Below are 55,321 nucleotides of genomic sequence, written 5' to 3' on the forward strand. Positions count from 1 at the left end.
TGATTGTCAAACATATTTTAATTTATTTGCTTTTTAAAAACATCAATAAGCATTTTTCAAACCCAATCCCAAACATGCTGAAATATTAATTTGACCTCATGAAAAGGAACTCAAATGGTCACCATCCCAAATCCATGTGTATACTTTTTTCATAAAAACTAGCATAAATGTCCGCGCGTTGCTACGGGTTTGCTTAAATTATCCCCTCGTATTGTTTTTTAGTGTTTGATGTGGTGTGTAATGGGTTATCAGTGCGAGCTCATTGTCGCATGTGCATATGGTTTGTTGGATGTTCCGTTTTGTGCGGAGGTGCTTACTAAAATATTGACATATGCATATATATTTGATACATCGTGTTTTGTGCAATATTTGTTAATAAAGTAGGTTTATAGGTTTTGTGATTTTTTATCAATATAAAAGATTGAATGTGTGTTAATTGTTGAGTAGTTAGAGCTGACATTTAATCAAGAGATGAAAGAAATGTTCAAGTTAAAGCTACAAAATTGTCGGTCAATGAATTGTAAAAAGGGTAAAGTGGAGGGCGTACGTGATTTAAGTGCGAACATGCATACTACCAGCTGATCCATCATCTTCGTCATTATCTTCTTCATCCCCTTCTCCACCATCACTACCGCACAATTCTTCCTCACCCTTAGTTTGACCGGCTTCTTTGTATGGAACCATTTCACCACCAGGCATGCTAAAATCACTAGCAAATCCTGAATTTTGTTTCACTTTACTTTGCCCATTTTCAACATATAATTTAACAATGTTATGACCAGCTCTAACAATATCACATACGCATTCAAACTGGTAAATTTCATCCAAAGGCTTAAGACCCAAAAATTCAAACAAGCACATGGTTCTTTGTAATGAAAGTAACAAACTTAACCACAACAATATTGTAACTAACAAACAACGTCTTTCAACAACCCTTTACAAAATTTATCAACCTCAAACATAGTCAATGAAGCTTATTTTACCTCCCTCATAACTTAATTCTAGTTGATTAATAAACTCAACTCCATGGAATAATTTTATGGTAAACATTGTGTTACTATCACCTTTAAGTACCATTAATCAATCAACAACACTAATAAATTGAAAACTTTGGTAAATCATAACCACTTATCACTTACCGTATATATCATCGAGCGCACAATACTCATTTTCAGACCTTATACTGTATGAACCATCCTTCACGTCGACTTCAAAACCACTAAACGAGTTCGAATTGATGATCAATTGAAGAATCAAGCTCCAACTACATGGATACAAAGACGATAAGAAGGCGACGACTTGATTTTGACCTAGGTTTTGGTCACAATTGGAATAGGGAAGTGTATAACAAAGCTTTGTGTGTCAAAAGACTATTATGCCCTTGCGGTCAATGTGCCAATTGACGGTCAACAGATGGAGTGGTACATAAAAACTCGCCAGAAAAGTTCGAGGGCACATATCACTTAATTTAAGAATCGGACCTGCATTGTGCCCCCGTCCATATAGCCCGGGGCACAAATCATAATTTTCACGTGCTTTATATAGAGAGAAAGTATAATGGAAGACAACCACATACCGCCTTTTATAGTTAATTATGCCACATAAAGATAAAGTAATCGATTTCCGATTTAATAATCTTGTGTTGAACTTATCAAATATTGGTTTTAATTAGATTCATGTCCCCCCCCCCCCCCCCCCCTCCCACGGTTAGACCCATTTAATTGCATGGATAAATAACTATATCATTTTGATAATGACTTATTAACGAATGTTACTTGAAATATTACTAGTTTATCAATGATAATTATGTCAAATGCATGTCTCTAAGCACTTAATTAATCATCTTAAGTCATATAACAATTATATTAAGACTTCGTTGTGTTGGTTGAAGAATTGCATTAAAGGATGAAGAAGATTTGAATTAAAGAATTGTTCGCATCATGTATCTTGATATAAGATTTCTTGAAACGACCCTAGACGGCGGATCTCAACTATTATTAATCGGTTGGTCGATAAAATTAGCTAGAGTTATAATACATCCAAAAATAATTGTTTTGTGACTTTCTCATACTTAAGCTTAACATTTTTGTTTTCGTTTTCCTTACCAGTTACCAGCAAGATTCAACATATTATATTTGTGGTTTACCACTTATAATAGAGAAAATGGATATTTAACATCAACCAAATTAGCTAGGATGAACAATTTAATTAAAAAAAGGATAGATCATGTTTGCGAACAAGTATATATTCTAGAAAAAATTAGGTGATAATTCTTTGTATTCATTATACATAGTTTTGAAAAAGATAAGATAATATTAATTATTTTTTTTTACAAAAATAGATTACATGAGATAAGTTGTAGTTGTTTATGCCAAACTTGTGTAGGTAATGAACAATTGTCATTTTTCGGGTGGTCAGGGGGGTATTTTTTTAAGAGTTTCTTTTATGAAGAGGTTAAAAGGAAGAATTTTCTAGTATCTTTTAAAAGATTAGAAGGGGTGTTAAAAAAAGGCAATGAACAATATGGCGCCCTTGACAATATAGATTAATTGAGAACCAATTAATCAACATCTATAACTCGCATAATTTGAACCAATAGCCCTTTGATTAGGGTGGAGTGCGGTACCCCCAAGTGGGACTATTCCTCGCAGGGAACACCGCAGTCACCCGCCCATTTTCCTCGGATGGTGAGTGCGATAGGGGAGTATTCCCCGTGAGAATTGGTTCAATATAGTCGTTGAACGGCTTTTTGTAAAATTAGTTCCATTAAATAAATACCCCCTATTTCCTATTTTTCTATTTAAATCTCCATCTTTTCAAATTTTTACGCACAATATTCTACAACAATTTTTTTATTCTCTTCAAATTCAAACAATTTTTACATGCAGCAACCAAATCCTCAACCAAATACCCAACGAATAGCGTCAGGAAGATGAAGCCGTGAAGAAGAAGTAGTGTTAACTAAGGCTAGCTTGATTCTATGTTTGCGAAGACATAGACCCTGTGGAGCAACGAACGTTGGGTTTTTTGCTACGAGTTTGGAACTATTTTGTTTCAGAGGGAGGATCAAGCGATCTTACACAACACCAAGTGTGTACGAAATGGCGACGTAGGGTCGGAAAAATTAACGCTCGAGATAACGACATGTTTGAACTCATAACAAAAGTAAAAAACGAATGGAATTGGGAATAGTATTTTTGTCTATGTTTTATTTAATAAAATCTTGTTTAACTATTATGTGTTTGTATGCATTTTTATCTATTTTTGAGTTTTTAAATTATAATTTTTGGGTTATTTTAAATTAAAAACAAAATTCTTTAGGGTAGTTTGGGAACATCATTAACTCTTAGACTGGGTGTTATGGGCGCTGTGGAGGAGGGAACACCACCGGGGGCGCGGTGAAGGCGGACGCGGAGGGGTTTGGCGTGAAGGGGACGGCCGGCGCGGTGAGGGCTCTTTCTCTCTCTCCTCTCTCACATACATACACACATACATACATATATATATATATATATATATATATTGGGGCGCCCAATGGGCATTAAACCATAGCGGGACGGGTTTTGATGCCCCGTTTTTTACTAGACGATGACGTGGCATTGACGTAGCACTGTGGAGGGGCTTCGACGCCTCTCATCATAACATACAACCTTAGGGTAGTTCAGGAGGATGGTTGAGAGTAAAAATAATGTGGCAGTGCAAGATTGGTCTAGTGGCGGATCCAGAAAATTTTCTCACCGGAAATTTTTTGGATGGGTACTCAGTTATATAAAAAAATTGTTTCGGTTCGAACGTTCGGGTCGGGTTAAATATGCATCTTTTTTTCATACCCGGTTCTGCCATTTGGGTCGGGCCAAGTCATGTATGTGCGTGTGTGTATAGAATATAATTCCTACTCACATAAATGTATATAAAATATATATTTTTCTGATTGATATATGACCACTTGACCGATTTTAAGTTGATAACTCTAAGCTAGACATTTATTCCGATTAATATTTGGTTTGAGGTTATACTAAGGAAGTAAGTTATAAAAAAAATAAATAAAAAAGTTAATAAGTGAATTTAAATAAATTTAAAAAGTAAAAAATCATAAAAATTTATATGCTTTAATAGTAATCAAACAAATGAATATATAAATTAATAAATGAACTACAGCCACACATTTCTTATATATTATTTTCTTTCCTTATATAATTTTAAGCTTGCACAAGATTTAGGCTTTTAACTAGGCTATTGCCCACAAAATCTGTTTAAAAAGGCCAAGTAAAAAATTTTAATAGGGCATCAGTAGTTGTAATCCTGTCTCTTTCTTCTCCATTATTCAAACAACTTCAACATTATCAAAAGATGGTCAAAAGGCAGCCACACCGGCGGAAGAATTTCTATTTCTTTCTTATAGTTTTCTTTCATCACCATCGGATTTCGAAATCCACAGGGGTTGGTGTTAAAATTTTACATGGGTCGGCCAGAATTTCAACACAATAACAATACTAAATATTTTTTTTCACAAGGGTTGACCGACCCCAGTAACATAGGGGTAGGTCCGCTTCTGAATTGGTCAAGTGTCAAAGGGGTAGTGAAAGTTTCACTACCCTTATATGAGCACTCCCTCCACCCTTATAAACTACACCACTTTATGAATCGAGTGAACCAACGTTACTTTGGACTCGAGCTTTTAGTATAATGGACCAAGCTTTCCCGGTTCAATGGCTCATAATTACCAATCCTAGTTGGAAAGCTTTGTTCAATGCTAACCAACTCGTGTTTCGATGATTCAACTCGCTCTTTTCTAATCTATCTTTAATGTTTCTCAAATTATACAAGTTTCATATATCACACCACGAAACAATAATATACAAAATTAAACAAGAATGGAAATTTAATTGAGCGAGCTTCCCTGAGTTTACTTAACATGGAAATTTGAATTTATACGACACTACGAGTTGACTAACTTGACAAAAAAATAATAATAATAAATGAGTTGTAAATATGCTTCACATGCATCCCACACCACCAGATGCGAGATTTAACTTTCTGGATACTTAGCATTGTTTCATAATTTCATTGGATGAAACATTTTGTTATATATGTATAAAATAACTGAAAAAGAAATCAAATGGCTATTTTATGAAATATTAATATTTTGATTAACATTGCACTTAATCTTATCGTGAATTTTCTAAATTATACAACAATTTAAATCACTTTACTTGAAAGCTTCATTATTATTTAAGTAATGTAATTTTTGATACCATATATAACATAATAAATGCATGCGGACGACCTAGCTCGTACATAAAATTTGTCGATTAGCTCAGTTTTACAGTTTATATCGATCTTTTGATCCCTTGTCCCACCAACTCATTTTGTCAGCTCAAGGCCATACAATAAATAAGAGACCGGCCTTTTACTTATTGATTGAGCAAGAATATATAGCTGTATAATGTTGCTGCTGCGGATGCTACAACAATATTCCACAAGACAGCATGCATGGTTCTGGACCTTGTATAGTTGTATCAACTCAACTCGTTGTATATAATTTGTTCAAGGCCGGTTATATCTGGATAGCGTATGTACATTTTCGGTTGCTATGATTTTCTGGGTCTGTTCTTTCTTATTCCTGTTGCCTTATTCTGAATCGTTAGATTTCAAGATCGACCGTTTCCAAGATGATGCAACAAATATCCTGTATAGGGGAGATGCCATACCTTCTGATGGAACAATAGAGTTCAACAAAGTTGATTATCTTAATCGTGTAGGCCAAGCCATATACTATGATAAGGTACCGATTTGGGACCGTAAGTCTGGTAAGCTCACCGATTTCACCACTCGCTTCAGCTTCAAAATAGAACACAAGATGGATCCTCGTCTGGTAGTGGGCTCGCTTTCTTTCTTGCCCCAGTGGACTTCCAAATCCCAACCAACTCAGCCGGTGGCTTTCTAGGTTTGTTTAACACCACTTACTCTGATTCACCCGGAAACCAAATGATTCACATTGAGTTTGACTCTTTTGCGAACTCAGAGTGGGATCCTGAAGTTGAACATGTGGGTATCAACATAAATTCCATTCATTCTGCTATATACGCTGCATGGGATGCTAGCTTACACAGTGGATATATTGGAGAAGCCACGCTATCTTACGACGCCACCACTCAGCTTTTGTACTTGAAGTGGAGATACATTGCTGGAAATGATTCTCTAGGGGATCTTTCGTGTAAAGTCGACCTCAGGAAGGTTCTTCCTGAACAGGTAATGGTCGGGTTTTCAGCCTCCACCAGTGCTAATGTAGAAAGGCATATCCTTGAATCCTGGGAGTTCAGTTCAAGTTTGAGTATGCCAGAAGAAGGTAAAAATAAGTCAAAGAAATTGAAACTAGCGGTGTGGATAGCAGTCCCTCTTGGTGTTCTTGCTCTTGTAGCCATAGCAGCATGTGTTGTATTCTGGAGAAAAAGAAGAAAACATGTAGAGGCAATGGCCTTTGCATCGATGAATGACGATCTAGATTTGGAACGAGGAGCAGGTGCCAAAAAGTTTTCTTACGGCGATCTTGTTGCAGCAACCAATAAATTCTCGAATGACAGAAAGCTAGGCGAGGGTGGATTTGGGTGTGTCTACAAAGGCGACTTAATGCGTGAAAATATCAAGAAAATTTCACCAGGTTCTAATCAGGGGAAGAAAGAATACATAACGGAAGTGAAAGTTATTAGCAATTTAAGACACCGGAACTTGGTGCGTCTCATAGGTTATTGCCATGATCAAGCTCAATTCTTGCTTGTTTACGAGTTTTTGCCAAATTGCAGCCTGGATTCTCACCTTTTTGGTCAAAGGACTCCCCTTGAATGGGTTGTGAGATATAAGATTGCTATGGGTTTAGCTTCCGCGTTGTTGTATCTACACGAAGAATGTGAGCAATGTGTGGTGCACCGTGATATCAAATCAAGCAACATTATGCTTGATTCAGAGTTCAACGTGAAGCTTGGAGATTTTGGGTTGGCTCGACTCATGGACCATGATCGATCGAGCCCACAAATAACTGACTTAGCTGGAACAATGGGTTACTTGGCTCCTAAGTACATGGCGACAGGAAAGGCCAGCAAAGGGTCAGATGCGTTTAGCTTCGGGGTGGTGGCGATAGAGATTGCTACTGGGCAAAAGGTGATGGATCGTGTTGATGAAGATTCTAATCTCAAGTTGGTGCAGTGGGTTTGGGATTTGCTCGGGAAAGGTGAGCTACTTTCGGGTATGGACCAAAGGCTTAGGGACTAGGACTCGAAACAAGTCGAGCGTTTGATGATGGTGGGGTTATGGTGTGCACACCCTGACTGGAGTCTTAGGCCGTCGATCCGGCAGGCAGTTCAGGTGCTTAAGTTTGAGGGTGCACTCCCAAATCTTCCAATGAAGATGCCAGTGGTGAAGTACTAGGCATAATCAGATAGGGATGGCTAAATTACATACACATCGGATTTATCATAAAAATATTTGAAATATCTAAATATGTAATTAAGTTTTATGATAATACAAATCCCAAAAGATCAAGTATGTGCTTCATAGCATACAAAAGATAAATAACACGAGTGTACATGCTCATGAAACCAGTGATAGAGAAAAAAAATACACCAATCGACCATACTAAACAATGCATATATATATATATATATATATATATATATATATATATATATATATATATATATATATATATATATATATATATTTATGTTTTATCTAGATCTCAACCAAAGAAAAGTGTTTGTCTTGACTTCCTCCAAAATGTTCTCGGGCTTGAAACCAATGTTGTTGAAGACGTAGTCATGTCTTGCTTTCCGTATGAACTAAAGCACCGCGGATATATATCTTGATCGATTATCTTTTTCATAGAGATCATTGCCATTTATGGAAGATGATATTTGTAACAAATCCTTAATTGTTTCCTTTCAAGTTGGATCTTCTACACAATAGATTTGTTCCCCCCAAATTGGTTTTGCCAGACCACTAAAGACAAGAAAATGATCCGATGATTGCTATGTTGAAATTAATTATAAAAGGGTCTACTATGTAATGATGTATTTGTTGTATTATTAGTTAAGTCAAAAGAATAAGGGTCAATTATGTTAAGTTGTATTTCTGTAACAGTGTCAAATTAGGGTTACAATTATTTAACCGTCTGATCAGACGTCATGACGTTTAGAATTATTGTGTATAAATATGATTGAACAAGTCTGGAATAAATCAGTTCGTTGTGTTGAAAATCTTCTGTATGTTCATATGCAATCTGCATATTTTGTTTATTGTTAATCACTATTCAATCATATTTTCATCTTCAGTATTCTCTTCATTCCCACTCTCAATTAAACCTATGTTCTAAGGCTTCTTGATATCCAACAATTGGTATCAGAGCCCTTAGTTCTGTTTATACGATCCTCTATCAAGAAATAAAGCAGTCAATTAAAATTGGAAAAGGAAGAAGATGGCGATGCAAAACAATATGAAGAAAATAGGAATTGGTGATTTTGAAATCCCTATTTCTTGCCAAGAAGAAAGCCAGAGTGATGGTAGACCAGATATATACTCGGACCAGAAGAAGGAACACACCTTCAAACCCAGCCTTATCTCCAAATTCGAACAGGGAATGATCAATGATTTAAAAAGCATCAAGCCGGGACAAAGGAACAATCCCACTTTCATTCGCAGAGGCGAAAACTTTCGTGGTGTATCGGACCAGACAAGATTTGAAGAAAATTCTTGTATTGATGGACAAGAGACACTCCGTAGTTCCAACCGAGGAATGGTTGAAGATGGCAAAGATGAAGGCCATGGAATTCATGCAGATGACATGACAATCGCAACACGAAAAAATGATGCAGACTCATATGTTAACCTAGAGATTGCAAAAGTTAATAAAAGGCTAACCATAGGAGATGATATGTTGTATAAAGATGGTAGAAGACTAACAAAACAACAAGCAAAGAGGGCAAGAAGAAAATACAGTGTATCCATGAAGAAACAGAAGGAGGAGGTTAAAGACGAACAGAATAATTTACAAAAGATAAGTTTTCCATCATGTTTCATATTTGTAAAGATGTTGGACACTTTTCATATGAATGCCCAACAAAAATTGCAAACAGTTCCATGTTCTCATCAACTAATGAATACATGGTTATTGGAACCGATTTTTAAACATGGGACAAAGTTTGGTTTGGAAACACATGCTTAAATAATCATATGACAGGAAACAGATTATTCTTTACAAGCCTTAAGAAATCATTTGGGAAGGAAACTAAAGTAGATGAACATATTTGTATGTTCATATATGAGGGTGGCATTGTTAAAATTGATATCCATGGGAAAGAGGAATTTATTCCTAATGTTTATTATGTGCCCGGCATGGATAAAAATTTATTAAGTTTGGATCAACTCAAAGAACAAGGGTATGAGGCTACCCTAGTTGGAAGTAAATGCCACATTAAAAAATTGAATGAAGAAAGGACCGATGATATGCACCTTGAAGAAACAAGTAATGAAATACTTGCAGACCCAGACGGGTCAGGCTCAATTGAAGGAACAAACTTAAAACAAAGGGAAGCTGTTTTAGTGAATTATCTTGAGACACTAAACTTGATGGCATACCAAGACAGTGAAGAAGAAGAAGTATTTTATCCTCAAAATATATCATCGTATGATGATTGTATGAAGTTCCTATACATGTTGCAGATTCATTCATTGATCGAGATATTCAAAGATAGTTTTAGAGAAAACTTCTATGACTTATTAATCTGGTATCATAATATTTATTTGGTATCACATTTCAACCGACCCATTCCCCCAAGCAATGGGAAGGAAGGCGACCTTTTCGACTTATTTATGTTGATACAACTACAAGGAGGATATAAAAAAAGTTACCATTAGAAATGCATGGAAACAAATGACTGTAAATATGGGTTTTGACGTATTGACATGGAGGTAGAAATCAAGACATTATATCAACTCTATTTGGAGACCTTAGATTGGAGTTATGATGTGCTACAAGGAAGGAAGATCCATGTTAAAGAAAACGAAGGCAAGAATGGGCCAGCTGCTGTCCAAGTAAAAAGAGGAAGACTCTAAGCGTAAAGAAAAGAAGATCCGTTTTCATAATTAAGGGGGAGTGTTGAAATTATTAATTATAAAAGGATCTGTTATGTAATTATGTATTTGTTGTATTATTAGTTAAGTCAAAAGAACAAGGGTCAATTAAGTTAAGTTGTATTTCTGTAACGGTGTCAAATTAGGGTTACAGTTATTTAACCGTCTGATCAGACGTCACGACGTTTAGAATTATTGTGTATAAATATGATTGAACAAGTCTGGAATAAATCAGTTCGTTGTGTTGAAAATCTTCTGTATGTTCATATGCAATCTGCATATTTTGTTTATTGTTAATCACTATTCAATCATATTTTCATCTTCAGTATTCTCTTCATTCCCACTCTCAATTAAACCTATGTTCTAAGGCTTCTTGATATCAACAAAATGAGCATAATAATGAACATAACTCGAGTCTTTCATCCACAAATTCTCTTTCCTAACGAATCTTTTGTGGAGATTCTATCAAGTACCTCCCGAAGTTGACTTTTATGGTTATCCATTTTACAAGTTCCAAATTATATCAGAGTATCAAACTATAATATACAAGAAAAACCAGAGAATGAAGGTTTATTTTAGCGAGCTACCTTAAGTTCGAACTTAACATGAAATTTTATGCGAGTCAATTATCTTGAGATAAAGTCCTGAGTGTTTTTATTAATATATATGTAAGTATACTTCTTTCTTATGATATTTTATTAATTGATTGTAAGGTATAAATATTTTCTGGTATGAACAAATTTGAAACAAGTTCTTGATTACAATAAATTATGTTGCAAATATGTACTACTTTCCTTAAGGTATAAATACTTTCTGGTATGAACAAATTTGAAACAAGTTCTTGATTACAATAAATTATGTTGCAAATATGTACTACTTTCCTTGGTAGTCAAGCATAGTATAATAACAATTTCGTGATTTTGACTGATAACCCAGTTTCTATTTTTTTTACTATGTTAATAAGTTTTTTTTTTATTTTTTTCGAAAGGCATATTTTATTAACAAACACCAGCACACTCAACAGCCGGGCCAACCGAAAACAAAAAAGAAGATTAAAACATACTTGCAAAAATGAAAAATCACACCAATCCTTCCTAAGAAGAGTTTTGTGCTTTGACCTCTTTTTAAACCATAGAAATCCAAATGATTTTAGATCTTCCAAAAATTGGGCCACCTAACACCTTTGTTTGCGAGTTGAACTTCATTCCTAGTCTTTTATATGCACCAACATTCTATTAACATTAAGCCGTAAACCACTTCTTTATGAGCCTTCCCTAACTGACCCACCTTGTGAACTTCAAACGAATCTCTAACCGAGAAAGCAAAGATTTAATTGATTTTACACCAACTAGTCACAAATTGGCAAACCACTATAGCTACGAGCATGTTTGGGATTGAGTCTGAAAAATGCTTATTGACTTTTTCAAAAAGCCATTTTGAAAAACCAGGATTTGTGGCTTTTGAAAAACTACTTTTTAACCTTTTCAAAAAGTTAAAATAAAAAAGATTTTTGTGATTGCCAAACACATTTTAACTTATTGGCTTTCTGAAAACACCAATAAGCCAATAAGCATTTTTCAAACTCAATCCCAAACATGCTCTATATAACAAGAAGTGAACAAGTGTTCCGAAGTCTCGCCCGCTTCCCACACAAAGGGCATAATTGGAAACTACATGAATAATTCTTCTAGATAATACCAATAACGTTAGGAGCCGATCCATCTCCGCCATCCACCCAAAAAGATTACATTTACCCAGAACCCATTTACACCATTTAAAATTATAACCATTATCCGTATTGTAACACCCCGACCGAAGGCGGATTATACATCGGGGCGCCACATATTGCTTCATTACTCGCGACACTATTGGTGTCAATATTTATTAATACACATTTTATCGCGCACGCGCAGCGGGGAAAATAAAGAATATAAATCAACATAAATCAACATAAATCAATATATTTATAAAGCATAATATTCAAATAACATAAACTTGTCTTGTTACATTTTAAATCTAGGTCCAAAACAAAAGTAAACATCCTATGTGTCCTCAAGCTTCAAAGCAGCTACTGCAAACCTGAACATGTGTTAAAATAAACGTCAAACACTTGCGTGTTGGTGAGAAATCAAGTTTAATAGATAACCATAGATAATCATAGATAATCATAGATAATAATAGTAAATCTGCGCGCAACATATGTTAATCTGGTATCTAACAAGGGTGAAATCAGATTGTGACCAAGCCTTAGATTCATAGCTCATAGTTCAATCCGTACTCCCAATTGAGCACAAAAACAAGAAAACTGTGCAAGTGTAAACAAAAGAGAAAACATAAGCGATAGGTTCTCCCGTGTCTACCAATGGATCCATGAGAACTTCGGAATAGGCCGAACAAAGCGGTTAATGATACACACATACAAATAACAGCCAAGTAAATATCCATAACACATGGGATACTGCGCGACTAAAACTTCATAAACAGTTTAAGACTCAGTTTTGTACGAACACATGAACATCCCAAAACATTAAAACAAAAAGGGATTAGATACGAGATTACTCACTTGATAAAGATGCGATGTAAGATAATGCAAGAACCAACTCTTAAACAAGCAAAGTTAACCTATAATTAAAGATTATGTTTCAACAATCGGTTTTAGGTCTAGGTAATAAGTTAGCATCATTAATAAGTAAATTATTATATATAATATATTACCGGACAAGCAGGAAGAACAAGGAGGAAGACGGAGGCAAGAGAGGAGGGAGGCGGCAGGAGGACAACGGCAGAGAGCGAAAAGGGAGGAAGAGATAATAAGTGTAGTGTGTGAAGTGTTAAGAAAATACTACTATTATTTATAGGCAAACCCTAGGGGACATAAACCCTAGAAAAGATCTCCAAAAGTAAAAGAAAAGATAACAGCAAAAAGATTCCAAAAGCAAGATCTCAAAAGATATCAAAAGCAAAAAGTAAAAGATCTCAAAAGATATGGCAGCAGGAAAAGAGGAAAAGCAAAAGGGAAAGCTGTCAGGGAACAGTAAAAAGCATGGGTGGAGACAGAAAAAGGTACAGGTCAAGCATGGCAAAAGCAGATCTCAAAAGATAATGTCAGTCACTTTTTCTACCAACCAATGGGGTTGGTACGCATGCTGCGCCGAAAGTAACTATTCAGACATTAGATAGGTTAGGTCAACAGCTCAGAAGATAAGACAACACAAAAGCAAACGGCTAGATTTAAACAGAACTCAAAGGGTTCAGCGCGAGAAGGCTGAGTGCGCGAGCGCGAAGGCTGGCACAACAATCCTTAGCGCGCTGCGGGAAGAATCACAATTCCTTAGCGCACTGCGAGAACATAAATTCCTAGCGCGCCGCGGGAACTACAAATTCTTAGCGTGCTGCGTGAAGAACTAGAATTCTTAGCGCATCGCGGGAAGAACATACATTCTTAGCGCGCTGCGAGAAGAGTTCTCTTCACGCATTGCAGGAACAAGATGTCTTCGCGCAGGCTTCCTTAGCGCGTGGAGCTGCAGACATCCTTAGGCGGGAAAAACCAAAGGACAAGCAAAGGAGGGTTCAAGGCTTAAGGGTTAAGCAGGAGGGCGGGATGGCGACAAGACAAAGAGGCGGGACGACAAGAAAGGAAGGCGGGACGGCGGAAAGAAAGGGGAAGAGAGAGAGGCGGGAAAGAACAAATAAAAATAAATATATTAAATTTTACTCAGTTAAATTTACAAAGATTAATAATAAACTTTAAATCATAAAAAAAAAGAAACGGATCAGAGAAACGGGTACCTGGGTCGGGTCGGATTCGGGCAGTTGTCACAGTCTCCCCTACTTTAAGAAATTTCGTCCCGAAATTTAACTCGTAGTAGGTGGCGCAGAGAAAAGGTACGGGTACTTGATCTTCATCTGATCTTCCCTTTCCCAAGTGAACTCGGCTCCGCGCTTGGACTGCCAACGAACTTTAACAATAGGGATGCGACTGCGCTTGGTCTTCTTCACCTCGCGATCCATAATCTCAACAGGCTTCTCAACAAAATGCATAGATTCATCAACTTGAACTTCATCAAGAGGAATGTGAAGGTTCTCGTCAGCTAAACACTTCTTGAGATTGGATACATGGAAAGTTGGATGCACATTACTGAGCGCGAGCGGCAGGTCAAGTTTGTAAGCAACTTTTCCTATACGCGCGAGAATCTTGAATGGACCAACATAACGAGGCGCAAGTTTACCTTTCTTCCCAAAGCGGACAACACCCTTCCAAGGCGACACTTTGAGGAGAACAAGATCACCAACTAGAAATTCGAGAGGCTTTCGCCTGCGATCAGCATAACTCTTCTGCCGGCTTCTGGCAGTCAGCAGACGATCACGGATCTTGGCGATTTTATCGGTTGTCTCTTGAACTAGTTCGGGTCCTGTGATTTGAACTTCACCCACTTCGTTCCAACAAATCGGTGAACGGCACTTTCGACCGTAAAGTGCTTCAAATGGGGCCATACCAATACTAGAATGATAGCTGTTATTATAAGAAAACTCGATCAAAGGTAGGTGTGAATCCCAATTACCTCCAAAATCAAGAACACAAGATCGAAGCATATCTTCAAGGGTTTGAATGGTTCGCTCAGACTGACCGTCAGTCTGAGGATGATATGCCGTACTCATGTCCAAGCGAGTTCCTAGCGCAGATTGGAGAGATTTCCAAAAGCGAGATATAAAACGGCCATCGCGATCGGATATGATGCTCAAAGGAGTACCATGGCGGCAGACAATTTCCTTGACGTAAAGCTGCGCGAGATGCTCAACATGGTAGGTTTCACGAATGGGCAGAAAATGAGCAGACTTAGTCAAACGATCCACTATTACCCAAATGCTATCATGTTTGCTTGTTGTCAAAGGTAACTTGGTAATAAAGTCCATTGCTATACCTTCCCACTTCCACGTAGGAATTTCTGGTTGTTCGAGCAAACCAGAGGGGCGTTGGTGTTCAGCTTTAACTTTAGAACAAGTCAGGCACTTAGCTACGAACACAGCAATATCCTTTTTCATGCCAGGCCACCAATAAGTAATGCGCAAATCCTTGTACATCTTATCAGCGCCAGGATGAATAGAATATCGAGATTTGTGCGCTTCACAAAGGATATCAGCGCGAAGATTCTCATCACAAGGGATCCAGATGCGATTGAGATAGCAGAGAATTCCACTCAGATTAGGGACAAAATGCGCTTCCGCGCCACACGCTAACTCGGCGCGAAGGTTGCCATTGCTGATGGATGCGCGCTGCGAGTCGCGAATGCGCGATTCAAGATCGTTTAGGATCGGCGCGAAATGAAGCTGGGTGCGCGGCAAGATATAGTTAAGCTGGCTGGGTTTACGGCTGAGCGCATCAGCTACCACATTAGCTTTACCAGGATGATACCGGATCTCACAATCGTAATCGCTGATGAGTTCGTTCCATCGGCGTTGTCTCATGTTAAGTTCCTTTTGATCAAAGATATGCTGCAGGCTTTTATGGTCAGTGTAGAGGATACACTTAGTACCATAAAGGTAGTGTCTCCAGATTTTCAAGGCAAATACAACTGCACCAAGTTCGAGATCGTGAGTTGTATAATTCTTTTCATGAACCTTAAGTTGCCTCGATGCGTAAGCGATAACCTTGCCTCGTTGCATAAGAACACAACCGAGACCTTGGTTGGAGGCATCGCAGTACACGACAAAATCATCATTACCCTCAGGTAGCGCTAGAACAGGAGCTTCACACAACAACCGCTTGAGCGTTAGAAAGGCTTCTTCTTGCTTCGAGCCCCAAATATACGGCTTACCTTTGTGCGTTAGAGCTGTTAAAGGCCAAGCGATCTTTGAAAAATTCGAAATAAAACGCCGGTAGTAACCAGCTAAGCCCAAGAAGGAACGGATTTCGGTTGGAGTAGATGGCGTAATCCAGTTCTTGATTGCTTCAATTTTGGATGGGTCAACATGAATACCCATCTTGTTCACAATATGGCCAAGAAACTGTACTTCATCCGACCAGAAATCACACTTGGAGAGTTTGGCAAAGAGTTGCTCGGCTCTAAGCTTTTGCAATACCAATCGGAGATGTTGCTCATGCTCGGCCTTGGTCTTAGAATACACCAGAACATCATCAATAAACACAATCACAAAACGGTCCAAGAAAGGCCTACACACCCGATTCATTAGATCCATGAAAACGGCGGGTGCGTTGGTTAAACCGAAGGACATGACCAAGAATTCAAAATGGCCATAACGAGTACGAAAAGCAGTCTTGGGAACATCTTCATCACGAACACGCAACTGGTGGTAGCCAGAACGGAGATCGATCTTGGAGAAACAAGAGGCACCTTGGAGTTGATCAAAGAGGTCGTCAATACGCGGTAAGGGATACCGGTTCTTAATGGTGAGTTTGTTCAACTCGCGGTAGTCAATACACATGCGAAACGATCCATCTTTCTTTTTAACGAACAACACCGGAGCACCCCAGGGAGAAGAGCTAGGGCGAATGAATCCTTTAGCAGTCAACTCTTGAAGTTGGCTTGCCAATTCTTGCATCTCAGCGGGCGCAAGACGGTAAGGAGATTTGGCTACGGGGGAAGCACCAGGGACAAGATCAATACGAAACTCGACTTCACGAGCGGGAGGGATACCAGGAAGATCATCAGGAAAAACTTCAGGGAAGTCACGCACAACAGGGATATCGCGAAGTTTCTTCTTTTCTCCATCAGGTTTAACCACATGGGCTAAAATGCAACACATTTCTTCCGCATGAGTTTCCGGGCTTCAGCGCAAGACATAAGCTTAAGACCGCGGGAGGGTTTCTCGCCAAAGATATGAAGATCACCATCTTCACGAGGAATGCGAATCAACTTCTTAGCGCAAATAACTTCGGCGCGATTATGCGAGAGCCAATCCATACCAATGATAACATCAAAACTTCCAAGAGGCATAGGAATGAGGTCAATTAGAAAATCGTTTTCGTTAAGGTTAAGCGTGCAATTTTTAATCACAGCGTTTATTAAAATAGTTTCACCATTAGCCAATTCAACTGAAAAGTTTTTGCTTAAGCTATCGCGCGGGTCGCGCAAGCTTCTGCTCAAAAGCGCGAGAGATAAAACTTCTATCGGCGCCAGTATCAAAAAGTACAGATGCATAGTGACCGTTAAGTAAAAATGTACCATTAACTACGTCATTATTCGCTTGCGCTTGGTGCGCTGTTATGTTAAAGGCTCGGCCTCGCGCCGCTTGGTTCGAAATTTGGTTCACCGGATTCGCTTGAGTAATCTGGACTTGTAGCCTCGGGCACGCGTTCCGGAAATGACTGGGATCACCGCAGTTATAGCACGACCTGGGTCGTGGATTCTGGTAAGTTGGTTGTGGGTTATGTGGGTAGGCTGGTGGTGTTTGCACAATTGGATTGGTGGGAGGGACTCTACAGTACTCAGTAGTGTGACCAGCGCGGCCACATCGGTTACATTGTCGACACGGGGTTTGAGGTGGGTGATGAAGTCTACAGGTTGGGCAGAAGGGTTGGTTTCCTGTGTAAGGTTTCTTAGTTGGCGGGGCAGGAAGTGCTGGAGTGGTTAAGGCATAGTTGTGGACTACAGGAGGTGCTGGGTAGGTTGATAGTGGGTTAGGCGCGTAAACTGGGGATTGATAAATGGGTTGCTGGACAATGGGAGGGTTGGTAAGCGCATAGGCTCTGCGCTTGCGTTTGGGGTTATTATGGTGTGAGGGTTCTGGTTTGGTTTCTGATGGTTCAGGGACAGTCTTGGTGGGTTTGGTCTTCTCAGCTCCCCGCAGGAACAGGGTTCCTGCTCTGACATGGTTGTCGCTGAGCACAGCGGCCAACTCGATGGCGTCAGAGAGGGTTGCTGGGTTTCTGGCCCATACGGAGTCTTGAATTTCCATGGGGAGACCCCCAAGGAACTTCTCGATGGCTCGGCGGGTAGGGGTAACAAGGTGAGGGACCAGTAAGCTTAGCTCGTGGAAGCGCGTCGCGTACTCGCGCGCTTCGCCGCTGTACTGTTTCAAGTTCCAGAATTCTTCTTCCAGGCGCTTGACTTCGTTGGGAGGGCAGAATTCTCGCATTAGGAGATCCTTAAATTCTTCCCAAGGTATGCTAGAAGCAGCTTCTGCGCCACGCGCATGAGCTACTCCATTCCACCATGTAAGCGCCCTAGATTCCAGGACACTTGAGGCATAGAGGGTTCGTCTGTCTGAAGGGCATTGGGTATGGAGGAATGTGTTTTCAATCTTCTCCAGCCACTGGAGCATCACGGTGGCTCCCTCGAGACCTGTGAACTTGGGTGGTTTACCCGCATTGAAGGATTTAATGTTGTAGCTGGAGGTATTAGCATTGTTTTGGTTTAAGGCTTGGGCTATTGCGGCGGCCATTTCCTGGGAACGTTGCTGTCTACGCATGCGCGAGGCTTCTCTTCTCTGAAATCGGCGAGATAGCGGAGGCATTCTATAAAAGTTTTAAATTTTAGTTAATATCTTGGTTTTAGCGCAAAGTTTTAATCTTATAAAGCTTGGTTTCACGGAGTTAGATGCTGTCAAAAGTTAAAGTAAAATAAATGACCCTAATTGCAGACTTAATAAAGGTAACAAATTCGAATCAAGAATCGACAATTCATGTATCACCATGACTTTCCGAATTCCCAATTTAAAATATACGAGCAAACGAGTATTGGAGATTGACGATTCATGTATCACCATGACTTTTCAATCTTCAATATAAAATATACAAGAAAATGAGTATTGGAGGTTGACAATTCATGTATCACCATGACTTTTCAAGTCTCCAATCCTCAGAACATAATCGTAAATGGAAATTGAAAATCAACTATTCATGTATCACCATGACTTTTCGGATTTTCAATCCCAACAAACGAATATGCAAGAAAAATCAATAAAAATCGAAATTTAGCAAAAATCGAAATATCGTGAAATAAAACATAAAATCATATACTGCACAAGCGCGAGCATATTCATAAATAACGAGTAATTAACAATAAGCGCGCAAACATGAGATTTCTCTCATGCGCGAGAGGGGACTCTTAGGTTTTCTAGGTCGTTACGTCTAACCACCTATCCTAAAGTCAACGGGCTCTGATACCAATCTGTAACACCCCGACCGAAGGCGGATTATACATCGGGGCGCCACATATTGCTTCATTACTCGCGACACTATTGGTGTCAATATTTATTAATACACATTTTATCGCGCACGCGCAGCGGGGAAAATAAAGAATATAAATCAACATAAATCAACATAAATCAATATATTTATAAAGCATAATATTCAAATAACATAAACTTGTCTTGTTACATTTTAAATCTAGGTCCAAAACAAAAGTAAACATCCTATGTGTCCTCAAGCTTCAAAGCAGCTACTGCAAACCTGAACATGTGTTAAAATAAACGTCAAACACTTGCGTGTTGGTGAGAAATCAAGTTTAATAGATAACCATAGATAATCATAGATAATCATAGATAATAATAGTAAATCTGCGCGCAACATATGTTAATCTGGTATCTAACAAGGGTGAAATCAGATTGTGACCAAGCCTTAGATTCATAGCTCATAGTTCAATCCGTACTCCCAATTGAGCACAAAAACAAGAAAACTGTGCAAGTGTAAACAAAAGAGAAAACATAAGCGATAGGTTCTCCCGTGTCTACCAATGGATCCATGAGAACTTCGGAATAGGCCGAACAAAGCGGTTAATGATACACACATACAAATAACAGCCAAGTAAATATCCATAACACATGGGATACTGCGCGACTAAAACTTCATAAACAGTTTAAGACTCAGTTTTGTACGAACACATGAACATCCCAAAACATTAAAACAAAAAGGGATTAGATACGAGATTACTCACTTGATAAAGATGCGATGTAAGATAATGCAAGAACCAACTCTTAAACAAGCAAAGTTAACCTATAATTAAAGATTATGTTTCAACAATCGGTTTTAGGTCTAGGTAATAAGTTAGCATCATTAATAAGTAAATTATTATATATAATATATTACCGGACAAGCAGGAAGAACAAGGAGGAAGACGGAGGCAAGAGAGGAGGGAGGCGGCAGGAGGACAACGGCAGAGAGCGAAAAGGGAGGAAGAGATAATAAGTGTAGTGTGTGAAGTGTTAAGAAAATACTACTATTATTTATAGGCAAACCCTAGGGGACATAAACCCTAGAAAAGATCTCCAAAAGTAAAAGAAAAGATAACAGCAAAAAGATTCCAAAAGCAAGATCTCAAAAGATATCAAAAGCAAAAAGTAAAAGATCTCAAAAGATATGGCAGCAGGAAAAGAGGAAAAGCAAAAGGGAAAGCTGTCAGGGAACAGTAAAAAGCATGGGTGGAGACAGAAAAAGGTACAGGTCAAGCATGGCAAAAGCAGATCTCAAAAGATAATGTCAGTCACTTTTTCTACCAACCAATGGGGTTGGTACGCATGCTGCGCCGAAAGTAACTATTCAGACATTAGATAGGTTAGGTCAACAGCTCAGAAGATAAGACAACACAAAAGCAAACGGCTAGATTTAAACAGAACTCAAAGGGTTCAGCGCGAGAAGGCTGAGTGCGCGAGCGCGAAGGCTGGCACAACAATCCTTAGCGCGCTGCGGGAAGAATCACAATTCCTTAGCGCACTGCGAGAACATAAATTCCTAGCGCGCCGCGGGAACTACAAATTCTTAGCGTGCTGCGTGAAGAACTAGAATTCTTAGCGCATCGCGGGAAGAACATACATTCTTAGCGCGCTGCGAGAAGAGTTCTCTTCACGCATTGCAGGAACAAGATGTCTTCGCGCAGGCTTCCTTAGCGCGTGGAGCTGCAGACATCCTTAGGCGGGAAAAACCAAAGGACAAGCAAAGGAGGGTTCAAGGCTTAAGGGTTAAGCAGGAGGGCGGGATGGCGACAAGACAAAGAGGCGGGACGACAAGAAAGGAAGGCGGGACGGCGGAAAGAAAGGGGAAGAGAGAGAGGCGGGAAAGAACAAATAAAAATAAATATATTAAATTTTACTCAGTTAAATTTACAAAGATTAATAATAAACTTTAAATCATAAAAAAAAAGAAACGGATCAGAGAAACGGGTACCTGGGTCGGGTCGGATTCGGGCAGTTGTCACACGTATTATTTCAATCTTCCTTTTAAATTTTACATAAGAACAAGTACTTGTAGAATTTCAACTCTACTCAAATTTATTTTACTTTTTCATTATTTACATATCTATGAAATTTACAGGGCCGGCTCCAGGGTGGTGCAACCCGGACAACCGGCCGGGGCATTTACTTTTCCGGGGCACATTTTTTTATATATATTATATATATATATATTATAATTTTTTTTATAGAATAGGAATAAATATTAATCCCATTATTACATATTAGGCCCAATTTTTGTGTTACCATAATCCATTTGTGGTATTGGACCCAAATTAATTAAAAAAATATATATAAGAAAAATTATAATAGTATGCCGATTGAATTGACGGACGGATACACGATTGAGTAGCCGGCAGCCCAAAATATAAAATGTAATTGACTAATTGTGGCCTACCTGGTTGTGAAGAAGGAAATAACAGATTACAGAAGCGTAAGGGGACGGAGTACGGACGCTGACGGTCGACGGAGACACGGAGTCCACGGACTCACGGAGGGACGGACAAAGTAGATAGAAGCTTGATCTGAAGAGGGACGGACGAAGTGGTCAGAAGCTTGATCGGATTGAGTAGCCTTCAGGAGTCTTGAGTTTTGAAGAAAGTTGAAGACTTGAGGTAGGTAAGGTGTATGCAGTATGTTATAATGTTAACTTGGAAGACTTGAAGGTAGGTAAGATGTATGCAGTATTATAATGTAAAACATTAATAATGTTAACTTTATTGCTATTATGTTTATTTGTTGCCAGCTACTACTTTATTAGGTATATAATATATATATATATATATAATATATTGATTTATTTAATATTTTAATATAGATATGTATATAAGTACAATTGTGTATTATACTATTATGTATAATGTATACTTGACTAATTGAGTATAATTAATAATTTTGCTTTGAAATAATAGGAATATGCCTCCTAAACAGCTATCCGGTGCTCAAAAGCGTAAAAAAAGAAAATGAGATGATGCAATAAAAAAGTCTCAAGTTAGTGCTATGCATAAATTTATACAAAAACCGGCAGTTGAAAAGCCTATTAAAGAGCAAGAGGTTGAAGAGCAAGAACATGTTAATGAACAAGATCATGTAGAAGTAATAGTTGAAGAGCCGGAAGATGAAGAGCATGTTGAGGCTAAATTGAATGAAGAGCATGTCAAGCATAATCATGTTGATATATTTGATCCAAGAAGGTGGGAAGGACTTAATTCTGATGAGATTAAACTTTTGGTTGAGAAAGGTCCTAAAAGAGATAATAATATGGTAAATGGTCCGTATGATAAGCATAAAAGACGATTTTCATTAGCTTTATATACAAGAACTTTATCAAATTTGGAGAAATGTGATCGCCCATGGCTAGTATATTCGATAGAGGTAGACAATATATTTTGTTTTTGTTGTAAAGTGTTTAGAAAAGGGCTCCTGAATGGTAATTTGGATGGGGAAGGTTATGATAATTGGCACCATACTTCCACTAGTGTCAAAAACCACGAAGTTTCCTTGGATCATCTCACAAATATGAATAGTTGGTTTGATATGCGTAAAAGATTAAAGCTAAACGAAACAATTGATAAAACTCAGTACGAGCAATTCAAGAAAGAAAGAGACTATTTGATACAAGTCCTTTTAAGAATCGTTGCATTAGTCAAGTTTCTTGCTAAAAATAATTTAGCATTTCGTGGAACAAAAGAAAAGTTGTATCAAAAAGGTAATGGTAATTTTTTTTTTTTACTTCAGCCACATTGTAACTAATTTACTTCTTATTTGAATTTGCTTTTAATAGGCAATGGAAATTTCTTGGGTCTTGTTGAAATGTTGGAAGAGTTTGACCCGGTTATCAAAGAGCATGTCTGACGGAGCATAAATGATGAGGTTCATGTTCATTATCTTGGACACAACATCCAAAACAAGTTAATTTTTATGTTGGCTCAAGAAATTAAAAAAGAAATCATAAAGCAGATAAATGAAGCAAAATATTATTCAATCATATTGGACTGCACTCCAGATTCAAGTCACCAGGAACAGATGACTATAATTGTGAGGTATTTAAAGTTCTCTTCTAATTCGGTTACTATTGAGGAGTCATTTTTAGGGTTTTTGGATGTTAATGATACCATGGGGAAAGGATTATTTGATATTACAGTTGAGGAGTTAAAGTCTCTTGGTTTAGAACTGGATGATATGCGTGGTCAAGGTTATGACAATGGAGCAAACATGAAAGGAAAACACCAATGAGTGCAAACGAGATTTTTAAACGAGAATCCTAGAGCATTTTACACTCCTTGTGGTTGCCATTCTCTTAATCTTACATTATATGATATGGCTACCATTTCTACTAACGAAAAGAGTTTTTTTGGAAAGATCCAACGTATGTATACTATCTTTGCAAATTCTAATAATCGATGGCAAATTTTGAAAGATAATGTTAAATCTTGGAGTCTGAAGTCTTTGTCTCAAACGCGTTGGGAAAGTCGTGTCGAAAGTGTTAAAGCTATTAAATTGCAACTTGCTGATATATGAGAGGCTTTACTTGAAGTTGGAGAAAAAGATGGTGATCTTGCAATTGCAGATGAAGCAACTACAATAGCAGAAAATATTGGTTTTGACTTTTTGGTATCAATTATCATCTGGTATGAAGTGTTAGACAAGGTGAATATAGTGAGCAAAAGGTTGCAATCGAAAGATATACACCTAAAGATTGCTATTAAAGAAATAAAGAGATTGATTGACTTCTTCAAGGAATTTAGAGAAAATAGTTTTTCAAAAGCAATAGATGAAGCTGAGAAGATTGCTTTTGAAATAGGCATCGACCCGATATTTTCACAAAAACGTGTAATTAAAAGGAAAAAACAAAGTGATGAGTGTTCAAGTAGCCAAGAAGCTTCATTTACCCCTCAAGAGAATTTTAGAGTAAATTATTTTTTATATATTATTGATCAAGCTATTACTTCTCTTGAGACAAGATTTGATCAATTTAAAAATTATGAGAAATTATTTGTATTTTTGTTTCCACAAAACTTGAGGGGAATTAAAGATGAAGATCTTAAGTTATCCTGTAATTTTCTTGAAAATGCACTAAAGTTTGAAGGAAGATCGGATATTGATGGTGAGGAGCTTTATATGGAGTTAAGTTCATTAGACACGTTATATACCATAGAATTTAGTAGCCCTATTGAAGTTTTGAAGCATTTGAACGAGACCCAAGAAAATTTCCCAAATGCAAGGATTGTATATAGAATATTGTTAACTATTCCAGTCACAGTGGCATCCGCAGAAAGAAGTTTTTCAAAGTTGAAGTTATTAAAATCTTATTTACGATCCACAATGTCCCAAGAAAGACTTAATGGTTTGGCGATGATAGCCATCGAGAGCGGAATTTTAGATAGTATAAATTGCGAAAAGGTGATCAAACAGTTTGCTGTGAAGAATGCTAGGAGAGCTTCACGAATCATCGGTTAGAGGTTAGCTATTATTGTATTTGAGTTTAATATATTTGCTATTTTTATTGTTATAACGTTAATGTCATTCAAAAAAACTAACTTATGTATTTCGTTACTCGTTAGGGCATATGGGCCTTTTTTTATGCTCGGCCTAGGTATTTGAATTCTCAGAGACGGTCCTGAAAATTTACAATTTCTGTTAAAGGTTTCTTATGTTTTTATTTGAAAATACATTAATTTTCTCTTAAGCACGTCACCATTGATTATTGATTCCAATTTTGTCAAGGTCAATGCTCGTTCCTATAAAAATATTAAATTAAATAATAATATAATAATCTTGAAGATAAAGATGATAATGTTGACCAATTTCAATTGCCATCTGTCTTTTGTTTGTCGTTTGTAATAGTCCAACCTCGGACTTCATGTGACTTGCATGAATTAGCATTTGCTTTTCATTTACATCTGTTTTTTTTATTTATTTTTTATTTTTTCTTCTTCATGGTATATTTATCAACATAACCAGGTGTTTGACTACCACCCATAGCACGTTCTGAAACAACTTCTCATTTTGTCAACTCATGGTTATAGCATAAACAAAAAACCTCCCAGTTGTTATTTGAACAATATTATCTACAACGTACGTACAATGAAGTTGGAAAATAAAATTTTGGGATTTGATTATTTGTATTGAAGCTGGAAAATATATTAATTCCCACAAAAAACTAACTTGAAAATACTAAAGAAAGAGACAAGATCAATTATTTTCAATGTTGACTTTAGGCGCTTAATTGCTCATTGATTACAAAATACTCCACTAATCTCCACGAATCTTTTCATCTTTATATAAAATTATGACAGTAGGTAATCTTGGAGATCAAGCATTGGAAGAAAACGAATTAAGTTTAATATTTTAATATTCCTTGATGGTATTTATTAAGGTGTCATTAACACAAAAGCAGTGTCATATTAAGCTTAACCATGGCTATGATTTTCTTGGTCTGTATGTTCTTATTCTTCTTGCCATTTTCTGAATCAGTAGAGTTCAAGATCGATCCTTTCACGGCCGATGCAACAAACATACTGTATTCAGGAGATGCCATACCATCAGTTGGAACCATAGAGTTCAACAAAGTTAATTATCTTACTCGTGTAGGCCAAGCCATATACCATGACACAATCCCTATTTGGGACCGAAAGTCGGGTAAGCTCACCGATTTCACCACTCACTTCACCTTCATCATCGACACGCAAGGTCAGGCCCTATACGGTCATGGCTTCACTTTCTTTCTGGCCCCGGTGACCTTCCAAATCCCACCCAATTCAGCCGGTGGCTTTCTAGGCCTGTTTAACACCACTTACACCGATTCACCCCGAAACCAAATGATTGCCATCGAGTTTGACTCTTTTGTTAACCCTGAATGGGATCCCCCGGTTGAGCACATAGGTATCAATAAGAACTCCATCCATTCCGCCACGTACGCTGCATGGAATGCTAGTTTACATAGTGGTGACTCTGCAGATGCATGGGTTTCCTACAGTGCCACCACTCAGATTTTGAGCTTGCGGTGGAGCTATGGCACGGGAAATGATTCTCAGGATACGAATACCGGTCTTTCTTGTAAAGTCGACCTCAGGGAAGTTCTTCCTGAGCGGGCAATCTTCGGGTTTTCAGCTGCCACAGGTGCTAATGTAGAAAGACATATCCTTCAATTCTGGGAGTTTAATTCAACTTTGTATATGCCAGAAAAAGGTGAGGATAACTCTAAAGAATGGAAACTAGCACTGGGAATAGCAATCCCTCTTGGTGTGCTAGTTCTAATAGCCCTTGTAGTATGTGGTATATTCTGGAGAAGACAAAGAAAACCTGAAGAGAAACCGGTAGAAACAGTCGCTTTGACATCAATGAATGATGATCTGGAACGAGGAGCAGGCCCGAAAAGGTTTTCTTACGGTGAACTCGTTTCAGCAACCAATAATTTCTCAAGTGACAGAAAACTAGGCCAGGGTGGATTCGGGTGTGTGTACAAGGGCTACTTATCGCGTGAAAACATGGCGGTAGCGGTTAAGAAAATTTCACAAGGTTCTAAACAGGGGAAGAAGGAATACATAACGGAAGTGAAGGTCATTAGCAGTTTAAGGCACCGGAACTTGGTGCGTCTCATTGGTTGGTGTCATGACCAAACTCAATTCTTGCTTGTTTATGAGTTTATGCCAAATGGAAGCCTTGATTCTCATCTATTCGGTCAAAAGACTCCTCTTGAGTGGAGTGTGAGGTATAAGATTGCGACGGGTTTAGCTTCCGCGTTGTTGTATTTGCACGAAGAATGGGAGCAATGTGTGGTGCACCGTGATATTAAAACAAGCAATATTATGCTTGATTCAGGATTTAACGTGAAGCTTGGAGACTTTGGTTTGGCTCGACTCATGGATCATGAGCTGGGTCCACAAACAACTGGGTTAGCCGGGACCCTCGGTTACTTGGCTCCTGATATGTGACGACAGGAAAGGCTAGCAAAGAGTCAGATGTTTATAGCTTCGGGGTGGTGGCATTAGAGATTGCTACAGGGCAGAAGGCAATGGATAGTGTTGACCCGGATTCTGATCTTGGGTTGGTGCAGTGGGTTTGGGGTTTGCTCGGAAAAGGTGAGCTTCTTTCGGGTGTGGACCAGAGGCTGAACAAGGAATATGACTCCAAACAAGCTGAGTGTTTGATGATGGTGGGGTTGTGGTGTGCACACCCTGACAGGAGTCTAAGGCCGTCGATCCGACAAGCAATTCAGGTGCTAAAGTTTGAGAGTGTAATCCCAAATCTTCCTATGAAGATGCCAGTGCCAATGTACTATGCAGAACCGGATGCCCCTGAAGTTAGTTCTGGCTCTGGAGGCGGTTCAATAACTTACACTAGCATTGACTTGGTCCGTTGAGCAAATGCTATATGCTAACTAAAGGTCAGAAATTCTCGGAAATGCAAATATAAGTTGTATTATTACCAATGTATTGAAAACTGGACTGGGTAATCAAATGGTTAGACCGAGCCTGTTTTCGTAGCCTTTGCTATTACAAGATTCTGAGGATTACTTAAATGATGGTCTTAATAGTTAAAAGTTTTTGTTGTTGAAAGAATGCTTGGTCGGCTAGTGTTTGTTTTGTGTTTGTAACGCAAAATTGAAGAACATTTTATTTAATACTACAGGTCTCTATGAATATGTACTAATGTATGACACGCGAGTCACACCCATTACTTATAAGCATTAAGAGATACTCTACAAAGTACGAATATACAACGAAAGAAAGACGATATAAATCATTAAAAAAACAAAAAACTTTGCAATGATTTAAAACTTTGGTAAACAAATCCGTCTTTAACTATAAAACTAAGTGCTCTAAACTTTATTTCCAAATTGCAATAAAGAGGCAAAGTAATTAACTCCAAACTGTATTAGGTAAAAAGATAAAAAGAAAGGTTCATACCTTTATTTCATGGGGCGTGTTATACTCAAACCATCTGAAACCCTACTCCGTAGTTAAAACGACCATTTGAGGTTCTCTTTGGGACTTCAGCAAGGGTCAGTTTGGTAATCTGACAAGAGGAAGGACTTCAGACCCGTACTATATCTGTGTGGGAAGAAGCAACGCTACATCTGAATAAACCAACAATTAAACATGACAATAATTTCTAGAAGATTAATGCAGGCTGGGCCAATTATAATATAGCATATCGAGTTTGCCTAAATCAAAGAGTGATATGAAGCCCATATCCTATCATATAGCATTACAACCACTTTAATTCAACATCATAATCTTGACTTGCTTCTGCTACTTATCAGTCACACACACATCTGTTCAAAGCGAATTTGACATTCTTGATGCATTGGGAATGGATGAATACTTTAGATTCGAGAAAAACATTACCCGAGCATTCGTCAACTTCATATTTGGAAAGGGCGCTTATATATTCAACATCTTAATGCATGCTGTCTGACTTTATCTGACTTCCGGATCAAAATTCACTCATATGTATCCATGATTTTCTTTATTTGGACTACTTTTCTCTAAATTATATAATTTTGATTAATTATGTTTTAATTATAAAAAGCATATGAATCATGGATTTAATTAACTACCCCGTTTTTTGTTTTAGTTTATCATATTATCTTTCTCTTTAAAGCGTCATTGTCGATCATTGATTTGTTTAATGCATATTAATTTGATTTTGTCAATGTCCATGATCGTTTCAATATGCGTACATATAACATATTCAAATGAGAATATAATAATCTTGAAGATGAAGATGTTTAACAATTTCAATTGTCATTTGCGTTTTGTTTGTTGTTTATTGTTCCAAAGCGTGTTGTTCCGAACACGCAAACCGGTCCACGCCAGACCGTCCCAGGCTCATCACGTGAGAAGTAAATCTTCGATGTTTATATAGTAGTCTAACCACGGAGATCATACGGTTTGCATGAAATAGCATCTGTTTTTTTTTCTTTACCAAATTTATCAGACATAACCAAGTGTTGGTCTATCACTCATACCACGTCCTGTAACAACAAACCACACATGCCACAGACTGTGTTGTGCGACTCATTTACTAAAAATGTGTTAAATTATTATACTTTAAATCAGTTTATATAATTCAAAAGCTTCATTAGTTTTGTTATCATTATTAACATAATAAAGGCATGCAGGATGACCCATGTACATAGAATTTGTGGCTTTTGACCTCGATCAGTTTGTTTCGACCTTTTAATCACTCCGTCCCACCAACACATATTGTCAACTCCATAAATAAAAGACCTTCCAGCTGGTGATTGAGCAAGATTATCTGTATAATGTCGCTGCTCCGATGCTACAACATTCCACAAGTCGGACGTACATTATGGTTTTTAACCTTGTGAACTGGTTGCAATATATGTAGCAACGTTCAGGGATGGTTATATTTGAGGATTTTATATTTGGATGTCGTATATTTTGGGTTATGATTATTTGTGTTGATGTCGGAAAATTTATCCGCAGAAAAGCCCAACGAAAAACAGACTTAAAAATACAAAAGAAAATGACATAATCAATTTCTATCTTGACTCGTAAGTGCTTCATTGTCATTGATAAGTAAATACTCAACTACTCTTCACGAATCTTTCAACCTTTATATAAAATTATGGCATTAGGTGAACATGGAAATCAAGCATTGGAAGAATATGAACTAGCTTCAATATTTTAATTTTCCCTGATGGTATATATAAGGCATCAGTATTAACACCTTAATAAGCTTGTAATTACAAAAGCAGTGTAATCATGGCTTTTATTTTCTGGATCTGTTCTTTCTTATTCCTGTTGCCTTATTCTGAATCCTTAAATTTCAAGTTTGATCGTTTTGATACCGAAACAACAAACATACTGTATTTAGGAGATGCTATACTTCAGATGGAACCATAGAGTTCAATAAAGTCAATTACATTACTCGTGTAGGTCAAGCCAGATACTATGATACAGTGCCGATTTGGGACCGTAAATCTGGTAAGCTCACCGATTTCACCACTCACTTCACCTTCGTCATCGACTCACAAGGTCGGTCCATATACGGTCATGGCCTCACTTTCTTTCTTGCCCCGGAGACCTTCCAAATCCCACCCAACTCAGTAGGTGGCTTTCTAGGCCTGTTTAACACGAGTTACATCGATTCACCCCAAAATCAAATGATTGTCATCGAGTTTGACTCTTTTGTTAACCCTGAATGGGATCCCCCATTTGAACATGTGGGTATCAACAAGAACTCCATTGGTTCCGCTACTTACACTGCATGGAATGCTAGTTTACACAGTGGAGACACCACAGATGCATGGGTATCTTACAACGGCACCACTCATATTCTCAACTTGCGGTGGAGCTACCGAGCCAGAAATGATTCCTCGGAGAATATGAATACCAGTCTTTCGTATCAAGTTGACCTCCGAGAAGTTCTTCCAGAGCGGGTAATCGTTGGGTTTTCAGCCGCCACTGGTGCTAATGTAGAAAGACATATTCTTCAATTCTGGGAGTTCAATTCAACTTTAAATTTGCCAGAAAAAAGTGAAGATAACCCAAACAAATGGAAGCTGGCAGTGGGAATAGCAGTCCCTCTTTGTGTTCTAGCTCTTGTAACCATGGTAGCATGTGTTGTATTTAGAAGAAAAAAACAAAGAGAACCTGAAGAGAAACAGGTTGAAACGGTCGCCTTGACATCGATTAATGATGATCTCGAACGAGGGGCGGGCCCAAAAAGATTTTCTTACAGTGATCTTGTTTCGGCGACCAACAATTTCTCTAATGATAGAAAATTAGGCCAAGGTGGATTTGGATGTGTTTACAAGGGCTACTTAACACGTGAAAACATCGCAGTTGCGGTTAAGAAAATTTCACAGGGTTCGAAACAGGGAAAGAAAGAATACATAACCGAAGTGAAGGTTATTAGCAGTTTAAGGCACCGAAACTTGGTGCGTCTCATCGGTTGGTGCCATGATGAAACTCAGTTCTTGCTTGTTTATGAGTTTATGCCAAATGGCAGCCTTGACTCTCACTTATTCGGTCAAAAGAGTCCTCTTGAGTGGAGTGTGAGGTATAAGATTGCAACAGGATTAGCTTCCGCGTTATTGTATCTACACGAAGAATGGGAGCAATGTGTGGTGCATCGTGATATTAAAACAAGCAATATAATGCTTGATTCAGGATTCAACGTGAAGCTTGGAGACTTCGGGTTGGCTCGACTAATGGACCATGAGTTGGGACAACAAACAACGGGTTTAGCCGGGACCCTGGGTTACTTGGCTCCCGAGTACATAACGACGGGAAAGGCTAGCAAAGAGTCAGATGTTTATAGCTTCGGGGTGGTGGCATTAGAGATTGCTTCTGGGCGGAAGGTGATGGATAGTGCTGACTCAGATTCTGATCCAGGGTTGGTGCAGTGGGTTTGGGGTTTGCTCGGGAAAGGTGAGCTTGTTTCAGGTGTAGACCCGAGGCTGAACAAGGCATTTGACTCAAAACAAGCGGAGTGCTTGATGATGGTAGGGTTGTGGTGTGCACACCCTGACCGGAGTCTAAGGCCCTCCATCAGGCAAGCAATTCAGGTGCTGAAGTTTGAGGGTGCAGTCCCAAATCTTCCGATGAACATGCCGGTGCCAATGTATTGTGCAGAACCAGACGTTCCTGAACTTAGTTCTGGTTCTGGAGGCGCTTCCATCACTTACACTAGCATTGACCTGGTCCGTTGAACAATTGCTATTTGTTAAGTAAAGTGAGTAATTATTGGAAATGCAAACATAAGTTCTATTAGTACCAATGATTTGTAAACTAGACAGGTAATCAAACCGATTATTCTAGAGGTTCATTGGTCGAACTGTTAGACTGATCATGTTTTCAGAACCTTGGTTATTACGAGACTTTGAGTATTTCTTAAATCATGATGTTAATAGTAAATGTTTTTATTATTGAAAGGATATTTGGTTGACTAGTGTTTGATTTGTGTTAGGCTTTAATCCTAGATTGTTTTATATTGTCAAACTAATTAAAAGAAAAGTTTTTATATGAAACTCGACCTAGAACCCAAATCTGACCCATGCCCTAGTGTCCCAACTACTGAGACATACGAGCCAGGCTAGAAGTACCGCCCATAGTGGGGGATCAGCATGGGCTCGAAAGCAAGAGCAACGGATTTCGTTCTTGTTGGAGCTATTAGGCATCTTAGACTATTGAATTCATAGGCATTCATTTAGCAGGAGTTTATGCTGCAAAGACGATTCTTGCATATACATCTGGAATCGTATCAAGCCAGATGTGCGGATAAAGTTGGAAGATATGAATATTGAATTCGTTTCTATCTGTTTACAATATCAGCTCAAGCTCAATTGCCAAGTGGAGCACCCTTTGAATACATTAATGTTGAGTTTAATATAAGCATATTAATGGATTTATGTGTTAACACCAATCTCCCAAGTAAATTTATATAAAACTTGGACAAAAGATAGGTAAACAAGGTCAAAATTAAGCCCATGGACAAAATGATCAGTTGCAGAAATAGAGTGAATCCAAGGAGTCTAAGATAAGATGTATGATATATGGCTCTAATGTTGACAGTGTGGACTGTGGGTCTCTTCTTTGGAATTATCATTTTCTTTATGTTGATCAATAGGTTAAACTAATGACCACTAGGAAAAATTGTTTATAAATGCATTTTTGATTAATCAATTTGTTGTTGTATTCTTTGAGTTCTGGTTGTTGTTCAGGATTTTCGGTTTCGTTATTGTTCTGTATCAAGTAGCATTAGAACTTGCTACTCATGGTCGGTCGTGAACACAAACTCGTCATGCTAGCTACCGAGGTGGTGATCACTGTGATGCTGACTGGCCATGAGACAAGAGATCGAGCATCTTCAACAACGGATACAGTATTTTGAATGGCAAGAAGAATCAGAGTCGGATATGCTCGTCTAGGACGATGGTGAAGACGAAGATGAGAATCCTTTTGGTCGACCCCACCTCAATGATTTTAATTAAGAAACATGAATCACAAAACTACAAGACAAGAAACAAATTTCGCATCCAAGTTCGGGTTTGGTAGCACAATGCATATATAATTCAGCTTATTAACTACACTAGTAACTTAGTAAGCTACATAGAGGTAGCCTTGTGTAACATCCTTGAATGATAAACAACCAATGGACTTCTCAATCAAATAATAACTCTTGTATGAGGGGTACTCAAAATAGCAAACCGTTCCACACACAAATATGTCTAGCAAAGTTCACAGAGTAAGTTGAATACACATGCAGAATCAGCCCCAAGATGGGTACTACCCTCAGACCCTTTTTTTAAAACTGCCACCAATTTATTTTTCTCGGTTGTGTTGTGTAATGGGCTGCACCACATCTTTCTTTTAATCTTTTGTGGGCTGACACTAATTCTTAACTTGGCCCTTTGGTTTTTTTATCACAATCTGTTTAATTATAGGGAATTTTTTTTTGTGACGGCCAATGAATAAGGCCCGGTTACTTGTACGTGGTAGCCCATTTGCAAAAGGCGACACCATATGCCTACGATCGCTGACAATGCTGAATAGCCCAAGCCCACTGTCTTCTGTTCTGGGAAAAACCTGCCGCTCAAAAGTTCATTGCAGTAAAACCCGGTTGACATCGAATTCAAACTTGAGACCTTGCAGTCTGCCACCCAAATTATAACATACGTTACTTTTCAAACCCGAAAACCCAACCCATTTTAAATATTCAGCTTTGTTTTTAAAGATATAATTTATATATATCTCAAGTTTCGTTTAATGTAGTTTATATTCGTCAAATTTTATTGAATTCGTTAAATCGACTCGATTTATCGTTTACGCGTATTCTTGTTCATTACTCGTCGTTAATATTCATGATGATTTATGTTTATCGTTCGTTCGATTCCTTTTCACTTTATTCATTTCACGAAACTTCGGGATTTAATTTCTTAGTTAAACGATCTTCAAATAATACGAATATAGTACAAAAGTATCCAAGCTTTATAACTTATTATACATTTCAAAGTTCGGGCTCGAGTTTATAAATTATAATTTTTGTAAAACATCTTTTATACATTCCTAAGTTCAAGGCTTAAAATGTAAATATACTTTAACCCAAAACTAAAAGCATGTTGAAACTACAGTGGTTAAAAGTGTAAACAATTCAAATTTTAATATATTAAACAACTAACCTACCTAGCCCCCCCCCCCTCCCCTTGACCCGTTTTTCCGGCAGCATCATCGCCGGCGACGCCGACGACTCCGGCAACCCCCAAACAACCCCGCAAATCATGCCTCGGACCAATATAATTCCTATAACGGCTTTAGTCTTCAATACTAAACGATAATCAACGAATTAATTGTATTATAACGTTCTTATAACCGTCCTTTGATCCCGTAACCATTGCCGGATTTCCGGCCAAAACAATTAACAATAATTAGTGTGTATACGCTCCAAGATCTAGTATAAATAGAACATAATTCGTCATCTAAGCTTGCTCAAACCATCCAATTAACTAAAATACACTACATCTCACTCAAATCGCTCGGCCAATTCCGTCTCCGGCCATCTCCGGTTCTCCACCCTTCCGGCACCATTTGAGGTAAATAACACATGCATCTGATTAGTTTTGATCCAATAAACGAAACCCCTAATGTAATTTAACCAAACGTAGTATGGTTTTCTTGAATTAAAAACCTAGGGTTCATTGTTAAAAAAAGGAAGAAGATGAATTGTTATGTTAATATTTATTATTTTGTTTCTCATTTTAAACTAAATTATAGGCTTGGTATTGTGGTTTGATTACTTGTATGTAATATGGAGGACCCGGGTTTAAATCCGGGTCATGACATGTTTTTGGTATTTTATAATTCAAAATAACTTGTTAAAAAACATTAAAAAATTTATTAAAAAATCAAAAATAATCATTTTAATTTAAATAAAGTTATTTATAAACATTTCATCCAAAAACCAAGTTTTTCTTATTCGTTAAAGTTATAAAACTAGGCATTTTTTTTAAATACCGTTTCGTTAATATTATAAATCTTTTTGTTAACTTTAAATACGCTAAAACAATTGTGAATGAGAATGAGATTAGACCGTTAAAGTTAGTTTACAATTCGTTAGCTTTTATTTCGGTAAACTTAAAACTCGTTAACGTAATCTTTTCCGAGTTAAAACTATAATTAAAACCCGTAACTCACAAATATCATATTCCTCTTAATAGTGTTAAATTATTTTTCTAGTGATTAAAATAATACTTAATTAAATTAAAACGTAAAATAAAACTCGTGCCTTGTAATTATCATAACTCTCATATTAGTGTTAAAATTATAACTTAAATCATAAACATCGCTAAAATTTTTGTTAAACTCAAATATAAAATTATATTATAATTTTCTGTAAAAAGCTAATAAAATTATACTAAAATCCCTTTATCTGAATTGTTGTTTTCATCAATTCTGTTAGTTAGTCTTTAAATATTTGTATTTATTTATAGTTCGAGAAGTTCAAACGTTTCGGATTCTTTAAACGCATTTTCGATCGCTTCGGTTTCGTTATTGTGCTATCGGCTTTTATTATAAGTTTATCTTCGTACTCGAGGTGAGTTTCTCACACCCCCTTTTTAACGCTTTTACTTTTGGGGATAGCATATATATCCTATTAAACGCAAATCGATTTTTTACTCGGCTATTAAACTGCAATTCATATTGTGGACTTGTGTGTTATATGTGCTTACTTGATTATGTGCTCAGCAAGTGGTTGCCTCAATAAGTATGATCATACGCCCCCCTTTTGCACTCAGGACCATTTTGTTATGAGTGGAAAAGGGACCCCCGGTCTGAGTACGTTGGATGTTGCCAACTGGAAAGGACATTGCATGCGAAGTAGTTTAATTATCACAAGTTTCATGGAATTGCAAAGTTTTTATGTATTTATTCAAACTTGTGGGAACTCACCAACTATTAAGTTAGTTGACCGTATTGTATATATATGTTACAGGTACAAACATTAGGGGATGATACTTAGAGAAGACTTAGGTTATTGAAACAAATGGATAGAATGTTTAGTTGTATTTCTTGTTTATGAACTTGTGTATATGATGTTTAAACCAATTAATGATAATATTGTCACTTAATAGTGTCACATGTGTTTTGAGCAATCTGTATGTCACACTCGGGCATTTCCGCTTTAGCCGGGGTGTTACACAAATTTTTACTTTCCTTTCCATACTAGTTGAACTAAAGCTCGATAGCTAATCTAACTGTTATATTAAAGCAATACATAGTTTCTGCATAGTATTTAACTAAGCTATCCACATATAATATCACTTCAACAATTTCCAAAATTATAATTTACACCTAATAAGCTATTTAATTTTAATAATGTTACCATTTATATAATTACTAACAAAGTTGCAAATATAACTTTAAATTTTGCATTAAATGAGGTATTTCTATATTTATGAATTATAAAATTTTATTTATCATTATTTATGTTTTATAAATCCATAAGGTATGCTATTATATCTATTAAATTTAATTTTTTTGCTGCATTTTTTAACCACCAGTGTATTACACAGGCTATATCCTAGTTAATTATAGTATAGTACTACAATCCCCCAACTAAACGAAATTTCAACCGCTAGTTTTCATTAATTCTTGTTAAGCCTTAATGGCTATTAAGCTAAATCTAATTAGAGTTAACATTTTATTTTTAGACGTTTACCATTTATCATTTCAACATCTTTTTAACCTTGAAAACTACGGAATACAAAACAAGTAAAAAATGATAAATTTATAATAATGGTAGGACATGGGTCACGATTTTATTAAACAATATTAATAAAATAAATAAATAATCTCTTTATACAATTTGGGAAATTGTAGTACATATACCGTATACAAATTTAAACGAGAATAACAAAAAATATGGCACATATATATATATACACATACATATATGTATGTCTTGATTCATACCAAAGTCCCTAACTTGTGCTCGAACACCAAATTCTTTGACGAGTTGAAACCGGGCCGGAGCCGAGTTAATCATCGTGTTGAATCCGCACCGGAACCGCACTCACATCGTCTAGCTCGTGTTCACCGAGATCCGAGCATCACCTCTGAGTCATGTCTTCTTGTACATCTCTTCCCTTGGTGAATCCGTCTTGATCACCTGAAAACGTCTACACCTTTCTAGCTGCAAAACTGAACAAACTGTGGCTCCTGGTTGTGGCTGAGGATTTCTGTTAAACAAAGGTCTCTTAAAATAGATTTTGGGCTACCACCCCGAGCCCGCCTATTTCCCAGGGTACAACAGCCGAAGCAGTATGTACTTCCGGGATTACCCTAGCACCCCGAACGTTATTTGTAACGAGAGATCGGGATCTAGAGAGAGTTGGAATTGAGAACACGAACTAGTTTGGCGTTGTATGGTCAGGTCGAGTGTGTATACGTGATGTGACTTATCCGGGTTTTCGGTGTCCAAATATGCTCACCCGAGCTTTCTATATATAGCAACTCATGTGATGAGTCACAAGACACGTGGCAGCGTGTGGTGCGCAGACCACCAGAAGATGACACCTGGAATGCTGACTCACCTTTAGTCACCACACATGGCATGTTGTGGCACACTGACTCCCTGGTCGCGACACATGGCACGTTGACTCATCAGATCAACCAACACTTGTCACAAGGTCGTTCCTTACGTCGACACTTGTCGTAGTACCCGGTCCAACCACAAAAAATACTAAGGCGGCTCTCAAGAGATCTATCAATATGGGACAAACCCATTTCTCTTTTTACCAATGTTCAAGTTCTCAATTACACACTTTAGAATATCGATATCGCATTCATCTTTACTCTTTGGACACGCTACTAATTTATTTATTTATTTATTAGTAACAAGAACTAATAAATATTAATTATTGTCCAAAATTTTCAACAATAATATTATTGCATATAGTAATCGATCAATGTGCATATACGAGTACATAAAATTAAACCGATTAAATAAATGCCCATTTTCGAGTCTAATGGTGAAGCCTGCAGATAACTAGAGGATTGCGGAATAGGTTTTCTTAAAATGTGTGTCGTTTAAAAAACTATTCTTGTTTAGATTATCACTTATTATAGCTTAAGAATTTAGATGTGCAAGAAATGTGAGGAGTTTGAGGGTTATAAATATAAAACCAAATTTGTAGATCTTCAAGTGGGATGACTTAGGGTTGCAAGTGGTTCGGATGAATCGGACGAGACCTTATCCGTATTTGCTTGTTAAGCTTTTGTCGGACAAATAGACGGTTCACGAACAACCAACCAAACGAAAACTCGTGTCCGTGTCCGTTCATTAAGGAATTGAGTTTGTCTGTGTCCGTTTGTGTCCGTTCGTTAGTATTTTAAACTGACGCTAACGGGCACTAATGGACAACCGAACACTAGTGGCACTAATGGACAAACGAACACCAATGGACCCTAATGAACTTTAATGGACAAACAAGCATACACATATCAAAATACTTAACATAAACACTAATGTACATTACACCACATGATATTCAAAAATATTTAACACTTAACATAGTAACCAAACACATAATCATATCAAAATAATGTTTTGGTATTCAAAATCCACAAACTTATAGTGTTTCACGAGAAATAAGGTTCAAATTCTTCATTCTTCAAGGAATTTCAACATACCCAACACTATTAAACAAACGCTACCAGATGGACGTTACCAGATGTAATCGGGCGGACGTTATCGGACGTTCACGAACACTATTGAATGAGTGTGACCCTTGTCCGTGTTCGTCCATTAAGTTTACTGAACAAATTTTTTTTTGTCCATGACCGGTTTGTTTATTAAACAGACAAACATAAACGAACTTCCTACCGAACGAGCAGCTGGACGTCCAGTTCGCTTACAGCCCTATGGGCTGTTAACTAATTCACTCTACGTTAATTCCATGACTTTCCAATAGAGAGATGCTCAACTAAATGCCTCTTTTAAATAAAAAAGATCATCGATATACCAAGCGTCACACTAATATTCTAAGGTAGTGATCACCTTACACAATCATTTCACTATTCCATGAAAGTAATCACTTTTTTTCATTTCACTAATATTCTAAGGTCGTGATCACCTTACACAATCATTTCACTATTCCATGATTACAAATCAATAAGCAAATATAGTAAATACCCTCACAAACGTGATAATACAATGGAAGTGATTAGAAAAAAGAAATAAATAACAAAAAGAATGAGAATGATGGAAGTTGTATACCAACTCATCTATTTTGCTCTTTTATATTCTCTTGATCTTCGATCTTGAATCTCTTTTCAAATGATGTTTGAATATTAAGGTAATTAGAGATGTATATGAAAGTGTTTAAATGGTGAGTGTAAAATGATGTGTGAAACTGCATTAATTAGTTTACTTAAAGACAGTTTCACATGCATGTTGACTTTTAAAATGTGGATTTACTAAATTATGTTTCACACAATGACAAGGGTACCGATCATGTAGTAACAAAGCGTAGTGACATAGGCTGTCGAGGTCTACTCAAACAATTGATTTTAAATACTTAAATACCTATACTAGTACAGGTAAATAAGTTCGTCTCCACAAGAACTCAAGGAAAGTGCTAATTTAATATTTTATGATTTTAACTAAATTGATTTAACTAAAGCGGGCAGACGATGTCAAGTGGTTTTTGAAAAGATTGATTAAAAACTAAAACGATCATTTTTAAAGAGTTGTGAACAATATTAATTAAAGGTATGCATTCTAGGTTCGGGTAATGTGATCTTCAACTTAATCCAAGATGCACTTGTCTTGATTGCGCAGTAATTACTAGACCTAGTAGTTTGCTTGTGATGACAAACGATAACCTAACCGGATTGTTGACACAATTGAACTCGAGCTACCCAATTACCTATTTATGTTTTATGAAAACTAATTAAGTGACAATAGTTGATGATTAATAGTCCAATGACATAAGAGCCTAACCCAAAGTGTTGATGGACAAAACCAAACAAGTGATGTACTAATCAATAATCGCAAACATAAATTGTTTAAACAACCAAGCAATAATTGAACAAGATAAAACCAATAACTTAAATCAAGTTCTAAACATTAGGCATAATGAATCTTGTCTTAAGGAGAATTACACAAAACCTTAACCTAGAACGAACACAAAAGTTTAACCGAACATTGTCATATTATTCAAAATACTTATCTTTGATGAACATGCAAACCCGGAACAAATCGGAAGCTTCGGAATGGTGGAAAATCGGCCTAGGACACCTCTTTAGCTTCTGGAATTAGTGATATGACGAATGGGAAGTTAAATGGGTTTATATAGTGATTAACTCTAATTTTCTTCGAAATTAAGGAGGTTCGCGTCGCGCGAAGCCTTCATGTGCTTTGTCTTCGCGTCTCGCGAAAGACAAAATAGTCGGGGGCCAGTTTTCCTGAACTTCGCGTCGCGCGAAGTTTCTCTTCAATCCTTCGCGTTGCGCGAAGGACAAAATAGTCAGCAGAATTCTTTTCTTTCTTCAAATTGCCTTGTTTTTCGCAAGCTGCCAGAAGTGTAGTAAGCTTACTGGATAAGCGTGAACAAGTGGTGGTGGCTTGGTTCGGGGGGGGGGGGGGGGGCGTCTAGAGATTAAATATGGGTAAGGAGTGGAGATGTCGTTGAGGGTGCCAACGGGTGGTATGTTGATAGAAATGTTCACCGAAAAACCCGCAACTAGTTGAAAAACCTGCAACTCGTTGGGAGCGGTGTTAAATAAAATTTTCCATTTTACCCCCTCAACTTAGAAAAATGACACATTTTGCCTAAAACTAACCAGCTTAGTGTTTGGTTAGCTTGGGGAGTGACATGGGAAAACAAGTTTAAAGTATAGAGTGGTGATGGTTAACTCGTTAGTTGGGAGTTGCAATAGCCATAATGTAATAGTTGGGTTACTAAATCCAGTAACCCTATATTTTATATCGCATCAAAAAGGTTGGACATGAGTTGTATTTATATTTTATAGTCACAAAACAAAATAGGTTCCAAACCATACTAGTCCAACCACGGAAACAACCGTGTGTGAGCTGGAAAATTTTAGTCAATCTTTTGAAAGTTGTAGCATATCCGATTTGATAGTCTTGGGTCATTTCCACTTGTGAAAACCTGATTTGAACAATTGAATTATAACTCGAAATGCAAGACTTTATATCGAAATAGTAAGTTTGAGTTTTGTATTTTGTAAAGTAGGGAAGTTATCTTCCACTTTAGTATTGGCTTTAATCCGTTTCAAATAGGTATCTGTCTTTTATAAACATATAACCTTTGATACTACCATAAAGGAACATCTACCTCCTTGTTTTCACAATTCAAACCATATTTTGGAATGGCATAGGATCCTTATACACCATCATGGATCTTCACGCATCACCTTTCGCCTATACGACTCATATAGAGCTATGTGGGCCGTATAGGACTTGAGTTGTTGAAGACCTATACGGCTCGTATATGAGCTAAAAAAGTTGTTTTGTGTGTCCTCTCCGTACACTTGTGAGTCATGTGTGGCCTATATGACACATATAGTTACTATAAGAGCCGTATAAGCCTATACAATCACCATGGCATGGTGTATGAAGATCACATCCCTTTGGAATTCGAAATAATACTTGAAATATATTTTATAAAGATTTCAAGGTTATATAAGTTAAGCTAAGTTTTTAAACTATTTTCGAAAATGACCATAGTTTTTAGGGAAAATGATAAAATTATCCATTTTGACCAATGTTATCCCAAAATTGTCCATATAATTCTCACCAGTTCTTTCATGTTCATTTCATAACCCACCGGTCTGCCCACTTATTCTACACCAGTAACCAAAAGCCCCGTGTACAAAATCTTACAAGAATGTTTCCCGGCAGCCACCCAGTTTTCTAACATCCTGACAGAAAATGTTCCCGGTGACCTCCTTGTATTATCAAATCCCGGTTGCAACCTAGTTTAATTACAACATCTCAGCGCCGAATTTGAAAAGCCTCCTCCCAAAAGGCCTTTTCGTCAAAATTTTCACTATCGTTGAACTTTCATTGGTCAGCGAATTGTTCTTCCTGACGTTTCGGTTCCCCACTTGCTATTCCTCACATTCCTGGATTTGATAAAACAAGGCGGGCGCTGGGAATATTTATGTCAGGATGTCAGAAAACTGGGTGACCGCCAAGAAACATTCTTCTAAGATTTGGTACATGGGGCTTTTGGTTACTGGTGTGGAATATGTGGACCGACCGGTGGGTTATGGAGTGGACATGATAGAACCGGTGGGATTTCTATGGACAATTTTGGAATAACATTGGTCAAAATGGGCAATTTAGTCATTTACCCTAGTTTTTATATAATCATTTTTTTTATCAATATTGTTATATCATTATGATTTGTTTGGAATCGATCTCTCTAATTCCACAATATATTCATGTTGTCAGTTACGCTTTGATCCGCGTGTATTCATGCCGGTTTTCTTCATTGACCAATTGTGATCTTTGTTTACATATTGATATTATCACTAGAGATTTTTGGTTATATGTTCTTGTGATTTATTGTGTGTGGTGACATACATGTGGTTATATGAGCATCTTTGATAATCATATAATATCACAAGTTATATAATTATTCCAACATAGCCAACAATGAGCAAGACGAGAATGAAGTTGTGTAGTGTAACATTTCGGATCTTTTGTAATCGTATTCGTATTTGTTTTATCGACTTGCGAACATAATTCGGATCTTTATCATTAATAAAGTCAAGCATTTTTAAGTATTTATGGATGTATTTTCATTTCATACCCTTTATGTTATTCAAACTAGTTAGTGCTTAAAAACTCCTAAAATGTCAAAAATTAACATCTTATAAAGCACAAGGACTAAAAGTGCCAAAACGCGAAACCTCCCCCACCTTGACCACGCTGCGCCGCGTGACCAAGGAGGGTGAGATGGTCGCGTGGCGGCCAGATGTCTGTATCAGCAACGTTGGTTATTTTAGCTCCTAATTCGTATTTTAATGCAAAATCGCTTATTTTTGGATCAAATCGCGTGATTTAAGCCTCAAGAAAACCCTCCTAGACTTTGTGTATGTTCACATTCATTAACCCCTTCAACAAGAACGAACTTTGATGAGTTTTCAGATGATTTAGTCATTAAACGAGATTTGGTTACTTAAACGAAGTTTTTAACTAAAATTAACTTGTATCTACTGATCCTAAATAAACAAGACATTTATCACCTGCAAATCTCTTCCCTAAACCCTAATATTACCTATGGTAGCCGTCACCCTCATTAAACATACGATTTCTCCTTCGTTCTTGCTATTTTACTCAAGGTTACAAGTGTTCATGTTGACTTTGCTTTCTTAACGGCCTTTGACTCCGTTTTCTCATCGATTCAAGCATTTTCCGTGTAAGTGATGTTCGGGTATTTTGTATATATATTAGTATGATAATTATGTAGTTTTATTGAGTATTGTTAGAACTTTTGGTACTTTATACGTCCTTTTGTATTTCAGGTCATTGATCGTTAACGATGCTAAATTGGAGACTTGTACGAGCATGGTATGATATCTTAGGTTGACCGGTGCATAAATTGAAGTCTTGGGAAGTGTTAGAAGGATTCAAAAAGATTTTGGATGAGAAACCTAAAGCCGATGCTAACTGAACAAGATAGATTGACGAAAAGTGACCAAGAAGTAAAACGAGCATATCATGGGCTAGAAAATGAGTTACGGAACCCATAATATATGAATTTTGGGTTTTTCGACGAGAGAAATCCAAAAATGAGATTCTCTTCCATCGCACTACACGATGGGATGGGTATATGACCATCGCGCTAAGCGATGGGCCTAAAAGATGGGAAAAAATGGGTTTTGACCTATATCTTCTATTTTACGAACCCTAATCAGATATAACGACTTCCAGCCGTTTTGGGACGACAAAGGGAGATTCCAGGAGCCCCGGATCACTTCGGGATTCGTAGTTCATTATCCTGAATCAATAGCCGAAAACTAATCGAAGATCATGAGCTGCTGAATCCTCTTGAGTCATTCCTAGGATGTAAAGTTTGTAATTTTTCAGTATTTTCTTCATGTATTAGAACAACTAATTGTAATTGTCTTTCGTTAATCTATGAGTATTTGATGTTTAGTATTGCTGTGCATTCAGTCGGTTTAGGTTTTTGTCGATCAGAACGATTAGTTTGTCGGTTGCTATAATAATTGCTTATAGGGTAGTGTTGACTAGTTAATTGCAAGAAAGCGTACAATTGCCCTTAGTTGAGTCACACTGCCAGGGACCGTTTGATAATCAGTGCCCCATGTGTTAGCAATTGTTGATGCCTACGGTTTAGCTCGTTAAACAATCTTTAGTTGACCAATAATAATTAATCTGTTAAGTTGCATGTGAATACTTTCAGTTGCTTACTTGAATTCATGGGTGTGATTTGTCTTTATTAATTGCTTGAAAGTTGTTTACTTGCTTGTTTATTATAAAACCAAATCAATTGCTAGTGTGATCAGCACTGTTAGACGAATTACTTTATAATGTTAGGAATCAGTTTCACTGCACATTGACCACATACTTCTCGTGGTTCGACACCCTACTTACCCTAGCTTGCTTAGGTGATTAGGACAATGATTTAATAGTTTTTGACTAGATAGCGACAGTATAGCATCAATAAGTTTTTTACTAATAAGTTGTTCATTATTGCTCATTAGTCAATAACCCTCAATCAATTTCTAAGATTGAGGGGAATTGACGGGTCAGTTTGACTCCGACCCGTTTAAGGGCATATTGGTCAACAACTTTGAGCAAATTGTTTTCTATCACTTCTAGTCGGAACCGAATTTTGGTCCAGAAGACTTTTAATTTTGTTTCGAGATTTTAAGGCTACTGATCAAAACCCGGCTTCAGACTCGCTGTTTGGATTCTTGTCTACCAGCTCGCTTAATCGTTAAATATCTCATAACCAGAGTTTTAACGCTTATTTGTTTTGGATTATTATTCTCATGTTTCGAAACTTGTGCACTCAAATTGAAAGTTTGAAATAAATGAATTAATAGATATTGTCATATTTTATATTATATGAACCACGGACCTTGTGAGCTGTGAACCAACGGTTCCCATCCCGACATTTCCGCTATAGGTTGAGGTGTGACATATAGTTGGATCGTGGGGAAATGTTGATGCTCCATCAACTTCGTAGCGTAACAGTGTCAAGATCATCTTATGATTCCTTTGGCTACATAACAATATTTTCCATACCAAATGCATCAAGAAGGGGAAAGTTTACACTGCCATTATTGATTGTCATAATTGTGAGAATATGGTGGCGACTAGCATGGTCGAGAAACTAGGTTTGGCAGTGGAAAACTCTTCAAAACTATATCAACCAACGTGGCTGATAAAGGCAACATTGTTAAAAGGTGATCTAAAATGCTTAATACATTTTTCTATTGACAAAAGATGCACAGATGAAGTCTTGTGTGAGGTAACCCTCGATAGATGCATGCCATGTGCCATGGCACGAAAGTCTTGATAGCCAATATCCCAGACCAAGGACAACCTTTATACATAAATCACCATTCATGTTTGTCCTTTTCGTCACCGAGGTAAATCCTTTCGTAACCAATATCCCATATCAAGGACAGCCCTTTATATGTGAATTTCATGATGTATTTCCTGATGATTTTCCGGCAGGTCTCCCTCTAATGAGCATACAATTTGTTGACTTTATACCAAGAGCTAGCATTTCTAACAAAATGGTATATCATATGAACCCGAAAGAGTTTGAGGAATTGCATCGCTAGGTAACATAGTTGTTATAAAAAGATCTTAGACGTGAAAGCATGAACCCATGTGTTGTACCCGCATTACTCGTTCTGAAACATGGGGGCACATACCAAAGGTGCATTGGTTGTCGTACTGTCAACAAGATCACAGATAAGTATTGATTCTCTATTCCTCATTTTGTAGATTTGCTTGATCAGTTGTAGCGGTATTTTTCAAAATCGATTTGCGAAGTGGTTACCACCATAGTAGAACGCACCTTAGAGGTGAGTTGAAAACCACCGTCCAAATATTGTAGTTAAATGCTTGTGATTTTAGTGATAAATCATGTTTAGTAGACAGATATTTTTAAAATTTAGAAGATACTAAATAAAAATGTTTAGACTTTAGAGACATCATTGTATATTTATACAAGGTTATTAAACATTGCCCCGGTATTAAGTCTCTTTGGAGTGGTATGTGAACAAGTGGATAGAATGAATCTAGTTTATTCGATTTTGGTTTTGGTTTTAATTTTAATTTTCTTGTTAAAAGATTCGGATGGTGCCGGCAATCACCAACACAAATTCTATATTCAACAACTCTATTCCTTAGCCTATTTTATATTATCAAAAAAAGTAAATTATATGGAGATTCTTGTCTTTTATACTTTGTTACATATTTAATTATTAAGTATGTAAAATTATAAAATAATACATATTTTTTTTCAAGCATGTCACACAAAAATGTTATTTTAATTAACAGATTAACTTTTGGATAAATACACTTATTTCGCTAAATAGAAAAATATAAACTTACAAAAAGTATTATTTAATAATGTTGATGATTAACAATTTTTTTTAAATGGCCATTTAAATCATTGACGGACTCTAGGTCCACCCGATCATCTTCATTCCTCGAGTATCGGAGACCACTATCAGAGAGAAACCCATCATATATGAGAAATCCTCTAACTTAACCTGAAAGGCTGAAATTCTTATTCTATCACAACTGAGACTTGAACTCAAGACTTCTTTTTTAAATAAAGTTTTTTGATGTATCACCTCAAGTACTCAACCAGTTTGAACTAAATATTATTTCGATTCTCAACAACTCTAATAAAGTATACTCATTCCATCTACTATTTTTTTTATATAAATTATAGTACTTGTAACGTCCGACTTTTTGAAATAATAGATACAGAAATATTTAAATAAAGTTTGTTATTCAATCGTCGTATAATAATAATTAATAAATTAAAATGAGAGATGGTAGGCTTAATGGATACGGACTTAAAAATAAAACTTGGACTTAGTGAATTAATAGGCCTAAGGTCCATAAGGTAAGGGTATAAGTACCCCTTAAACCTTTCCTAAAACCCTAGATCTCATAATTCCCTACCTTTCCATTATTACCACACACACACACTCCATACTTTGAAACCCGAGAACGAGAACCAAGTCGTTTTAGTGATTTTTGCATCCAAACAACAAGAAGAATCAATATCTAGCTCGTGTCAAGATTAAGCTCTAAAACGAATTTCGCTAGAGGTACGTTTGTAGTGTAAAGGTGGTTCATTTGGTGTCAGTTCTCCATGAAAATTGGTAGAACCATAGATCGAGGCCTAAAGGTTAATAAAAATATAAACTTGACGTAAAAAATGTGAACTTTGAGGGTCGGATTCGTTTAACTCATTAGTTAAGTTCGGCTCGTTCGTGACTTGTAGATCTAACGCGAGTTTGGCTCTTTGCAAGCCTAGAATATAATATTTGAAGCTTGAATCTAACCAAGTTTATATTTTAGTTGTTGATATTAATGGAAATAGAATTGCTTGTTTATAATTGAAATGTTTGATCGTTTAACTGCTTTAAGTAGAATCGAGCACAAGTAGACTCACGAAAGGAAGTGTATAGGACACGGAGGGTTGAGCAGCTAATCCCAGCTGGCCACTGTTATTACCTGCATCTTTACTATCCTTGTACTAAATAGTTCCTCACGTGACGATGTTTGTGTTTTTCCCTTAGAATTCAAATGGCTGGTGCTAAGACTACTAGACAATGGGGACGCACGGGACGCCGTGGTAGGCCACGTGTTAACCAAGTACCTCCTGAGGAACCCGTTAATGAGCAAAGTGAAGAACGAAGCATGACAGTGAGAGAAGAAGAGCAACAGCTCGACCCTGCTATTCAAGCTGCGATTTCTCAGGCTGTTGCTGCTGCAGTGAAGAATCTTCAATCAGATAAGTCTACTGGAAGCCGTACTGAGACTGTTGAGAAGACTGGTGAAAGTAGTAAAAAGGATATTGAGACTGAGGATGAGGCATCAAGTGAAGTTCCTCCTGTGAAGGTTAATGGTGACAAGAGAGGCCGAGGTGGTTGCAAGTACAGAACCTTCAAAGGTTGTGACCCACCCCAGCTAACTGGTACTGGTGACGCGATCGCTACTCTTCAGTGGATAACCGTGATGGGTAAGGTTATCCGCATCAGCGAGTGCCGTCCCGACCAAGCTGTGGGCTTCACTACCCAATCATTTGCTGATGAGGCTATGTTTTGGTGGGAAACTGTTGAACAAAGGAAGTCTGCTACTGAGATTAAGGCTATGAGGTGGGATGATCTGAGAGAGATGGTGTTGAGGAAGTTTTGTGCTGATTCTGAGGTTGAGAAAGCAGAGATGAAGTTTCTGAATCTGAAAGCGGGAAAAATGACACACCGCGAGTACACTACCGAGTTCAACCGTATGTCCAGGCTGGTACCGGAAATGGTGAACACGGAAGCCAAGAGGATCAAGTGTTATATCAGGGGGCTTCCACAGAACATCCGCACACTGGTCAAGGCAAATAGACCTGCTACCTTTGATTCCGCGTTCGAACTGGCGGAAATGGTCTATGATGACTTGGCGGTGGACGACGTTGTAGTGGAAGTGAAGAAAGAATAGAAGTGGGATAATCAGGGAAAGAGGCACGGTACTCAGTTATGGAACCCGAAGGATAAGAAGCAGAAGGTGTGGGAAAGGAAATCGTGTAAGACTTGTGGGAAGATTTATGGTGGTGAATGTAAGTGGGGTGCTGGTACTGATGTCTGCCATAAATGTGGAAAACCTCATGGAGGAGAGTGCAGACTTGGGTCAAACGTCTATTTTAAGTGCGGGAAGGCGGGGCATTATGCTCATGAATGTAACACAAAACCCACCTGCTACAAATGTGGGAAGACAGGTCACATGGCTCGAGAATGCACTGAGGGTGAAGCTGGAGGAAGTGGGAATAGAGACGCTGAGATGAATAGGCCGAGGACCAGGGCTTACATGATGACACAGGAGCAAGCTAAACAAATTCCTGATGTTGTGACAGGTACATTTCTCGTAAACGGTATTTCTGCTTCTGTCTTATTCGATTCGGGTGCTAATAGAAGTTTCGTAGATGTGGCATTTTATAAGTTAGCTAAAATGACATGTTGTCGAGTGCCTGAAACGTTTATGGTAGAAACGGCTAGTGATACCTCTGTTAGGATCTTGAGAATGGTGAAGAACGGTAAGATAGAATTAGAAGGATGTGAGTTCCCTGTTACTCTTTATGTAATAACCTTAGGAGGGTTCGATGTGGTTTTGGGAATGGATTGGTTGTCTGAGTTCGAAGCTCAGATAGTATGTAAGAGTAGGTTAATAAGGATAAAGTCTTTGGATGGTGGTACAGTGACGGTTTATGGTGATAAGAAAAGTAAAGGGTTTAACGTCATTTCGATGATAAATGCCGATAAGATGTTAAAGCGAGGGTGCGGTGCTTACCTGGCGTATGTTGTCGACGCTTCAGTGGAGGCAAAGGCAGTGAAAGATGTTCCTATAGTGTGCGACTATCCCGAAGTGTTCCCTGAGGACCTTCCGGGGTTGCCACCGGAACGAGAGGTAGAATTTCAAATTGAGTTAGTACCAGGAGCACAGCCCGTTGCGAAAGCACCTTACCGACTGGCGCCGTCCGAGATGAAAGAATTGATGTCCCAACTGCAAGAACTCCTCGACAAAGGTTTCATACGACCAAGTATTTCCCCGTGGGGCACGCCGGTGTTGTTCGTGAAGAAGAAATATGGAAGTATGAGGATGTGTATCGATTACTGTGAGCTGAATAAGCCTACAGTGAAGAATAGGTATCCGTTGCCACGAATTGACGACTTGTTCGATCAGTTACAAGGTGCTAGCTGGTTTTCGCGGATAGACCTTCGATCGGGCTATCATCAGTTGAAGGTGAAAGAGGCAGACATTCCTAAAACAGCGTTTCGAACGCGGTATGGACACTACGAGTTCCTCGTGATGTCATTCGGTCTAACGAATGCCCCCGCGGCATTTATGAACATGATGAATAGGGTATGTCGACCAATGTTAGACAAGTCGGTTATCGTTTTCATCGACGATATACTGATTTAATCGAAAAGCGAGTCTGATCATGCTATGCATCTGAGAGAAGTATTGGAAGTTTTGAGAGAGGAGAACCTGTACGCCAAGTTCTCGAAATGCGCGTTCTGGTTGCGTGAAGTGCAGTTTTTAGGTCACATAATCACTCATGAAGGGATTACTGTGGACCCAGCTAAGATTGAGGCAATAAAGAATTGGAAGACGCCGCAAAATCCGACTGAGATACGCAGTTTCTTAGGGTTGGCCGGTTATTATCGGAGATTCATTCAAGGTTTCTCCAAGATATCCGCACCGTTGACCAGTATGGCCCGAAAGACTGTGGTGTTCAGTTGGGGTAGATTCCAGGAAGAGGCGTTTGAAGAATTAAAGAAGAAGCTCACGCAAGCTCCGATTCTTGTCTTACCCGACGGTAATGAGGATTTAGAAGTTTTTGCTGAAGCTTCATATCAAGGGTTAGGTTGCGTGTTGATGCAACGAGGAAAGGTCAAAGCTTATGCGTCCAGACAACTGAAGGTTCATGAATGTACATACCCGATGCATGACTTAAAGTTAGCAGCTGTAGTACATGCTCTTAAGATCTAGTGACACTACTTGTATGGTACCAAGTGTACTATCTATACGGATCACAAGAGTTTGAAATACTTCTTTGCGCAGAAAGAATTGAATATGAGACAGAGAAGGTGGCTAGAGTTGATCAAAGACTATGACTGGGAAATCAAGTATTACCCGGGAAGGGCTAATGTAGTTGCTGACGCCTTAAGCCGGAAGAATGAGGAAGTGTTAGCTACCGTAAGGTCTTACAAACTGATTGTCAACACAGATCTCTTTACAGAAATCAGCAAAAGTCCAGACGGAAGTACTTGCAGACGAAGGGTTAATGAAGAAAGAAAGGATTTATGGGCAACATACTGAGTTGATTGATAATACGCGAGGCGTAAAGATCAGATTCGATCGAATGTGGATTCCGCGCCATGGGAATCTCAAAAGTCGAATCCTAGACGAGGCTCATAAATCTCGATATTCGATTCATCCAGGATCTAACAAGATGTATCAAGACTTAAAGAAGGACTATTGGTGGCCTGGTATGAAGAATGAAGTGGTTGATTATGTCAGTAAGTGCGTGACTTGCTTGCAAGTCAAAGCAAAACATCAGAAACCGTATGGGAAGCTACAGCCTCTAGAAATACCTGAGTGGAAATGGGAACACATCACTATGGATTTCATAACTAAGCTACCACGAACAGCTAAGAATCATGATACTATCTGGGTGATTGTGGACCGTTTGACTAAGAGTGCTTACTTTCTGCCTATATGAGAGGCCATCTCGTCATAAACGTTAGCGAATGTGTTTATTAAAGAAGTATTGGCGAAGAATGGAGTGCCTTTGTCTATCGTATCCGACAGAGATACCCGTTTCACTTCCCGATTTTGGAAGAGGTTCCATGAAGCAATGGGAACGAGATTGAACATTAGCACGGCGTACCATCCTCAAACAGATGGGGAGTCTGAGCGGACTATCCAAACCCTTGAGGATATGCTACGTGCATGCGTGTTAGATTTTGGTGGAAGTTGGGATGATCATCTTCATCTAGCAGAGTTCTCGTACAATAACAGCTATCATTCTATTATTGGAATGCCTCCTTTCGAAATGTTGTATAGTAGACGTTATAGAACTCCTGTATGCTGGGGAGAGATTGGTCAGAAAGAGATTGGTAGTCTGGAAGTTGTGCAAGAAACCTCCTTGAAGTTTGATCAAATCAAGGCAAGGATGAAAGCTGCTCAAGATCGTCAAAAATCTTATGCCGATAAGCGAAGACGACCGATCGAGTTTAACGTTGGCGACCACGTGATGCTTAAGGTCTCGCCGTGGAAAGGCATCATTCGTTTTAGAAAGAGAGGAAAGTTGAGTCCAATGTATATTGGACCGTTTAAGATCATCGCTCGTGTAGGAGAAATGGCGTATAAACTCGATTTACCTAAAGAACTGGAAGGGATTCACTCTACCTTTCACGTTTCTCACCTAAGGAAGTGTCTTGCAGACGACACGTCGCACGTGCCGTTAATGGACATAGAAGTTGATGAGCGATTGAATTATATCGATCAGCCAGTCGAGATTGTTGACCGTAAGGATAAGCAACTTCGTCAAAAGGTTATCCCCTTAGTTAAGGTAATCTAGAAACATCGCAAGGGATCCGATGCGACATGGGAATCAGAGGAGGAGATGCGTAAGTTCTACCCGCAATTGTTTATGTAATAGATAGGTTTCGGGGATGAAACCTTTTTTAAAGGGGGAGAGACTTGTAACGTCCGACTTTTTGAAATAATAGATACAGAAATATTTAAATAAAAGTTTGTTATTCAATCGTCGTATAATAATAATTAATAAATTAAAATGAGAGATGGTAGGCTTAATGGATATGGACTTAAAAATAAAACTTGGACTTAATGAATTAATGGGCCTAAGGTCCATAAGGTAAGGGTATAAGTACCCCTTAAACCTTTCCTAAAACCTTAGATCTCATAATTCCCTACCTTTCCATTATTACCACACACACACACTCCATACTTTGAAACCCGAGAATGAGGTCCAAGTCGTTTTAGTGATTTTCGCATCCAAACAACAAGAAGAATCAAGATCTAGCTCGTGTCAAAAATAAGCTCTAAAACGAATTTCGCTAGAGGTACGTTTGTAGTGTAAAGGTGGTTCATTTGGTGTCGGTTCTCCATGAAAATTGGTAGAACCATAGATCGGGGCCTAAAGGTTAATAAAAATATAAACTTGATGTAAAAAATGTGAACTTTGAGGGTCAGATTCGTTTAACTCGTTAGTTAAATTCGGCTCGTTCATGACTTGTAGATCTAACGCGAGTTTGGCTCTTTGCAAACCTAGAATATAATATTTGAAGCTTGAATCTAACCAAGTTTATATTTTAGTTGTTGATATTAATAGAAATAATTAATAAAAGTATTAATAATAATACTAATAATAATAATAATTCTCGTAAACAAAGAAGAAAGAAGAAGGAAAAAGGAAGGAAAAGAGAAAGAAAAGAAAAAAAGGAAAAGGAAAAGGAGCTCATGATGAGCAGCCAATGTGTGTATAAAAAGGTTGGGAAGGTAAACATTAAACACACACACATGCTGGCTGGGTAGATAAGGCACGAGCATGGGAACCGGAGGTCACGGGTTCGAGTCCCAGTTCTCACAAACCCATTTTTAGTTTATGCAACTCTAATGGACCCAGGCCATGCGAAGCGAACTGAATCCAAGCGAAGCGAACTGAGTCCATGTGAAGGGAACCGAGTCCATGTGTCCAAGCGAAGCGAACTGAGTCCATGTGAAGCGAACTGAGTTCATGCGAAGCGAAATGAGGGGTTCAAGCGAAGCGAACTGAGGGGTTCATGCGATGTGAACTGGGCCATTCCTAGTTAATCCAAGATAATCCAACAAGATGAACCAAACCAACTAACCTCGTCACCTCTGTATGACCCGATATATTTTTAAGATAAATAATCCGTTAAAGCAAAGAAATATATAATATTTAATTAAAAGAAAGGTATATAAATATATATATATATATAATAATTGGAGATGTGAACGGGAAATAAAGATCGTCGTTAAAACGAAGTAATCCCGTTTGATACGTTAGCCCAAAACAAACGAGCCTAGCCTATCAAGTACGCTAGATTAATAAATACAAATCTAATTAATTATGTTAGTACGTGGTTAATTAATGAATATATGTGTTAAACAGTTAGCCGCGCACAACTCAGGAAGGGCATTACTATAAACGGTGAACGTAACAGGATCCAGGTGAGTTATAGCCCCTTTTATGTGTTATGTTTTTGGGGCTGTGTGCATACTACGATGTGTTTAGATTTATACACTTAACTTAAATGGTAAGTGTATATTAGATACATGTTTGTGTATGAATGTGAACGTTATGGATTGATTAATTAGTATACACGTAATGTTATATTAGTTATGATTGAAGGAATTAGAAGGAAATGAAATGAAGTTAGAATGGTATGGTATGTTAGAGGGCACCGGGCCCTAATAATAACCGAGGTATGTAGGGCACTGGACCCTTATAATATCCAAGGTAAGTAGGGACTGGACCCTGAGGAGATCCAAGGTATGAAAGACACCAGGTCCTTATAATTCCGAGGTATGTAGGGCACCGGACCCTTATAATATCCAAGGTAAGTGAGGACCGGATCTTTATAGTATCCGAGGTATGTTGTTAGAATGAAAGTATGAATGTATGTATGTATGTACGTATGATTGAATGATAGACGAATGAGTAAGTATCAATACGTATCTTCGGACGGTATTGGTAAGTAAGTGGATGTAATGTACGTTAATTAACTAGAACTCACTCAGCGTAGCTGACTTTTAGTATGCACGCGGGCAAGTAGAATGAGACAAGTTGCTTGATGAGGACACGTGGCAATAAGAGGAAGACTGGCATCGCTATGAAGAAGACACCATGTCGTTTAATGTTTTATGTTTTATGGATTTATGTTATAATGTTTAAGACAAGATGGTTATATTATGAATGAATGACTTTTAAATTCCGTGAAAAGTTTTAATTAACTATGATTTTACGAATTATGTGAATGAGTAAATCCAACCAGCAAAAAAGTAGGGCACCCGGGTCAGGGGCCTTACAGTCTTACTCAGTAAATAATATGCAATTATTTCATTCTCCTTAGAAAATACATATTAAACCACCCCACAAAGCCCTAACGGTAGCAGTCATGGATTTGAGATTTAAATGTAGTCAATGAATTTCGATGTTGCGTTTAGCAACAATTATAAC

The 55,321-nt window shown here is 37.8% G+C and overlaps 2 protein-coding genes and 3 pseudogenes across 2 annotated transcripts; all 5 read left to right on the forward strand.

Annotated features, from left to right (window-relative positions):
• The first annotated feature begins 5,593 nt into the window (after positions 1 to 5,593).
• Positions 5,594 to 7,453, forward strand: LOC143605158 (L-type lectin-domain containing receptor kinase IX.1 pseudogene; annotated as a pseudogene).
• Positions 7,454 to 22,311: 14,858 nt separating this feature from the next.
• On the forward strand, positions 22,312 to 23,166 carry LOC143605159 (uncharacterized). The gene is made up of 2 exons (XM_077081380.1): positions 22,312 to 23,020; positions 23,096 to 23,166. The coding sequence occupies exons 1-2, from the start codon at positions 22,312 to 22,314 to the stop codon at positions 23,164 to 23,166; spliced, it is 780 nt and encodes a 259-aa protein (XP_076937495.1).
• Positions 23,167 to 23,337: 171 nt separating this feature from the next.
• Positions 23,338 to 24,771, forward strand: LOC143605160 (uncharacterized). Its single transcript, XM_077081381.1, has 2 exons — positions 23,338 to 23,506; positions 23,834 to 24,771. The coding sequence occupies exons 1-2, from the start codon at positions 23,338 to 23,340 to the stop codon at positions 24,769 to 24,771; spliced, it is 1,107 nt and encodes a 368-aa protein (XP_076937496.1).
• A 941-nt stretch (positions 24,772 to 25,712) lies between these two features.
• LOC143605155 (L-type lectin-domain containing receptor kinase IX.1 pseudogene) lies at positions 25,713 to 27,688 on the forward strand (annotated as a pseudogene).
• Positions 27,689 to 30,047: 2,359 nt separating this feature from the next.
• LOC143605156 (L-type lectin-domain containing receptor kinase IX.1 pseudogene) lies at positions 30,048 to 32,179 on the forward strand (annotated as a pseudogene).
• Positions 32,180 to 55,321: the final 23,142 nt, after the last annotated feature.

This window comes from Bidens hawaiensis, unplaced genomic scaffold, assembly GCF_021521415.1.
Source record: "Bidens hawaiensis isolate Kalapana, Puna unplaced genomic scaffold, B.hawaiensis_p1.1 tig00068435_1, whole genome shotgun sequence".
Taxonomy (NCBI): Eukaryota; Viridiplantae; Streptophyta; class Magnoliopsida; order Asterales; family Asteraceae; genus Bidens; species Bidens hawaiensis.

Excerpts from the sequence above, each read along its gene's own strand:
- LOC143605159 (XM_077081380.1), top strand. The coding sequence starts at position 22,312 with ATGCATAAATTTATACAAAAACCGGCAGTTGAAAAGCCTATTAAAGAG. Across the intron at positions 23,021-23,095 it reads AGAAAAGTTGTATCAAAAAG|GCAATGGAAATTTCTTGGGT; the intron begins GTAATGGTAATT and ends TGCTTTTAATAG.
- LOC143605160 (XM_077081381.1), top strand. The coding sequence starts at position 23,338 with ATGACTATAATTGTGAGGTATTTAAAGTTCTCTTCTAATTCGGTTACT. Across the intron at positions 23,507-23,833 it reads GGATGATATGCGTGGTCAAG|AGGCTTTACTTGAAGTTGGA; the intron begins GTTATGACAATG and ends CTGATATATGAG.